The sequence below is a fragment of the Tachypleus tridentatus genome, chromosome 7 (assembly GCF_004210375.1).
Source record: "Tachypleus tridentatus isolate NWPU-2018 chromosome 7, ASM421037v1, whole genome shotgun sequence".
Lineage (NCBI taxonomy): Eukaryota > Metazoa > Arthropoda > Merostomata > Xiphosura > Limulidae > Tachypleus > Tachypleus tridentatus.
The window spans coordinates 173854940-173923117 of NC_134831.1; the positions used below are offsets into that span (position 1 = coordinate 173854940).

General features: G+C 32.4%; 1 protein-coding gene and 1 long non-coding RNA gene across 2 annotated transcripts; one reads left to right on the plus strand and one right to left on the minus strand.

Moving 5' to 3' along the window:
• Positions 1 to 258: 258 nt before the first annotated feature.
• Positions 259 to 17746, plus strand: LOC143257875 (NAD-dependent glycerol dehydrogenase-like). Its single transcript, XM_076516901.1, has 6 exons — positions 259 to 316; positions 1724 to 1863; positions 5113 to 5198; positions 14556 to 14614; positions 15896 to 16035; positions 17657 to 17746. Exons 1-6 carry the CDS (start codon positions 259 to 261, stop codon positions 17744 to 17746), a joined length of 573 nt encoding a protein of 190 aa, XP_076373016.1.
• An 11043-nt stretch (positions 17747 to 28789) lies between these two features.
• On the minus strand, positions 28790 to 36101 carry LOC143257280 (uncharacterized). The gene is made up of 3 exons (XR_013031761.1): positions 35479 to 36101; positions 30712 to 30814; positions 28790 to 29032 (listed from the first exon to the last, which is right to left on the minus strand). It is a non-coding gene; the product is annotated as an uncharacterized LOC143257280 (long non-coding RNA).
• Positions 36102 to 68178: the final 32077 nt, after the last annotated feature.

The following is a 68178-nucleotide window of genomic DNA, read 5'->3' on the forward strand; positions in this document are numbered from 1 at the left end:
AACTTAATATTTCTCATAAAAAATATTCTATTCATGTGAGAATATATAATTTGTTTATTGTGTTTTTCTCTCTTGCTATAGGCTATTGTTTGAAGGTTATTTATACTTAACGCAATATAATTTAAGCTGTGTAGTGTTTTTGTTGTTGTTTTGTTATCTCAAACTAACATTTTTAAAACGGAGCCATACGTTGTTGGGGTTTGAGAATAAAATTGTATGTTCCTGTTTGTTTCTAGATTACTTGTATAAACATATAGAATGACAACCTCTATATCTTCAGATAAGAAACTTGACCAGAAGGTGGCGATAATCACAGGTATATTTAAAATTATATAATAAAAACATGTTGTATGTCCTCTTACCGTTACCATTCTAACTGAAGATCTGATGACTATTTCTGTATCCATTATCAAACAATTAAATCTATTTTACAATAAACGTATTAAATATATTTTTATTTCACCTTGCAATATTTGTGAAATACTGTGAAAAAATGTTTTCCTTTATGTAAAACAAACAGTCTCGTTTGGTTGACAGGAAACAATATCTTAACGTTACACATTTTGTACACAAACATTTGTTACTGAAAATAATACAGTTAAATTGTCGTTATGAGAAAATGGTAACTGGTATAAAATTATGGTTTATGAAAAACGTTACATTTGGACAGTCTTATTTTGAATAACCGAGTTCCTGGTAAACGACCCGGGCACCTCTATACTACAGTGTTTTTACTATATTTAGTGTCTTATAAGTTTATTTTATTAATTTGTATTATATCAGAAACGAATGTTTCACTGCATTTTAGTGATTACAGATTAACTTTTGTTGTAGCTGATTTGATCAATGACTACTTCACAAGGTTTGTGTGCAAATTTTGGACCAGCAGGCGTTAATTACAGGTCCATCAATAATGTTGTTGTTTTTTCATTAAGCACAACGCCACACAATGGGCTATTTGTGCTCTGCCCACCACGGGTATCGAAACCCGGTTTTTAGCGTTGTAAGTCAGCAGACATACCGCTGAGCCACTGGGAGGCCCGTCAATAAAAGGCAGGGTGTGTGTTACGTTCGGACTCGCTTGTCATCTCGAAATACTAGGATTCATAAAATCCAAAAGGTGTCTATTTAGATAGAATAGTTCGATTATTTTCTGCTTTTTATGATTTTAGTGATTTTATACTTTTGTACGCAACGTAGCATAACAGCCATTTTTAGAACATAGTCTCACCAATTTTGATGCAAGTTAAGAAAAAAACTACCTTCACTCTAGATAAATATAAAATAATACCTTTTTATTTAAACAAAAGTTTCGCCTTTAGACAAACTTATTGGCTTTTATATATATTGGAGATTGTTAATCTAAAAGATGTTTACAAATTATTATTCAATGAATACGTCATGAATTTATTTCATGAATAAATTAAATTTTGTTTAACTCACAGATGGTTAAGCTTTATTTCACAAAATGTGTTTATTTCAGTAAGTTATGAAATGTAAGATTAAGGTAAGCTGTGAGGTTGGGGTGGTTTTACCTAACTCGTCGTTTGTGACGGGCTGTACACTTGTAATAAAATAAACGTTTAATACAAAAAATTAAAATAAACAACATTCATATTGATATTGATGAACTAAGTGTTCATTCCTTACATGTTTATTTAAAGTTATAAACTATTTCTTTTTCTGCAAATTAAGATATTTAAGTGTATATCTTAACATTTAGGTGCCAGTTCAGGGATAGGTAGAGCCACTGCCGTGTTGTTCTCACGTCTAGGAGCGAGGCTAGCTTTGACTGGAAGGAACCAAGAAAATTTGACAAAATCTGCTGAAGAGTGTGAAGCAGTTTCACCTTATAATCTAAAGGTTTGACTAAACATGATATAACATAGAAGTGTTCAGTACAAAAACTCAATTTACACTATAACACTATGTAACATAAAAAGTATTGAATACACAAGTATTGTTTAAAGAAAAAAATTAGAAAAAAGTATGTTTTCACTCCAGATACACTGCTGGCCTAAATCTTAAGGCCAATGAACATAAAGAAAAAATATGGATTTTACGTTATTAGATTCAACCTCTTATTTGAGTAGAGCTTCGAAAGATGAAAATAAGGAAAGGGAAAATAAAAATAAAAAACTTTTTAGCATTTAATAGGGAAAATGTGAACACTATGAAATTAGCCTAAATACTAGCTGGTCAAAAGTTCAAGACCATACCAAAAAGAAGTTCTAAACAGGGTAGGAAATGCCCAACAAGAGGTCTCAGTAGTGAGTTGCACGGCCGTCATTGCGAATAACTTCAAACATTCGCTTTGGCATTGTCGGTATAAGGGTTTGCAGAAGGCTGGCTGGAATGTTATTCCAAGTGATGAAGATGGCCTCACGAAGATCATGCACTGTTTGGAATTGACGTCCATTTCTATAGACTTCCCTTTCCATCTACCCCCAAACATTTTCAATGGGTTTTACTTCACGCTGGATGGTCCAAAAGAATCACGGTATTCGCCATGAAAAAGTCCTTTGTCTTGCGTACATTGTAGATTGCATCATTGTCTTGCTGAAAGATCCAGTCATTTCCACACAAGCAAGGGCCTTCAGTCAATAAGAATGCTCTCTTGAACGTGCCGATATAGCCAGCTGCTGTTTGACGCCCCTGTATAACCTGAAGCTCCATTGTTCCATGGAAGGATAAAGCACCTTAGGTCATGATGGAACCTCCTCCACTGTGTCGGGTAGGAAATGTCTTTGGTGGTATATCCTTATCGTGCCAGTAACGTTGGAAACCATCTGGACCATCCAGGTTAATTTTTTTTTCATCAGAGAACAAAACCTTCTTCCACCTTTCTATGTCCCAGGTTAGATGCTTCTCAGCAAAGTTTAACACAGCTGTTTCGTGGTGTAGAAGGAGGCGTGGCCTTTGAAGACATTTACGGTTTATAAAGTCTTTCTTTGGTAGATACCGTCTTATTGTTCTTGAGCTGCATTCTGCGTCTGTAAGGACCTTAATCAGATTCGACGATTGGCTTGTGTCTTGCAGGCAGGCCTGTCGAATCCTACTGCTCAACGCCGGCGAAATTTTCTTGAGTCGACCACTTGAAATTCTCGTTCCGTATCCCTCAGGGTCTTTCAAGACATTTGCAACAGCAGTTTTACTACACCCAATCTCACCAGCAATGGCACGTTGAGAGAGACCTTGCTTTTGCAGCTCGACAATTCTGCCACGTTCAAACTCTGTTAACTTTTTAGCCTTTGCCATGTTTTTACCCAATGTAACGCAGAGATGTCAGTGGGAGATGTTGACAACGCTAATACTTGAACACAAATGACTAAATTTCGTGACGTGTTTACCGATTAACGCTTCGTTTCAGTATGGTCTTAAACTTTTGACCAGCTAGTAATTAGGCTAATTTTATAGTGTTCACATTTTCCCTATTAAGTGCTAACAAAGTCTGTTTTTATTTTCCCTTTACTTATTTTCATCTTTCGAAGCTCTACTCAAATAAGTGGTTGAGCCTAACAACACAAATTCACATTTTTTTCTTTATGTTCATTGGGCTTTAGAGTTTGGCCAGCAGTGTATATATTGATATTCATTTTATCCAACGTTTAATATTTGAACATATTAAACCTGCTGAAGCCACACAGGCGAAACTTTGGTTAATTTATAAAAATCTATAGAGATATTTAGAGTGTAAAGGTAGTTTTTTTCTAAACTTTTTATCAAAACATGTAAATTTCTTCAGTATGCACTTTAAATATGTAAGGTAGGAAATGTTTAAATAACAAATATTGTAAATGTAATTGTTTTATGAAAGACGACATATTAGTTTTTCATCGAACTAAAATATGTTCAAATAAATTGTTTTGGTATTGTTCTGGGTCTGTGAAGAAAATACATTGAAGTATCCTTACATCTCCGTTGTATTATGTATTCTTTGAAAGATACTTTTCTCAACTGATAATAATTAGTAAACAAGTTTCATAGTAAATAAAACTTAATAAATTATAATTAATAAGTGACACATCATAATTAAAATACTCAATTATAAATAGAATGTAAGAGATTGCAATTAAAAGTTGATAAATGATAAGTAATATGTAATAAATTTACTGTGATACACACAACTCAGTATTTTTATTCCTGTTTCCTAACTTGAAATGTTCACTTTATTTTGTATTTCATCCTTTGTGTATAGTCATAAAACCAGATACTAGACGGATTATAAAGTCAACAATTGATACCTACGGAAGACTGGATATTTAAGTGAGTTTAGTTATTACAGAAAATATAGATTAACACATTACGTCTATACCATAATTAATTTTTCTTTCTTTTTTAGTCCATTTGTTAAACATTTGAAGGCTAGTGTTCCGTTATTATTTCTGGTCAAAGTTTAAACCTGGCAGATTTATCGTTTAACAGGAACATAAAAGGCTTAGCACACCTAGTAAAGTAAGTAAACTGGAAAAAAATTTTAACTGAACTATTTTACTCAGCCTATGGTTACATTTTTTATGTGTTATATTTACGTCCGAGTATATTACATATCATTCAAGAATAGCCAGTGTTTTACTACTGTATTCAAACCTTCTTTAGCTTTAACAATACAGTTAAATACTAAAAAAAATAAAAAATCGTTCTGTTAAAAGATGAAACGCTTTTCGCATTTTGATCACCTAGAACACATTCTGTAATGTAGTCTTCCTTAGAATTCATCTGTACTTGTAAGTCAGTGCTCTTTTATAGAAGTGACACGAAACGATCAGAAATTCCAACGTGGATGTGGTCACAGATTACGGAAATTATTAACTAAATCATGATATATAACCACAATCTGTACTTACTAAAAGTAAAAGGTAGAAATAAAAGAGAAATTACATCAAATGAAGAGATCATCACAGCGCGTGTTGTTTGGTAACAAACTCAATCAGTATTAGTAGTTTCAGTCCTAACCCTAACAGATGGCAAAGCACTAGAAATCAAAATGTCTAAAATTCCGTAATACAGTTAACATTTTACACGACTTTTATTCTTGAATCGAAAAGATTCATATTAATAAAACTATAAGAGGAAAGTAGGAACATTAAAAATGTTTTGTTTTTTCTTCAGGTTAACAATGCTGGAATAGCAGCGTTGGACTCAGCTGAAGATGGTTCTTTGGCGATACTAGATTTGATTTGGAAAACCAATGTTCGGTAACGAAGCTAACAACTAGTAGTTATGTAGAGAAGTAATTAAAATATACACACAATACACATATATATAGGTAGACAAACAAGAAGAGGACTGTGTGTATATACAATTTGTAATCAATACTGCACACACAGTAGTATTTGTTTCTAATTTATTACAAAAGGCTATCTGTTTTCTGGCCATCACGGGTATCGAAACCCGGTTTCTAGGGTTGCAAGTCCGTAGAAATACCGCTATGTCACTGGAACGTACACAGTAGTTATATAGGACGAATAAGGAAAATAATTAACACACATAATAGATTTATACAAAAACTGGTTGTGTTACTCAGTGTTGCCGAACTTTTGAAAAAAAAAACAACACTTGTTCTCTGTTTCCCCGTTCCATATTTCGAAAAATATTATGTGAACTAATGAAAACAAAATTTTCGGTTTGATTTTTGAAAGTAAACTACGAACCTGTTTTAAATTAGGACTTTTTTATGAACATTGTTTTTTTTTTACTGGCAAGGATAAATAGGCTCTTGTGGAGAATAGTTAGATTATCTGGTACACGTGTTAGTACCCGTTCTGGTGAACAGGATAAGCCTACTTCTGTTTCTCCCATTCCCCGTCATCCTTCCACAAATATTAAAATTGTAAACGTAAATATGTATTTAATATTATTTTCAGTTTCCTTTAATGTAAATTTAATATGTTTTTATGAATGAGTTACTGTACTCACTTTATGATATTCATGTATGAAACACACAACAAACAAAGTGTAATATTTCACTTTATAATATATCAAAAGAAAAAGTGAACTTCCAGTATCTAACCATGCAGAGGAAAAAGTAAAATAAAATATATTGGTTCACTTGATTTTAATGTCATTTTACATAATGTGTGATAATGTAAATTTTTTATTTTTACATAATGTATTTTATGGTATAGAGCATGATTTTATTTTGCACATTTGGGTTCTTTTTTCTTCACGACATTCTAATTCTGCATATATTTGTTCTCTACATGAGTTAAATGTTTAGATAATCATTTGGAAATAAATAGGTCTGTAATTAAATGTTGAGTAAAACTTAACAACTTTGCATAGAAATTATTCATCCTGTATATATGTTAATGGTAAAGATATTATCTGCACGGGTATAAGACGTGTATATTAACTTAAAATTGTCTTTTTGTGCACATTCGCGTGTGGCATGCGTACAGAACGCAACAGAGAAACAAAAAGCAAGCAACAAACAAACGCAAATTTTTTTAGTTACAAATGTACACAATAAATGAACTTTATACATTAATTAAATATAGATATAAGGAAAATTTTCTAAGACTAGCTTCTGGAAGTTTCAAGCTCTAGTTTATTGTTATTAATTTTGGAATGTTGTTTTCGATATTAAAACAAAGAAATGTTTACGTTACGTTATAATTTGCTATTAAATCTTTTTAATGTAAAATGAAGAATGAGTGGATATGAAATATCGAGCAGTTTTGAAGTACTTCAGAAATAAAACACATTTGAAAATAAAATTAATTTGCATGTATGAAGAGACTATTTTCGTCCATGGGAAGCGCTGTAAAACTTTACAGAGTTCTTGTGAAATAGTTCGGAAATAAATATAAAATATAAATATTTATTCTGTAGAGATATGCAACTGATCGCCGGATAGGTTTTGATAGTCTCGCCATCTATTGCTGTAATCGTTTGTTTAAAAAATTCAAAATATTTTTCTTCTGTGACTTCCAAGTGCTGTGTGCCATTTGACGATGCTAGCTGTTCCTCACCTGATTGAAAGTAAATGTTTAATTGTCAACGTTTCAAGCGTTCTCGGCAAAAGGGGAGTAAGTAGTCTAATATGGAAAAGCTAGTGAAAAATTGTAGAATTTGATTTGATTAAAATTTACAACGAAATGAAAATTTTTATTAATTCTCAATATGTAATTTATCTCGTTTTATTTCTAATATCACGTTAATTTTTATCCTATAATTTACTTATGGTTTTCTATAATAATAGTAATTATTTCGTTCTCTAGATGTAATTCCTAATCAAATTATTTTATCGATATTTTTCTTGCATGTAGGAGCTCTCTCCTATACCATTTCGAAAGGCGCTTTAGATCAGTTTACTAAAAGTGTGGCGCAAGGTACGTTTATTAACAAATACACAAATCTTAAGTAACAAACACAGTTTCATATAAAAACATCTGGGACTGTTTAGTAATTATAAGTTATTTTTTGAAGTGAGGTTTTGTTTATTTGCACATCGTAAACTATAGATTATCTCGTCTGAGTGATTAACTTATGTACAGCCCCCTCTATTTCATCATCAACTGTGACCAGTAGGTTTCCTCCTAGAAATGGTTACTGATACAAGTTTACAGAAATTAAACCCAAAGTGACACTTTTGATTCCTAGATTAATCAAATATAATTACTTAAACGTTCGTCAGACAGAGTTAGCTTCTATACCACTAGCTTCTATACCATAACCTTAAGCCAAAAAATACACGAACTAATTTTATACAATAAGAAACACTTTAGTCTGTATTTCCTTTGGATAATTTTTATTAGCACTTTGTATTCAATTTTATTTCATAATACGTGAATTCTAACTTCAATCTTTAAGATTCTTGTTAGTGTAAGCTTGATAACTGACTGAAACTAATGCTTTCTTTCAGTACTAGTTTAAAGAGTTCGTAAAAAATCTGTTTTACCCATTGAGCGATAGTGACCGTCCACCAAGGTTAATATTACAAGTGTAATATTACTACATCGATTTAAGTGTAACAGATTATTCTAAATGGAATTTACTGGTATATTGTCAATACACTGTATAATCACTGCAAACGTTATCTAGTTTATTTATTATTTAGAAAATAGGAGTGATATTCCTCAAAATAATCTCGATTATTTATTACTTTTTACATAATTTTTGTCTTAATATAATTATACACCGTTATAAAAAGTTTTATGATGATCGTTTCATATAAAAAATTTAAAAAGCTGTCGACAGTGTTTATATTAAAAGCAGTGTAACGTAAACCAGAGAAACAGATATTTATCACCGGTTGGATTATCTTTAAAATTTGCTTATTTTCCCAGACCTTGCTCCCAAACAAATCAGAGTGAACTCAGTAAAGTAAGTGTGTTTTTTTGTGTTCATAACGTATATTCAGTAAAGTGTTTCGGACACATATTAATTTTTAATTTGATTTAATTAAAATTGGGCTCAATTTATCGTTTAAGGTTTTCGCACTTTGAATCTGAGGTATAGGCGGAGGATATTTTCTTTTGGTATGCTGTTCTGTTACATATCGTATACATATTGTGATACATTGTGTCTGTGACGTCACGTTTTGAAATATATATATATATATATATTTATATGTGTGTGTGATTTTATTTACTGCATGTTATTGTTGAGTGGCTCTTAGCAGGACTGAAATACTCAGGAACTACTTTTTGTGGTGAATGGTATAAGTAGCTTAGAGCTTTGGCTGTGAGTGGAACCAAGAATGTAACACAATTAACCTTTCTAAAGTTAATGAAATAATTTAAATTGTTAGACTGACTTAAACTCTTCCTCTTACTGGGGACAGGTTTGGTTTGGTTTGATTTTTGAATTTCACGCAAAGATACAGTAAAGCTATCTGCGTTAATCGTCCCGAATTTAGCAAAGACTAGGGGGAAAGCAGTAAGCCATCACCACACACTGACATCTTTAGGGCTACTCTTTTACCAAGGAATAATATGATCAACTGTCACATTATAAAGTCCTTACACCAGAAAGGGCGAGGAAGTTCGGTGAAACAAATATTCGAACCAGTGACCCTCAGATTACGAGTCAAGTGCCTTAACCACCTAGTTATGCTAGTACCCTTGGGTCGGGTACTTTTTTATGTTGTATAATATTTTTGAGTTGTTAAAAATTATTCTTTACAAAGGACGTTTTATTACGTTATCCACAACATGTGTTAAAGAAGGTGAGGAAGGTGTTCTTTGTGCAGTCAGGGTAAAGATACCTCTCTCTCACCTATTTGTGGAAGCTAAGCCTTCCCAAGTCTCTTATACTTCCCATCACTGACCTTAGGGTCCATGGTTTACAGTCATTAATTATCCTACAATATTTACCAAAGAGTTTGCGGTGGGTGTTATACACTAGTCCTAGTCTATCAGTTCAAAATTAAGTACGGTCACCCAGTTTTTATCCATTTTTTTATTATCTGAAGGCAGTTGATCAGAGAGATTTTTGAATTTGTTTTTTCCAGAGCTGAAAAAAAAACAATTATTTTGAGGATTTCCCTATCTCCTGTTAACTTTTAAAAAGTAAAAATTAACGTATTTTATGGATGCTTCACAAATTCTGGATTACCTTAATCACAACTGAACAAAATTACGATTATCAATGAGGTAGGATATTAGATAATCTGTCTTCTTTGAGTTATTAGTTATTTTGTTTTTTACTGTCGGGAAGATATTAGGTTAGAGACGTAGTGCTGCTCAACACGTTCTGCACTATCAGCCACGGTGACGTGTGCTGATGGTTATGTGACTTTCTATTGCCAGTAGTTCAACACTATTACTGTTATACCTGGCTATTTAGCTTGACCTGTTTCATAAGATACCATTCAGGTTGTGAGTTCCACTTTCTTATAAAAATACACTTTATATTTTTGGAAACGTGAGTATAGGAAGTTCGGAGAATGAAATTTTCAAGCAATAGACAAGTTTTTAAGAATTTCATGTGAAGACAAAAAAAATGTTTTTTGAGCATGACCGTCTCTATATTTGTTGTTACGGACTGGGCTTGAAGGAGGACAGCTAGATAACACGTATTTATATACATGTATTTTTTACTCTATTTATAAATGATAATTTAAGAGGGTATCTATATTTCTACTGAGTTTAATTTCTGTTGAAGTTTGTAAGTACTGTTTTAAATATTTTACATGCTAATGCTCTCTGCTTATTTTTATTTTGCAGTCCTGGAGTTATTGAAACAAATATGTTCCCAACTGTTGGATTAGACACAAATGAAGTATGTGAAAAGTGTATCAGTTTGTTGGTATATAAATATAATACAATTTATTTAAAGTTAAATAAGTCAGTAGATTTATAGAAAATACTGTACATTCTTGTTAATTAAAATCAAAGACATAGTGTTACATCCAATATAAACTATTGTTAGAATATTGGTATTATTCTGTTTACTATTGTTTGTAACCCAAATGTTACTAGGAACTTCCTAACCAACAAAGTGATAGATCCGTCAGATATTCGGTTCATGAGTGTGTTTTCTTACAATTATGTCACATCTGGCTATCTTCAGATTTCATCAAGAGGAATCGAACCGATGGTTCTTGGGTTGCAAATCCGAAAACTTTCCACTGTCACATCGTGGGACTTGTTTGATCCACAAAATGTGTATATGAATGTCCTTCTTAATGTTGATCGTGTCGGTATATGTGGGGTTTTGATTTAGACAGTACATTTGATAAACCTAAATTATTTGGGCATGGTTATGGAAACGTGTTGGAAATGTTGTTTTATTTATTTACAGAAATTTATTGTTCAGTTTCAAGTTTATTTGTTTATTTAACAATCATACTGGTTTATAATTCTTTTAAAATTTTAATATTGAATATAACATGGCAAAAATACATTTGTTTAATTAATAAATTTTAATGAATTCGTGAAACGTACAACAGTCAGTGAAGTTCCGAAAATCAAATCAGAATAAAAACTAACCGGGATATTTATTTTAGACCCTACACCAGGTACACTCTTACCATAATTTTGAACTCTATGCCAGATTATCTGGTGCATTCGGTTTAGTTGATTAAGTTATAAATATATATGTAAGTACAATTTATATATACACTTATCTTTCACTTTCTAACTTTAAAATTTAATGCTAAATGCAACTAAATACCTTTAAATGTATATATTACAGGTTAAAAAAGAAGCAGTCCAGTCATATCCGCTCGGTCGTGGGGACAACCGCAAGAGGTCGCCAATGCAATCGATTTTCTCGCTTGTAATGAAGCTTCGCTTATATCCGGATAAACCCTGGTGATAGATGGCGTTAAAACTGTCTCTTACTAATAAGTTTGCTTTTTGTTTTTCTTCTGCAACAATAAAACCTAGATCCTAGTCTACTGGTTGACTTGAATGTGTTTGAAACACTTATATTATGAACAATTGCCACACTAGTGAACAATCAAACGCTGTCCTTTATTTCTGGAAAACAATCTAGTCTAACAGTGTGATTTGACTATTCATCAAATTTTTCTAGTACGCAACAATCCTTTCTCACACTATGTCAAAAGGTGTTTTAGATCAGTTTACCAGAAGTGTAGCAATAGGTAGTTCATTATATAAAAAACAAGAAACAAACAAAGTGTCATTAGTAATTATTTATTACTGCAATTAATGTCTCTTTATTTGTTCATTTTCGTCGTAAGTCATAGATTCCTTCTTCTAAGTGACTATGTTTTGTACAGCTCCCTGTGTTTCATCATCAACTTTGACCAAATTCTTATTGTTACAAGTTTACTGATATAAAACCCTAAGTGTTACTCCCGAATTTTGTATTAATGAAATATAATTCTTGAAACAGTCGTGAAAAGGAGCGAACAACACAAAACTGGTTTCTAATTTATTTAGTTAAAAACTGTTATCTCGAATTTAGTGAAGAGATGTTATGAAAAAAACAACATGATTACCAAAGCAAGTGCATTCTGTCAAAATAATATTTTCTTACGACTTTCCATTTAATTGTATCACTCAAATTAATAATCATTAATGTCTCTGTTACAGTAATCCTCACCACTGAACGGAATGTTGTATAATATGTATCGAGACTTTCTTAAATGTATTAGTGAACACGGTTTAAAAAACATACAGTTTTTCTGTTGCACCACAGTAACCCTCCACTACAGTAAATATTCTTGCGTAATTTCACCGCATAGTATTATACACGAAACTACAGCTTACTCTATACCTCAACTACAAAAATATTGTTTTATAATTAACAAGGAGTTCCGTCATCTTTACTAAATCATAACAGTAAGTATTCTTTAAAATAATTACGATGTATTTTTTCGTGAACTATTTTTGTCTCGGTGTAACTACGCACGCACACACAATGCTTTTTATTTATTTATTAATAATCCGAGAAAGTAACTTAATGTTGATATAGAGTTTGATATCTATATCAGTTACCTATCTCTTGTTAAACTAACAAAAGGTAAAATTAATCTATATTATGGATACTTCATAAAGTTTGGATTATTTTTATCCTAATTGAACAAAACTATGATTATCAACGAGATAGGATATTGGTTAATTTGTGTTGTTTGAATGAATATGAATACCTAGGCGTGAATGGTTTATTGGTGACCGTGTTACTTACTGTTGGATAGGTCTAACGTTCGAGACAATGTGCTGCTTAACTCTTTCTATACTAACAGCTATGAGCGCGTTATATAGTAGCAGTCAATTCCTGTAACAACTCTTCCACCAGGTTTTGTAAGCAAAATCAGGCCTCCAATAACATATGAAAATTCACAAACACAGATTAGTGACAAAAGCCATCTATATGCATCACGTACACAAATATATAATATCGTGTGTGCTTCCGTTTTGTTGACAAAGTTATAATGTTTGTGCATGAATAAATATACTCACGTAAGGTCCTTGAAAGTGTTCTGCTTCAAGAGTAAATAATAGAGAATAAGAAAAAATTGTATTTATTGCTTTAAACGTTCATATGTGATGCTGTGCTGTAGCCTGCAGAATGCATAATTCTTCTCGCGCTTCATGGCATGTGCGTACATTTTACTGACGTCACGACAATACACGACTGTATAGTAGTATCAGCGGTTAAAACAGGTGACTCCTCCATATCAATAACAGATATGATATAAATATTTATGTAATATTTATATAGAAACCTTATTTTTCACTTTCAAACGAAACACATCAGTAACTGGACTTCTTCAAAAGTATATATTATAGACAATGAAAGATGTAGCTCGTAAGTATCCACTTGGTCGTGGGGGGACAACCAGAAGAGGTCGCCTCTGCCATTGCTTTTCTCGCTGCAAATGAGGCTTCGTTTATCAGCGGAGAAATCCTGGAGATAGATGGCGCTAAACTCATCTCTTGCTAATATTTTTCAGCAGTAATAAACGGTTTTCAGGAAATAAAACCTTACTTAATAATTTATTCTGTTTAATCTGTTGTTATTTGTCGTTTAAAATATTTACATTCAGAATGCTACAAAAAGTTCCTGTCAAAGAGGTTCTTAAAATGGTTCTTCACGTGGTTACTTAAACCTATAGTTCAGCACCAGCAAATTATACTTTCTGTGTTGTTTTAACATGTTTCGTCCTATATATTGTCTGTTATAACAATCGATTTGATAGTAGTTAATGTAGTGTTTTAACTCATCTAAGTCTCCTGGTTGACTGTCGTAATCGTTAAATTACAAAAAAACTTACTGTAGTTTTAATCAACATTTTTAAGCTTAATTGTTGTTAGTTCTACCCATGGAACTGAATAACAATAACACCTTCATTCTACGTAACTGCAATGGTTATAGGTTTACATTGTCTATCGTTTTCTTTTGTTTCAATCAGAACACTTTCCACAACATCACTTATATATGTATTATAAAATATTAATGTATCCATCCGCCAGTTTTTCGTGTCATTTCGATCATCAGATAACCACCTACAGTATCTCATGGTGCCTGGTTAATCTGGTAGAAAAGTTGTCATTGTAACTATTGTACATTTTATATTCCATAATAAAATAGTATAAAGTCATCTTTTATTAGTCACGTTGTTTGTGAATGTTGAAGGAAGAAAAGAAAGTCTCAAAAACAGACTGACATTCTAGGATGAACCTCACCAACCAATCAGTAACTAGAAGCTTTCCTGATTAACGAATCAGCAACCAGCAGTTATCTGACTGTAAAGCGAAGATGATCTACGCAAAGTTGGAAGACAACTTATACCTGGTAAGTCTATTATTCTGCATGAAGTAATGTCATATATAAATGTGTTTCAAAGAAAACTTCGGTGAACTGAACAAAGCTTATATTTCTCATAAAAATATTTTATTTATGTAAGAATATATAATTTGTTTATTGTGTTTTTCTCTCTCGTTATAAGCATTAGACTTGTGTTATTGTTTGAAGGTTATTTATATTTAGCGCAATATAATTAAAGCTGTGTGGTGTTTTTGTGGTTGTTTTATTTTCTCAAACTAAGATTTTTAAATCGGAGCCATACGTTGTTAGGACCTGAGAATAAATTGTATGTTGCTGTTTCTTCCTAGATTACTTGTATAAACATATAGGATGGCAACTTCTATATCTTCAGATAAGAAACTTGACCAGAAGGTGGCGATAATCACAGGTTTGTAAAATTATATAATAAAATCATGTTGTGTGTCCTCTTACCGTTACCATTCTAACTGTACATATGATACCTATTTCTGTATCCGTTATAAATAAATCAATACTATTTTATAATAAACGTATCAAATATATTTTTACTTCGCCATGCTATATTTGTGAAATACTGTGAAAAATATATTCCTTCATGTATAACAAACAGTCTCGTTTGGATGACAGGAAACAATATCTAAATGTCAGATATTTTATACACAAACGTTTATGACTGGAAAATAATAAATTTAAAATGTTGTTATGATAAAATGGTAACTGGTGTATACGTATAGTTTATGAAACACGTTACATTTGGAGAGTTTTATTTCAATAAACGTGTTCCTGGAAAACGACCCGGGCACCTCTATACTACAGTGTTTTTACTATATTTAGTGTCTTATAAGTTTATTTTATTAATTTGTATTATATCAGAAACGAATGTTTCACTACATTTTAATGACTACAGATTAGCTAATGTTGTAGCTGATTTGATCAATGACTACTTCACGACGTTTTTGAGTGAAACGTAGACCAACAGGTAACGCTAGTGGCAGGTTGGGCAATAAAATCAACTTTTATTGTTTGTCATCTAACAAATATAAAAGGCAGGGTGTGTGTAATGTTAGCACTCGCTTGATATCTCGAAATAAAAGCCAAAACGCGTCTATTTAGATGGAATAAGTAAATTATTTTATGATTTTAGTGACGGGGTACAAGATGTCTGTGAGGGGGTAATGATGGCACGAAACCGCGTGACTAAACATTCGTAATAAGAAATCAACAAATATTTTCCAGTTCTCATGTATAAATATATCACATAGACTAGATACAATGTTAGGTTATACTTTTGTTGCTATGCAACATAACATAACAAACATTTTTGGAACATAGTCTTACCAATTCTGATGCAAGTTAAGAAAAGAAAACTACCTTCACCCCAGATAAATATAAAATAATACTTTTTTATTTAAACCAACGTTTCGCCTTATTTCATGATCAAGTTTTATTCAACAAAATGTATTTATTTCAGTAAAGTATAAAATGTGAGATTAGGATAAACTATATGGTTGTAGTACCAACCTCGTCGTTTCTGACGGGCTGTACGTTATTAATAAAATAAATTAAAATAAATAACATTCATATTAATATTGATAAACTGAGTGTTCATTCTTTACATGTTTGTTTAAATACTATACAGTTTTTCTTCTTCTACAAATTAAGATACTTAAGTGGATATCTAAACATTTAGGTGCTAGTTCAGGGATAGGTAGAGCCACTGCTGTGCTGTTTTCACGCCTAGGAGCGAAGTTAGCTTTGACTGGAAGGAACATAGAAAATTTGATAAAATCTACTGTAGAATGTGAAGCAGTTTCACCTTATAATCTAAAGGTTTGACGAAACATGATATAACATAGAAGTTTTCAATACATTAGAAATGTTCTCATAAAAAACCAGAAAAAAACGACAACCATTGTGTAAGTTTATTCTTAGCTTCAAAACAAATCGGATTTATTTGAAATACTTTTATTTCTTGATTCAGTTTTCATAACTTACTACATTTTAATATGACAACACAAGCGGTAAAATTCTATAGCAATTATATAACTGTGTTATATATTATTTAAGTACGAAATAATGTTCTTGTGTTTCCTCAGTCAAACGAATTACATCATACAGTAATTTGTGGCAAAAATTTATTTTAATACACACAGCTCAGTGTTTTTATTAATCAGTTAAAATGTTCACTTTCTTTTGTATTGCAGCCTTTGTGTATCGTCGGTGATTTAACCATAGAATCAGATATTGAACGGATTATCACTTTCACGTGTTAGCCCCCAGATACAGTCTCCTATCATATTTTCGTTATACGTTTCCAGGTCACAAATGTAAAGTTTATAGAAAAAAATTGTTGTTGTTTTTTCCATCTACTTTAAGCATAAATAATAGGGAAATAACACTTTCTGCCCAGAAACAAAAAAACTAAAAATTGTGTGACATGGTGTTACTATTACAAGTCAAAGTTTAAGCCTGGCGAACCCATTATTTAACAAACACTCCAAGTATAGAAAATAAACTAGTACAGTTTTTAGATAAAGCATTTATGCTTAGCCTCTGTTTACCGATTTTTTTATGTGTTATATTTACGTCCGAGCTAATGTCCTACTTTTCTAATTATATATTGTATTATATGTAGAGTTGGTAGTTTTATTTATAAATAATAACCATCACGTGAGTTTTGTTAGAGTTCCTTCACTGAAAATATACATTGTCCAATGTGACGACCTAATTCTATGACCCAATACCAGCTGCCCTTTCTTCACTTTGGTTATGTTTTGTAGAACCTTCAGAACGTGGCTCCTCTTACTTTTCTAAGTCTAAATGTGGATTCCTACTTAACCTACAAAGTACCAAGACGTTCTTGGGTTTCCTCTGTCACACAAAGTGCAAATCGTTCTAGAATAACCAGTGTTTTACTACTGTACTCAAGGCATCTCTTGTTTAACGATACAGTTAAATATTAAAAAAAGTCCGTTCGTTGAAGAGATAAAAATCTTTTCATACTTTAATAAACAGGAATAAGGACACATTGTGTCATGTAATATTCCCTGAAATTCATCTGTACTTTTTTTTAAATCACTTCTTTTTAATTGAAGTGACACAAAAGGATCTGAGATTCCAGCCTGAGTGATTGCAGATCATGGAAATTCTTACTTAGATATAGATATATAATAACGATCTGTACTCACTGAAAGTAAGAGATAGGGAGAAAATAGAAATAACCTCATGCGAAGAGATCATCATAGCGCGTGTTGCCTAATAAGAAACTCAATGAGCATCAGAAGTTTCAGTTATAACCCTAATAGCTAGCAAAGCACTGGAAACAAAAATGTCTAAAGTTGTGTGAAAGAGTTAACATTTTACATGACTTTCATTTTTAATTCGTAAAGGTCAAAATAATGGGAATGTAAGGGGAAATTAGAAACATTAAAAAGTGTTATTTTTGTTTTAGGTTAATAATGCTGTAATAGTAGCACTGGACTCAGCTCAAGATGGTTCTTTAGGGACACTAGATTTGGTGTGGAAAACCAATGTTCGGTAACGAAGCTAACATCTAGTAATATACTGAGAAATAAGGAATATATACACATAACACACACATACATATATATTTCGAGAAACAATGAGAGGACTGTTTGTATTTACTATTTGTATTCAATACTGTATGAACATTGTAGAATTTGTTTGTAGTTAAGCACAAAAATGATATGTCCTCTAATCATTCCAGGTTTCAAACCCCAGTTTCTAGTGTTGTAATTCTGTAGGCATACTCCTATGCCACTAGACGGTATATTGTACTTGTATAAAAAACAATGAAAATAATTTAAGCACATTGTATATTAAATAAAAACTAGCTGTGTTATACCTTACTCTTCATGTTTGGATAGGAAGAAAAATATTTTCAGAATTTATGAAAAAAAAAACTTTTGAATTTTGAAAATAAACTACGAACCTGTTTTAAATCAGGGCTTCTTCACAGACGACGTTTTTCATTTTTCTTCACTAGTAAAGATAAATAGGCCCTTATGGATAATATTTTGATTATCTTGTACACGTATGAGTGTCTGTTCTAGTTAACAGGATAGGCTTAGCTTTATTCCCCCATCCCCCGTCATCCCTCCAGGAATATTAAAATATCAAACGTAAATATATATTTAATATTAAGTTCAATTTGCTTTAATGTTTATTTGATATATTTTTATGAATGCGATACCGTATTCTCATTTTGAAATTAATGAATGAAACATACTATAAACATAATACGATATTTTACTTTATAATGTATCAAAGAAAACATCCGCTTCCAGGTATTGAAGAAAAAAAATGTAGAATAATATATATTAGTTGACTTGATTTTAATCTCATTTTACATAATAATTATTATAATGCAAACCTTCTTATTTTTTGCATAGTCTGTTTTATGGTAGACATCATTCTTATATTTTATAGGTTAGCTTTACTGTTTTTTCCCACACATACAAATTCTGTATATATCTCTTCTGTGTTTGAATTAATTATATGTTGCATTAGTAGCTGTATTTTTAACAGATTTAACTAAATGGACATGTTTATTACTATAGGTATAAAGGTGTTCCTTTGTATTGGTTTATTTTGAGTTGAGTTGTTGTATAAGTGAGGCTTCTTTAATTTTGCGTTTGTTTATGTTTGTTTCTTTACTTAGTATATGGGTGTTTTCTGTGGTTATATTGTGTTTATTTGATTTACAGTGTTCGAAACGTGTAAAAGTGACTTTTTGTGTTCTTTGAATCTGGTTTCCATTTTTCTACTTGTTTCTCCATTATAAAAGTCATGTCAGTTATCACATTGTATTTTATAAATAATGTTGGTGTGATGTTTGTCAGTGTAGTTTTTACACAGTAGAGACCTTAGTTTTGTGCCTGGTTTTTGAATGAATTTGGTATTAACTGGAATGTCATATTTTGTCACTAGTTTTTGCCAAATGTTGGTTATTTATTTCCTGATGTAGGGAATATATGGTATGTAGCAGTATATGGTTTCGTGATTTTTTGATTAGTGAGATATATTTACTTTTGTCACTTGATTTTGTCTAGGTGTGTTTGTATAATGTCTTATACGGTTTATGGAGTAAACTTTTTGATGTTGATGAAGTATTGTTTTATTTTGTCTAATTTGTCGTTAATTTTATCTAGTAAGCACAGTTTTATGGTTGTGTTTATTTGGTTTCTTAGTATGTTAAGTTTTTGTTTTGTTCTATGTGCTGAGTCCCAAGGAATGAATATGGGTGATTTTTCGGTGGATTTCTGTTTTAAATTGTATATCGGTTCTTATAATTTTCGGGTCAAGAAATGATACTTGATTGTTTCCTTCTTGTTCACATGTAAAGTTAATGTTGCTATGTACAGAGTTAATGTGATTGAAAAAATAAAGTGTGTGTTCTGTACATATGAATTCCTCAACATATCTGTACCAGTATAGTGGTGAATGTAATGTTGTGCTACTTTAAGTGATCAAAATATGACGTACGGTACCTAAAGTCATCTTTTTTTTCCATCAATTTATGATTTGATACTAACAACCACACATACTTCACTTTGTTTACAAATCAAATCTGTGATCATAAGATTAATTACAGTGTGCTACGGATGCTGTGCTGTCCTCTACGTTCAGCAATTTCGTTATTCCAAATGTTAAAATATTAAAAGTGAATCTTTTTTATATTTAGAATATAAGAAATTACAATTTTTCTTAATTTCTAACAAATATTCATTTCAATAGTTTTATGACCATGTTAATGAAGGTTCAGCCTGAAGTGTTATAACAGTAAAATTCAGGACTTGATTCGTATGGTAACAAAAATGTAGATAGTCACATCAACAGATTCCCGTTTAAAAATAAACAAGCATTCTGTTGTTGTAGAGCAAGAAAAATGAACCAAACAGAGAATTCTCTTTCTGTTTCTATCTTTTTTTTTTTGTAATATTTTCCCGTTATGTGTTTTTATGGGTTTTTTCGGTAAGCAGTAAATTTATATCTCATTTCGTACTTTGTAAATAAACACCTCTACAAGGAAACTAGATTACAAAATATAAACCAGTGTCTTGAAACGTAAAGCAATTCAGAGCCAAAGAGAGAAAGTTTAACAATATAACATACTTTTCATGGCTTTGTTGAAATATTGTGGGGAGGAGTGTCATGGTGCATTAAGACGATCCCAGAAGGTCAACCAGACATGATGTATGTCTACGAGTAGGTTTTAAGGGTCATTGATCTCGAATATGGTATCTCTTTTAATGTTTCGTGTACCCTTCATGATCCGAGAACGCCATTTCCGTACATCATTTAAACGCCAGAGGTACTAAATTTGGCGCACGTGCTCAAGTATCTCATCAGGTGTCCTAATTGTTTTTCATTATGAAAACAACACCACTTCTTCAGAGGTTATCTATGGGAGTGATTAAAGAATACAAATAATAACGGTGTGTTTTCTTTGAGTCGTATTACGAATTTAAAGACATCCTGTCGTGAAGTTTTCTCTTACCCTTAGTAGCTTAGAAATTTAAACTTTACTTTGTCGGTAAAATGGTCTGGTGAAGCTTTTCAGAAATACTTCAGGTACAAATAAAATTATTTTTAAGGTAAAATTTATTCACTCCTAAAACAAAAATTCTGATACAGTTCAAGGTTTTTTGAGAGTTTCAACACTAATGGTAATAATCGACGGTTTGAAATTGACAGAACCAATAATTACTGACGAGTTAAATTAAATGGTGTGAATTTTTATTATTTAAATTAAGATTATATAAATGGTGCTCCCGATGGCTCACCATTAAATCTGATGGATTATAACTCTAAAACTAGGAATACAATACCCTTGGTGGACAGAGCACAGTTAGCTCATTGTGTAACTTTTTACTTAATAACAAACAATGTCTGTGATTGTTTACATCATATTCAATTTTATTAATGATTTCTGAAGATTTATCGTGCAATAAGTTTCTACATCAGCGTAGCAACCAGGTATGAAAAGCTGGAGGGAACATTTAAAACTTGTTTTTGGAAATTTCGCCCTCCCGTGCTTCCATCGGCCACCATTTTGCCATGTTCAATTTCTTTGCGAGCTTCCACGTTGCCTTCCACTACCACCTAAGATTACATCTACGTAATCTCATCGCTTGACCTAAACTAAAAGACACAGATGAAAACTGCATTTATTAAATACTGTCCAAATTTCATCAATTGTCTACGGACATTGTTAAAAAAAAAAGCTATATTGTTATTTATATTAGTATTATTAAACAGCTATTTATTAGCATGGTTATATATTTGGCTTTTCCGCCCTCAAAACAATTTTCTAGAATAAGCAAAAATTTAACATTTACAACTATCCCTACTTTTATTTAACTATAACAATAAAAATAAATACACGACTCTAGGTGGAAAAAAATTCAACACTGACACAGTTACTGTTTGTTAGGCCCGGCATGGCCAGGTGGATTAAGGTGCTCGAATCCTAATGGCGGGTTCCAATCCCAAACTAACCGATAATGCTCGCCCTTTCAGACGTGGGGGTGTTATAATGTGTGGTCATTCCCACTATTCGTCAGTAAAAGAATATTCCAAAAGTTGGAGGTGGGTGGTGATGAGAAGTTGTCTTCCCTCTAGTCTTACACTGCTACATTAGGAACGGTTAGTGCATGTAGCCCTCGTGTATCTTTGCGCGAATTTGAAAGAAACAAATTGTTTGTTAAGAAAATTATTTTGTATCATTTGTTTGTTTTAAAAAATTCAGGTAAAAACATCATACAGAAAAGTAGTGTATTGTTATATCGTCAATTTATTTTTGTTTTTCTACTTCCGAAAAAAATACATTTCTTTTTCTATGTTTTATACTTATAAATAAATAAATGGCTAATAAAATATTATTCATGCACTATTAAAATATAATTTTAGCTTTTGCTTCAAATAGAAAAATGATAATATATATATTTTATCATTTTTAAAGTTATACAAGTTCAAAACCATGAAAGTAAACAAAGAAATGTTTTGATTCACCCAGCTTGTACTGAAAACACATAATAACGCTGTAATATATTTTTAAAAAATCATTATGTACGTTTCATCGATTATCTATAAAGAAAATTTATATAACCCTACTTTAAAATAAAATATTACTTTAAATGCTTGTTATTAATTATAAAAAATGAGCATTTATATAACCCCGAATTAATAAGACGAAATTACGTTAGATACTCGTTTTTAATTATCAAAATGAACATTAGTACACTCTTTTTTAGAAGTATTAAAATACATTCGATGTTCATTGATAATTATGAAAGTTCAACGTTTAGATAACTCTATTTAAAAATACAAATTAAGTTATATACCGGTTAATAACTATTATTAATCAATGTTTATTGACTTATTCAACATGTGTTTATAATACTCATCTTAATTTTGGGTTAGTGCAAAGTGTTGTAACGTGTCAGTGTCGTGTTATTTACCTGTTAAATACCCTAAATTACGTAACCCTAAAGTCAGTAGACTAAGTTCAGATTTCCCATCGTGTAGTTTTACACTAAAAAAATAACAAGAAACTAAAGTCGAAATTGAAGCTTTAATTGTTTGGTAAGTGACATTAAGATGCCATCCATTTGGAGGTTCGCTAATAATATAATTATTTCTAAACTAGTGACTTTATTTTAAAATGGCGGTAAATTACTAAGTTGTGGTACAGTTCAGTTTCCTATATCCTGCTTCAGGCTTTATTTACATACTTATGCAGCCATCTTTATTTTAATATCTTATTGTTGTTCCTAACTCTGTGTGTTAAACAACTGCGTTATTTGCTTTATTATATCACTATTTCTGATTTCTATTATCACACAAATCTATAGTTACTTTAATGAACAATATTATTATTAGGCTTAGTCTTAAAACATTTGATGTATAGGCGTGCTAAAATATCTACAACAGGCAGTTTCCGTCTATTCAGTTAAATACTCTGCCTAAAAAATCTATCAGATAACTAACAAACTTATTTATAGCCTCATATATCTTATGATAATGAAGAAATGTCTTGTAAGTTCTTATAAATTTACTTTAAGTAAATAATTAAGATACTATTGTGAACGTTTGCATAATTTTTAAATAAAGGTTAAAAAGTGGAATATATTTCCATGACGTCGCTTGGTATGGAATAACATAAGTTACAGAATTAGTACAAAAACTGTCTGAGTTAGGAGAAATAAACAGAATAACTTGTAGCGAATACCAAAAGAAAGAATGTGTCAGATATGATATTCTATTTCATGTAGGTGGACTGGGTGACAGCCAGTAAAGGTACTCTAATGGTGTCGAGTATTTAAATAGCCATACGTTATTTTAGTGTTCCTGATAAGTATACTATATTTCTCTGACGCTCTGAGAGCTTCTTCTCAGAAGTTTGGTGCAATGGGGTTGTTTTGTGGTGATCTAATTGCGTAAAGCTGTTCTGAACACAATACTTGAAGTTCTGAGGACCCAGGAACCGAAGATATAAGGCGCAAAGTTAGAAAGTGTATTAACTTAATCATACCTGGATTATGGAAAAGACCCCGACCCCTTATGTTTTGTACCAGCTGTATTTCTTGAACACTTTCAAAATGCAGGGTCAATATCACCCGTCTCTACTGAGAGCCTTGAGACATAGTTATTACTGTTCTCTGTGGTCTGTACTAAGAAACAGTTAAATTACTCCCTGACGTTTTTCACTAGTTACCAACAGTGAGTATTAACTAAGTATCTTATCTCATAATTCTATTCTACTCATTTATTACCTTCAGTTCTACTGTATCGAAAACAACAATCGTTTAAAGTTTGTATATACAACATAAAGAACACTTTATTGCTTTACGTTTTATTTTATAATTGTTAAGAACATTTTAATTATTTCTAATTTCTTTATTGTTTTCTTACTTGTATTATAATATCTCACGACCAGACGTGGACAATTAATTAAATACATATCAAGAGTGAAATGCTGCCAATTGTTAAAGGATCGGATGAAAACACAGTCTCTTAATTCATGTTCAAAAAATATTTCAGTTCATCACGTGAAAAGGTTCCCACTTCTCGAGAGCAGTTTTAAACCTATTTTTTGGGTAGGTTGTGGGGAGTACGAGCTCTCACTTTATTAATGTAATTTAATTGATATATCATTTAATTTTCACTATGCAACTATTGAAGCACTTGATACCAAACAAATTATGTGAAATTGTCTTTTAAGCTGTATTAATTTTAAATACATTATTTTGTTAACCTGGATTCGAACCCGGCACTTCTCTACAGCTGAGCGTTGTGTATCACTTTCAAACAGCAATGTCAAACCTTTAATGAAATTAAAAGAGTGATTAGATAAGACACGTATAAAACCAACCTTATCTTTCTCTTACTATAGACAATGTGTTTTATTGTTACTTCTCTAAAGTTTCAGTACTTAACAGAAATGGTGAACGGGTGGACGTGATGGACTTTCGCGCATAGTTACACGACAGATATTTGCGTTAGCCATCCTCAAAGTAGCAGTTTAAGGCTAGAGGGAAGGCAACTTTTGGGTTACTATTTTTCCCAACAAATAGTTGTATTGACTGGCATATGATAACGCTCCTACGGCTACAAGGGCGAACAGACTCGGTGAGCCGCTGGGATTCGAACGAACCCGCGACACTCCGATTGTGAGTCGAGTACATTAACCACCTGGCCATGTCGGGCCTTCAAAACTGGAGAGTTAGCAGAGAGTATGCTGATTAATTAGTTGCGCTCAGTTTACAGTTAGTTAAGACCTACCAGTAAGGTACTTTGTGATAACCCAAAGTACCATATAATTCCTCTTCTTAGACACGAGGCCGACCCTAATGCGTGATCGTAGAGCTGAGAATCAATACCAGTTTGACTTCAGTTTCTCTTTTGGTAATTTTAATTTTTTTATTATTATTTCTTCGGCTCGGATTCGCTATCGTTAGGCGAGTGGTCCACTATCTCAGATACAGGGTTGACCTATTAGCACTGTTCAAGATTTTGTTTTACACAACAAGGTTGAAACTGTTTAGTTTTATCGTTTTCTGTCAAACCCACAAAGGGAGGCAGTGTTTTTGAGAGCGTTTGTAAATAAGTCATAAATATGAGTCATTACAACCACGGTATAACACGAGAAAAACAAGGGGAAGCAGAACACAATAATGAAGAATCAGCATTGTTTTCTTTGGTGTATTTATTCACCGTGAAAATAGAAGAGAAAATGATAATAACTGTTTTTCAAATACAACACACCAGTTGCAGGAAAAGGTTATTACGACAGGTCACATAATAACTTAAGTCACAATAGTTTGATACAATCCTGTTCAACTTGTATTTCTTGTCACACACGATAAAACAACAAGATGGTTTAAGGTTAGGAAACTTACACAGTTGTTTCGGACGATACACTTTTCAGTTCGTCAGTTACGGATAATATGCGAACGTTTCATTGTGCATTAAAACACAAACTGACCGATAGAATGGCCCATCAAAAATATATTCTTCTTTAAAAAACTGATTAGTTAAAGTATTTTTATAGTATTTATATTTATTTGTATTATCACAGGTAAAAAAAAAAAGTGTTTGAATAGAATAATAGTTTTTCTTGAGCAATACTTTGATTCATTAAAATTAAATACTTAGAGTCTGTATAGGCTAACCGTAGTTCTTAGAGTTAAAAAGTTGACTTCTGTGGGTTTTTAAAAATATGATTTTTGATAAATATGATTTTGCGCATTCTTTCTATGAAACGGGAAATTAAAAGTTTATCACTAGTTGCTGATGTGTCGTTCACGATGTGAAACATTAACATATGAGCTTTTTCACATTGGTAGGCTGTTAGCTCATGAATAACACGATAACATACAGATATATCCTTATTAAATAGCAATCACTGAAGCCGAATATTAAACATTTTTATTTTCTACGACAAGAAAAGTTAATTACAATTACGCTGGCTGGTATGTCTATTAAAACTTACTAATAAAGCTGAGACCAACGTTTCGACCTTCTTAGGTCATCTTGTGTGTTGTTAGACATGCCAGCAGCCCTAAGACACTGGATAAAACACATAATTACATTTTTCTGGTGTTGGATGAATATTTACAATTTTATAAGTTATTAAGTGAAACCATAATTTCACAGTTGTACACATTCAAGTAATTTCGCTGATACCTAGAAAATAATATTTGTTTGTTTTTAATTATTAATTTAAAGTATAACGTACTAAAAGTGTGACGGTTACAGTTACATAATTTAATTGTTTTGATGTTTTATTAGATGACAAGTTTAGACGTTGATTTTTAGGTTGAGCCAGTGTCTTATGTAGTTTGTTTAATAGGTGGAACCAGTTCTGGTGTGTTTTATATAAGAATTTGAACCAATATCCGACATAGCTTATATAAAGATTTGAATCAATTTGTAGTATAGTTTATATACCAAGTTCAACCAATGCACGGTGTAGTTTATTTAGCAAGTTAAATCAATGTAGTTTGTATAAGTTGAACCAACGTTTGATGTAGTTTATATAATAAGCTGAACCAATATATGATGTGGTTCATATAATAATTTGAACCATTGTCTGACGAGGTTTATATAATAATTTGAACCAATGCCTGGCGTAGATTATATAACATGTTGAACCAAGGCCTGATGTTTTTTACATTACAAGTTGAACCAACTCGTGACGTACTTTGTGTAATAAGTTGAACTAATATCTTGTGTAGTTTGTATAATAAGTTGAACAAACGCCTGATGTGGTTTATACAATGGGAACCAACGCTTGACGTGAGTTATATAAAAAGTGGAACATACACCTGACCTTGTTTGTTTAAGAAATTGAAGAAACGCGTTTACGTGGTTTATGTAAGAAGTTTAACCAACGCCTGACGTGGTTTATGTAACAAGGTTAACAAAAGCCTGCCGTTATTTATATAACAAGTTGAACCGATATCCGATTGGGCATATATAACAAGTTCAACAAATGCCTGGAACAATGATTGGAAATCAGTCACTATTTATACATAAATATTGATAATTTTGTTGGTTTTAGCTTTATGAAGACAAACCTATCCTGAATTTCAAGCGTCATTCTCCTTTAAAAGTTTTTTTCATTTGTGATTGTATAACTTTGAACACTCACACTTTGTTACTGTCCGAATTTTTTCTTTCCATTTGGAAAGTCTTTATATTAATTAAACAATATTGTATCACTATGTTTTGTATCAGACACAAAATAGATATTTCTTTTAGTATTTCATCTTTATACATTTGAAGATAGGCTTGTCGCTTTCTGCTTTTACAAATTCTTATTTATTTACCCTTAATGTCACTAGTTATCCATACATTCTATACCCTGTTCACTTATGGTTGGGTAATCTTTATTTATTTTACTTTCTAGGTCTTACAAGATTAATCTGTTTAACTGATCATAATGATAAACTCTGTCTAATGTATTTAGTAATTCAACTGCTTTATGTTTTTCTTGGAGAGAGGGTCTAAAATCAAGTGGTTCCTGTTTATCACTGGCTCTTGGTGTTTATCACTACCAATTAGTATCTCCTCCTTGGTGTTACATTGATTGATTGTCATGCAGACAACAGTCCTTCATACATTTTTGGAGAAGTATTTCAACAGATTAAAAGTAGTTATGTATCATCTTTGTGTATGAATTCGTACAGTAGAGTTCATACTGATATTATGTTTGTTTGAGAAATCTAGTTCAAGATGCGTACCGTTGGTGTATGTTACAATATGTGTTTTCGACAATTTTCTGTGTCTTAAAGTAATTAGCCCTGACACTATAACATATATATATGTATGAAATATTTATAGTGTACTATTCTTGTTGTTTTAAATATCCTAGTTCACATGTAATGATGTATAATACTACTGTTATAATAAACTGTTTAGATAAGTTGTTAATTATTACATCGTGTTATTGTTTTCTTTAGGTATACAATAGGTATATAAAGTTAGGAAACGTATACATTTAAATTTTTATCTTTACGAAACACAATAAAAGAATGAGTAGATATTGTATATGTGTTTCACCAAATGAATGTATTATTGTGTGTATTATTATCACGGATCTTATCATGATATACAAAAAGGACCGTCACGGGCTGGTGGTTGGGGCGCTCGACTCGTAGTCTCAGATTCGCTGGTTAGAATTTCAGTCACGTCTTCCAGCCGTGGAGGGGTGTTATTATGTGACAATCAAAACCATTATTCGTTGGTAAAAGAGTATCCCAAGAGTTGACGGAGGGTGGATATGAATAGCTGCCTCCCTCTATTCTTACACGTTTAAATTGAACCAAAATAAGTTTTCAGTTTATTTGCATCAGTGAACGTCTCATGTCACTAAATGTTTTTCCAAACGTAATTTAATAATTAAAAGATAAAACATTAACAAATTGTGATACAGCTTATACATCTTTTTGTTTCAGTGTGGATAACGTTTTGTGTTTGTGTGTGTGACCGTCACGTTCTTTAAAACTATTTGTGTGTGTGTGTGTTTTCTTATACCAAAGCAACATCGGCCTTGCTGCTAATTCCAACGATGGCTATCGAATCCATTATTTTATCGCTATACCAGCAAGGGACGAACATTTATGTACATATATTTAAATTTTACAAACCTAAAAATGGGACAACATTATGTTACATGATTTAAAATAATTTAGGAAATGAATATTTTGTATAAATAATATAACATGTTTACACTTGACATTGCAATCATGGAAATAGTGCAGTAGCCCTCTCGAATCACATCCGGCCAGCAAAGGTCACACTGTGAAATGCAAAGTAATTTTAGTGTTTCAAAAATATGCACGCAGATTCCTTTACAATATTGTACAAAAGTGTTAGGACAAAGTCAATAATTAGATTTCAGTCTTCTTTGAAAGAACAATGGAAGAACCTTCACATTAGCTTATAGGTTATTTTCTTTGTATGTGACATTAAATCACATAATTCTTTCAGTAAAAAAGTGAAGTGTATCAATAGTGCACTTAAAATATAATAAACTTTACACAACTACTTGAAATGAATATTAAATTTAAGCACTTTATAATGCACATGACTGTATTTTGCACTGATATATAGAAGTATATTTTAAATGATCAACTGAAGGACATGAGTCTTTATCACAGATGTAACATCAAAAGTTTTATTTATCTTTATAATTAGTGCAACAGAAACTTAATGGAAGTGTGTGAGTTGAGCAAACAGTTAATACTTTATGTGGCCTACTTTTGTTTAAATTACTGCAAACAGTCTTTCAGGCATTGTTGCAACATATTTAATCAAAGTGTTCTTTGGGATTTTACATGAAGTGTCTCTAATGGATTACTATAAAGTGTCTTTTGAAGTAACGTTTGATTTCTTTAGTTTTTTATCAACCAAATCCCAGACTTTTTCAGTTTCGTTGTGATCCGGACTCTGTGAGGACCATTGCATCATTTTAAAGACTACGGCATCTTCTTTCTTAGCCAAATAATTTCTGCATAGGTTGGATGCGCATTTTGGATCATTATCTTCTTGTTATTATAATCCATTACAAATAATATCAAACTATGATGGATTAGTGTCTGATTGTACTTGGTATTGTAATCCATTATACATAAATATTCAAACCATGATGGATCAGTGTCTGATTGTACTTTGTATTATAATCCATTACAAATAATATTCAAACCATGATGGATCAGTGTCTGGTTGTACTTGGTATTATAATCCATTACAAAAAATATCAAACCATGATTGATCATTGTCTGATTGTACTTGGTATTATAATCCATTACAAATAATATTCAAACCATGATAGATCATTGTCTGATTGTACTTGGTATTATAATCCATTAAAAATAACATTCAAGCAATGATGGATCGGTACCTGATTGTACTTGTGCTGGTTCATTATTCTATACATCTTCGTGAAAATAAGGTATCTTGATATATAATTTAAACCCTTGAGATACAGTGTGTGACAAATAGACATATATTCTGGTATTATACACATGCAGAAGATAACGGTAGTTTTTCGTGCAGTTTTCTATCTTGTTTTTAAGTCAATGTATCAATAAAATTCCCAGTAATCTAAAATATATCAGCAAATCTTGAATGTCGGTGTTGAAAATTTTCAACAATAAATATTGATTTTGTTGTATCTTATATGTGTCATATAACACACCTGTTTATATTGTACTAAATTTAGAAAAAAAAAAAAGACACATTAAATATAGCTTCTTGATGTAGATAATTTCATCAATGGCTACTTCACGACATTAAGAGAAAAAACTGGACCAGATGGTGGTGTTAATCACAGGTCGGTGAATTAGTTTTGATTATTTGTTTTAACATTATAAACCTCTGATATGATAAATTTAAAATAAAATAATCAACATCTTATTTATATTTTTCCATTTATTATAACTGTGAAATAATTTCTTCTTTTATAAATTTACATACATTAATGGATATCTAATCATTTAGGTTCACGTTTAGGGATAGAAAGAGCCACTGCCGTGGTGTTCTCACTCCCGGGATCGAGGCTTGCTTTGACTAGAAAAAACTAGAAAAATTTGAAAAAATGTGGTTCAGAATGTAAAGCACTTTGACCTTATATTCTAAAGGTTTGGCCAAACATTATATAACACAGAAGTATTTAATGCATTATCTGAAGGTTTGACCAAACATTATATAATATAGAAGCATTTAATAAATTATCTGAAGGTTTGACCAAAAATTATATATCATAGAAATATCTAACACATAACAAATGTTTAAATAATTGTTGCTGATAATGTACTAATTTATAAATTATGCCATATTGGTTTTTAACTGCAGGAAAATATGTTCATACAAATTGGAACTGTTGTAACCAGGATGGAGATATTATTGAAAAGGGCACTTGTGGGTGTGTCCTAGTTTGACTTTTAATCGATATTATGGGAGTGAATAAATAAGCAGATACTTAGTTCTATTTCCAAAATTTGTCTATTTTTTGATATATACGTAACTGGTTTCAACTTGAAAAATATGTTTAATAAACAAAACGAATATACAAAGAAATAAAAAAGAGAAACAAGTGTTACTAAGAGTTTCAAAGTTTTGTTCGACAACCTGAAAATTGAGTGGACACATGGCTAACATTCAAATATTTTTATATTCTTAACTAATACATTTATTTTATTTCATGCAAATGTTTATTTATTTCTTTGATACTTAATAAAAACACAAATATTTTTAGATAATCTCTATATTTGTAAATTTACATCATATAACATAAAATCATTAATCTCTTCTTATAAAAATATTATACTTACCATGCCTCTTTCTATATAGATAGATTTTTATAAAAATATTATAGAATGATTTCGAATTGTTTTAATGAATTTTAAGTTTAAAATTTTGTATTCGTATTTAAATATAAACATTTTTGTTTTAGATTATACGTATTTAAAAAAGAAATAGACTTATTTCAAAAAATAAACCACAACTTTAATTTCTGAAACAGGAATGTCACTACAGCCATGTTATGATATCAAAACCATGTGTTTGTGTTTGGAGTATAAAACTAATCTTTTAGTGACAAAATAAAACAATATTTCTTATATATTTGAATACATTTTTAAACTCAAAATATATTAATTAAAAACTTATATAAATATAAACATAATTATTTTTACATATTATTCTTGTGTCTTTGATCTTTTATCGTTTTACATCCCAGGAAGATGAGGATGGAAAATATCAACAACAGACATTTTACCTCATGTAATGGTAAATACTTCTGATGTTGAACAGATTATTCTTTATGTTTAGGTAAAATAATCCAAAGTATAGTCTAGATGGAGATTTTAGCATAACGTCGTGATAACATGTGACGCATAGTGAAACGAATATTGTTTAAAAAGTGAGAGAGAGTTAGTTAGTTAATGAGTAATTGAATGTATTAGTGAACACAGTTTCAAAACATAGAATTTTTTCGATGCACTGCAGTAACCCTCCACTACAGTAAATATTCTTGCGTAATTTCACCACATAGTATTTATACCTCTATACCTCCACTCCAAAAATATAGTTTTATTGTTAACACGGTACTCTGTCATCTTTACTAAATCACTACAGTGAGCATTCTTTAAAATAACTACGATAGATTTCTTCGTTTACTGTTTTTGTCTTGGTGTAACTACGCACACACTCAAAATGCTTTTTATTTATTAATAATCCGAGAAAGTAATTTAATGTTGATATAGGGTTTAATGTAAACATTAAATATCATGTTTTATTTATAACACATAAATATGTTATATTTAACATTAATCTGTTAACTTATGTATAAAGCACAAACCAATAGGTTATCCAAATTTACTTTCACTTTAATCTGAAGTATCAGTTGCAATTTTTATTTACTGTGGTAATAATTGTTTTTAATGTGAAGTGTCGTTTGAAATCTGTGTGAATTTGAATAGAACGGAATACTTTGATTGACGTCATCTTCTCACCAGGGACGTGTCTGCAGACTCACATCGCTAAAATACGGGTTTCGATGCCCATGGTGGATAGAGCACAGATAGCTCATTAATTCCAAACAAACAGCCATCCAAACTGATGTCACCAACAGTTACGTTTAGTAAATACTAGTTTTGATATAAGTTTACTTTATTACAAATTACAGCTATTACACTTGTGTATACTCGCACCTGTTCTAAAAACATTCTTACGTACCATAAAAGATGTAACTTGTGATAAAATATTATTCGTAAATAATACTTTAAATATTTTACCTGTAAATATGTATTTTTATTTTCAACTGATTTTTATTTTACAGTCCTGCAACTATAGAAACCAACATCTATTCAACTGTTGGATTAGACACGAAGGAAGTACGTGAAAAGTGCATCAGTTTGTTGGTATATTACTATAATACGATTTAATTAGTTAAAACTAGAAAAAGTCAGTGTATTCATGTACAATACTAGTTATTGTTGTTAATTAAAATCAAAGATATTGTTTGTTTCTGATGGCTGTTTATATGATATAGACTTATAATTTAACTTTTTATTTACTAACTTGTGTTTATACTGTTTATTACAACCTTAATTCATTTACGTAGTAATGTTACAACATGAAGAGTTAATAACTAAACGTAAAATGGATGAATCACTTATTTCATATGCAAAATAACTATTGAAACCCAACATAAATTAGTGACATTCGTTACAATATAGTTTTATTTCAGTTTTCTTTTATTTGTGAGTCAAATGTTACCAGAGACCTTCTCTCCAACAAAGTAATGGATCCATTAGTGAGCAATTTATACATAAAAAATGGTTTTAAAGTAATGTTGACCGTGTAGATTTATGTATCGCTATGATAAACACGCTGCACAGAATATCTTAGTAGTCTTCTGGTGGTACAATGGTAGTTTATGAACTTATAACTCCAAAATGCGGCGTTCGATTCCGCACATAACAAAACTAATCAATTAAGTCATTCTCGTCATGTGACACGCTGTCTTGTGTTCATACTTGTAAATACGCTTATGAAGCCTTGTTGTAATATTCCTCTTAAGATAACTAGGTATATTTTTTAAAATTCAAATGATTCTAATAATAATGAAATTCATACGAAAGGTTACATTTAATAACACATTTTAACGAATTCTTAAACTTATAAAATCTTTTTAATATTTTCATATTATAAAACCATTAGAAAAATAATTTAAAGATAATTATTTCTAAAATTTACACCAAGTTAGTGTGTTTGTTTGTTTGTTTTTTTGAATTTCGCACAAAGCTACTCGAGTGCTATCTGTGCTAGTCGTCCCTAATTTTGCAGGGTAAGATTAGAGGCAAGGCAGCTAGTCATCACCACCACCCAAGGCCAACCTTGGGATACTCTTTTACCAACGAGTAGTGGGATTGGCCGCCACTTTATAAGTACTTAATGTAATAGACTTACGTTAAAAAGCAAAAGAATGTAAATCAACTTCGGACACCAGGACCATGTAGAAACAGATCTGTAACAGCTCTTGTATTAAAGGTAGTAAATAAAACGCGTCCTTCAGTAACATGTGAAAATTCTCAAACACAGGTTAGTGACAAAAGCCAGACCTTTCTCTCCTTCCATTTTATTAACAAGGTTATAAATGTTTGTGTATGAAATAAATATACTCACGTTAGGTCTCTAAAAGGGTTTTGTTTCAAGAGTAAATCACACACAACTTAAGAGTAACAATTATTTGTATTTGTTGCTTTAAACGTTCATATGTGATGCTGTGCTGTAGCCTACAGAATGCATCATTCTTCTCGCGATTCTTGGCATATGCACATTTTACTGACGTCACGACAATACACTACTGTACAGTAGTGTCAGTGGTTAAAACAGGTGACCACTCCATATCAATAATTGATATGATATAAATATTTATGTAATATTTAAATACAAACCTTATTTTTAACTTTCAAACATAACACATCAGTTACTGGACTTCTTCAAATCTATATATTATAGATAATGAAAGACGTAGCTCGTAAGAATCCACTTCGTCGTGGGTAACAACCAGAAGAGGTCGCCACTCCATCGCTTTTCTTGCTTCTGATGAGGCTTTGTTTATCATTGGAAAAACTCTGTTGACAGATGACGCTAGACTCATCTCTTGCTTATTTTTCAGCCGTAATAAACGTATTCCAGGAAATAAAGTCTTACTTCATAATTTATTCTGTTTAATCTGTTGTTATTTGTCGTTTAAAATATTTACATTCAGATCGCTCCAAATAGTAACTGTCAAAGAAGATCTTAAAATGATTCATCACGTGGTTACTTAAACCTATAGTTCAGTACTAGCAAATTATACTTCCTGTGTTGTTTTAACATGTTTCGTCCTACATATTGTCTGTTATAATAATCGATTTGCTGGTAGTTAATGTAGTGTTTTATCTCATCTAAGTCTCCTGGTTGACTGTCGTAATCGTTAAGTTACAATAAAACTTACTCCAGTTATAATCAACTTATCTTAGCTTAATTGTTGTCAGTTCTACCCATGGAACTGAATAACAATAACACTTTCACATACTTAACTGTAACGATTATAGGTTTACATTGTCTATTGTTTTCTTTTGTTTCATTAAGAAAACATTCCATAACATCACTTTGTCATTATACTGTATAACCCAACTATATTTCAACTATGTTATCCGATATTAGAAATAATAGCAATAAGTTACTTACAAAAAGATTAGGCGAGACACGTTTGGCAGACTCATCACCTGGGTGGTCATTGCTGTTCTTCAAAAATTCATCTGGTGATGGTTGTGACTCATTTCAGCTCAGGGAGAACTATCTTCGAGCCCACAAAGAACGAACTTTGAGGTCGTGACAACTGACTTTCGATCTTCAAACAAGACTTTTTATACAAACACTTTCTGGTATTATTACGATGTTCCAGATAGTAAACACATTTACCTGCAAGTAGTTCTGACACTCAATTGGTCATTTTTTCTTGAATGTTTTGAAACACTAAAATACAAAACCGCTGGTTCATTGGTTGCAGATAAAGTGGGCAAATTGGCAGTCTTCTCACTTGTATCCATACTCACACTTTTGAAATAGATACTACATCAAAGTCCCGACTTTTTTATCTTGGCAGTTTTGTACACGATAATGTAAACATTCGCCGAAGCTTCTCCATGCTGTGACGTGGCCAGTCTGTCGTAAACAATCTCAGTTCGGTCTCTCTAAAATGCTTTAGTAACTCTTATTATGACCTTGAGAGCGTTACTTGTTGTTAGTATAAACAGGAACGTTTCGTGACATGTCTCTCTTCTTAGGAAATCTCAGTTATATAATAATTTTGTCTATGTTTTGTGAATATAAATCACACTCTTCCTTAATACTAATAATTGTTCAAAACTTGAAACATTTGAAAAGCCGCAAAATACTTCAATAAACATTATATAGATTCTTCAATAAATCAGGAATATTATACAGTTATATTGAATATACACAAGACATAACTGACACTTCCAATTAATATTTAAAGTCTAAATAAAGATTTAAATTATTAATTAACCATACGACCTACCACTATTGGTTTATTCGGTCATAATTATATTTATAATATCTATGAAGTCAAAGTAGTATTTCCACTTTAAAAAGAAATCTTATCTAACACCAACAGTCTAGACACTAAGTAAATGTATAAATCAGTATATGTATGTATATATTGTTAAGGTACGTTCATACGAAGCTGAAAGTGACGACTGTATTTAAAGTTCTGGGAACTAAAGTACATCCGATAGACAATAGTATTATTTGTTTTTGTAGGTGTATTAATATATATATGCAATATTTGACTAGCAAGTTTTTCTACAAACATAATGCATGTATATTATGATTCTAAATGATCTAGTTATTAGAACGATTTTATTTAGTCTTAGTAAGTTAAATTCTAATTCCTCATTTACTGTGAACTTCTGATAATTTTGTTTAATATATGTTACGTAACCCTAATCGTGACCCTCTATATTACAGGTTTAGATACCCTCCCAGCCCAACGATTTTTAATGACCATTGATACTTTTAAGAATAACGGAAAACTAACTCTAAATTAAGAGAATAAAGATTAGAAATAATTTTGAGCACACGGACCAATAAATATCGATTAATATTAATTATTAATAAGCATCTATTGTGAAATTTTACGAAGTATACAAATCGACCTTTCCTCTGACAGACAACAATTGTTGCCATATGACTTATCTGCTTATAAAAGTCACATAACTTAATCTAAAACATTTAGATACACAACGATCACGTGATCACGTTACAAAATCATACTTACTGTTATTCACTAACACACCGTTATTATCGTAGCAGATTACCCCATCCTGACTATCGTATCTTGTTAGATCTTCAGTATCTATATACAAATTTTAACACGTGGATCGCTTGTTCATTCGTCTGTTTTTTTTTAATTCCGCGCAATGCAATACGAGGGCCATCTGCGCCATCTGTCCCTAATTTACAGTGCAAAATTAGAGGGGAAGCAGCTAGTGATCACCAGCAACAGCCCCTCCTGGTCTACTCTTTACAAGAACGAATAGTGTTACTAACCATCATATCATAAAGTCTACACGACGATCATGTTTAGTATGAAGGGGACTCAAACGCGTGATCCTCCTCTTACGACTCGAATTCCCTAATCACCTGACCATACCGGATCCGTTGGTTCTTTCACAAGATCTATTACTGATGCATTGTTATTAAAGAATATATTATTTCATTTTTTTTAAATAGTTAAATGAACTTTACTTATCTTTACATAATAACGTGTATTTTTAAATACAATTATATAAAGTTTCGTTAATAATAATTTTTGAAAAATATTAAAGTAATTCTATATTTTTAATTAATTTATATTATATATCGTAATAATACTCAGTTTTTATCTGAATTAAAAATACGCATGCGCGTACACAATAGGTAGAAGTAAATATTCTTGTGATACACATTTTGCAGAACAACATGTTAAAAGATTATCAAAGTTTTTTAAAAGTTTATCTTTCGGTTTTAAAATGACATTAGAAATTTATTTATTGGTATCATTACGTACGATTAGGTTTAGCCCTAATTAAACAAACTGAACAAACGTACACAAATTGTTAGGCTTAAAAAATTGACTTTTAAATTTAGGTGTTTGCGATTAGAATTATTTTGTATTGTTCTAGAAATCTCGTATTTAAAGAAGTACTATTGCAATAAATATATTAATTTGTGAACATAATTTGATATTTTTAAGTAATAATATGTAAAGACTGATTATGAAAATTAATGTGTGTTTTCTTATATGAAAGCCACATCACAACTCTTCGACTACTCTTTAACCAACGAATAGTGGGATTGACAATCACATTATAACACCCTCACAGCTAAAAGGGCGAGCATGTTTGGCGCGACAGGAATGCGAACCCGCAACCCTCAGATTACGAGTCGCACGCCTCAACACGCTTTTTCACCAAGTACTTAATGCAATAAACGTACGTTAGAAACCAAAAGAATGTGGATCAACTTCGGACACCAGGACCATGTAGAAACAGATCTGTAACAGCTCTCGTATTAGATGTTGTGAGTAAAACTAGTTCTCCAGTAACATGTGAAAATTCTCAAACACAGATTAGTGACAAAAGCCAGACCTTTCTCTGCTTCCATTTTATTAACAAGGTTATAAATGTTTGTGCATGAATTAAAGATACTCACGTTAGGTTTCTAAAAGGGTTCTGTAGACATGCCGCTGTACTAGCGGAGTGGCATAAAAATTAATAACAAATATCTGATCCTATAAAAATACACCATCTTTCCGGTCACATATATCTACCATATATGACAACCACTGACTTTGTAGAAGTGTTTGAAATCTTTTTGGATAATTTTTACATGTTCATCTATCTAATGTACTGTTATTATACATCTGGGAACAAATCACGTGATTGGCTAAAGCTAACGTTACTGGTAGATCAGAAAACTGTCATATGTAACCACAGACTATGTAAAAGTATTGAACTTTCTTCAGTTAATACTTGCGTGTCTATCTCTCAGATCAGAATCATGCCCGAGTTCACTTTAGATGAAGCTACGAGAGCTGTTAAAAAATACGCGGACTGACGTCATAAAACAAAATGTACTCTATTTAGAAGTTACAGGTCTGGGACCCCTTCAAAGTACTCTCCTCCCCAACGCACACACTTATCCCAACGGTGTTTCCACTTGTTGAAACAGTCCTGGTACGCTTCTTTTGTAATGTCCTCCAGCTCCTTCGTCGCATTTGCCTTAATCTCTGGAATCGTCTCAAACCTTGTTCCTTTCAAGTGTCTTTTGAGTTTGGGGAACAAGAAAAAATCGCAAGCAGCAAGGTCAGGTGAGTAGGGGGTGGGGAAGAACAGTGATCGAGTGTTTGGCCAAAAACTCACGAGTTCTGAGGCAAATTTCGCAGCAACGAGGTGCATCTTCAATTTTTCGGTCAAAATATCGTAACAAGATCCAACTGATATCCCACACTCTTCAGTAAGCTCCCTGACAGTCAGACGTCGATTTGCTTGCGCCAGGGTGTTGATTTTGTCGACGTGTGGGTCGTCAGTTGACGTGGAAGGACGTCCAGGATGCTCATCATCTCAAATGGACTGTCGACCATCCTTAAAAGTTCATGCCACTTAAAACATGCCGTACGCTTCATAACAACATCACCGTAAGCCATGTTAAGCATAGCAAAAGTTTCAGTCGCAGATTTTCCAAGTTTAACAAAAAATTTCACAGGAAGTCGTTGCTCCTTCAGGTCATTCATTCTGAAATCCGCCAAACGAAAAAATCGCACTTCACTTAAAACCGTGTAGCTAATACACAAATAAAGATATCTGCAATCGGGAAATGGCGACGTAATTAGCTGATCTGTGCAAACCTAGCAACACCAAGCGGATTCCCCTGGAACAAACTGGAGCCGCGCAATTCAAACAGTCCGCGTATTTTTTTAACAGACCTCGTACATAATATCCTGGTGATGTAACTTACAAACTATCGAAACTTGATTAGTTTATACTGGTGAAAAGAAATATTAATTTACAGAGTTAGGTGAAATAACACTATTGAACCCTCAATAATTAATATCAAAACAGTTAAATAATTAAAGGAAGTTCCCTGTTACGTAAAACGTAAAACTTATTTATTATAAAATACTAATGATTCCTTCGCCAGTTTTTCGTGTTATCTCGATCACCAGCTAAATACATATAGTTGTTATATCTTAAGGTGCCAGTTTAACTTGATTAAAACACTGCAATTATAACTATTGTACACTTTATATTCCATAATAAAAAAGTTTAAAATCACCTTTTATCAGTCACGTAGTTTGTGAATGCTGTAGATAGAACAAAAAGTTACAAGAAAAGACTAACATTTTAGGATGAACCTAACCAACCAATCAGTAACAAGAAGCTTGCCTGATTAACGAATCAGCAACCAGCTGTTTGTCTGACAGTAAAGCAAAGGTGATCTACGAACATTTAAAAGTCTACTAATTCTTGGTAAGTCTGTTATTGTGCATGAAGTAATATGATGTATAAATGTGTTTCAAAGTATGAGAGTTATTTCAGTTCCATGAGATCCACGTTATGAATTATTATTGTGGTTAATAATGATATGATGTTATCAATCCTTTCTAAAGTTTGTAAAAGACATAAATAAAACTGATAAAAATACACTTCACTAATTTAACACCATAACAGTTGTTATAAATAGAAAAATTCAGTGAACTGAACAAAGTTTATATTTCTCGTAAAAATATTATATTTATGTGAGAAGAAATAATTTATTTATTGTGTTTTTGTCTCTCGCTATAGGCATTAGACTTGTGTTATTGGTTGAAGGTTACTTACATTTAACGCAATATAATTAAAGCTGTGTGGTGTTTTTGTTTTTGTTTTCTCAAACTAACATTTTAAAAACGGAGCCATACATTGTTGGAGTTTGAGAATAAAACTGCATGTAGCTGTTTGTTTCCAGATTACTTGTATAAACATATAGGATGGCAACCTCTACATCTACAGATAAGAAATTTGACCAGAAGGTGGCGATAATCACAGGTATTCTATAATAAAAACATGTTGTATGTCCTCTTACCGTTACCATTGTAACTGTACATCTGATACCTATTTCTGTATCCATTATCAAACAATTAAAACTATTTTATAATAAATGTATTAAATATGTTTTTATTTCACATTCTTGTATTTCTGAAATACTGTGAAAAAATATTTCCCTTCATGTATAACAAACATTAAACGTTACTCATTTTGTACACAAACGTTTGTAACTGGAAAATAATAAACTGAAATTGTCGTTATGATAAAATGGTAACTGGTATATACTTAGGGTTTATGAAAAAACGTAACATTTGGACAGTTTTAGTTTTAATAAACGTGTTCCTGGTAAACGACCCGAGCATCTCTATACTGATGTGTTTTTACTATATTTAGTGTCTCATCAGTTTATTTTATAAATTTGTATTGTATAAGAAACGAATGTTTCACTACGTTTGAATGACTAGAGATTAGCTTATGTTGAACCTGATTTTATCACTGGCTACTTTCCGATGTTTATGAGTGAAACCTCGACCAACAGGTTCAGCAGTAAAATCAACTTTTATATGCAAAAACGGCTCGTTTGGGCTGAGAAAACACTTTACATAGAAGAGCGAACAATGTTTCGACTTTCTTCGGTCATCGTCAGGTTCACAAAGAAAGAGGTAACTGACCGGAAGCTGACCACATGTTTGAAAGGGGTTGTGTAACTGTGTGTCGAAATGTAGAGGGCGGTATTAGATGTTTGAATATATAATTTATTATATTAATATAGGTATAAAGGCGTTCCTTTATATTGGTTTATTTTGGGTTTAAGTTGTTGTATAAGTAAGGCTTCTTTAATTTTACGTTTGTTTATGTTTGTTTCTTTATTTAATATTTGAGTGTTTTCTATGGTTATGTTGTGTTTATTTGACTTGCAGTGTTCGAAAACGTGTGAAGGTGACTTTTTATGTTCTTTGAATCTGGTTTCCATTTTTTCTACTTGTTTCTCCAATATAGAAGTCGTGGCAGTTATCACATTGTATTTTATAAATAATGTTGGTGTGGTGTTTGTCAGTGTAGTTTTACATAGTATAGACCTCAGTTTTGTGCCGGGTTTTGAATAAATTTGGTATTAATTGGAATGTCATATTTTGTTACTAATTTTTGCCAAATGTTGGTTATTTGTTTGCTGATGTCGGGAATATATGGTATACAGCAGTATATGGTTTCGTGGTTTTTTGATTCGTGAGCTGTATTTACTTTAGTTGGTTGATTTTGCTTTCTGTCTAGGTGTGTGCGTATAATGTTTTCTACGGTTTGTGGAGGAAACTTATTGATGTTGGTGAAGTATTGTTTTATTTTGTCTAATTCATCGTTAATTTTATCTGGTGAGCATAGTTTTATGGCTGTGTTTATTCGGTTTCTTAGTATGTTGAGTTTTTGTGTTGTTTCATGTGCTGAGTCCCAACGAATGTATAGTCCAGTATGGGTGATTTTTCGGTGGATTTCTGTCTGAAATTGTGTATCAGTTCTTGTAATTTTGAGGTTAAGAAATGATATTTGATTGTTTTCTTCCTGTTCACATGTGAAGTTGATGTTGGGATGTATAGACTAGGTAATTCCCTCACGACATTTTAATTCTGCATACATTTCTTCTGTATGTGAATTAATTATATGATGCATTAGTAGGCGTATAGTTAATAATTTGTAACTAAATAGGCCCGTAATTAAATATTAGATCAAACTTTCCAAAAAAATGCCAAATCTGCAAAGAAATTATCCGTGTTGTGTATATGTTAACGATAAATTACCGCTTCGGGTAGCAGACGATACACGCGTATATCAACTTAAAATTGTCGTTTGCGCATCTTAAAATGTGAGAAATGTGACACGGGCAGAAAAAACATAAAATCAATCAATCAAGCAAACAAACACAGAGACTTTGAGTATTATATGCACATAATAAAAGAACTTTATACATATATTATGTGTAAAGATAAGGAAAATATTGTAAGGCTAACTTTTAAAAGTTACAACCTCTAGTTTATTATGAACAAATTTCGTTACTTTTCATGTATTTGAATATTGTGTTTTCTATTAAAATAAAGCAATATGTACCTTACATTATATTTCGCAATTAAATCTTCCTAAAATAAACTGTAGAATTAATGGATATGGTTGGAACTAGGAATTTATATACAATTTTTGTTTAGGAGAAATGCTTCGAAACTTTCAAGAATCATTGTAAAATAGTTTAGTAATAAAAAATATTCTGTAGAGATGTGCGACAGAACGCCATATTGGTTTTGATAGTGACGTCATCTGTTGCTTTAATGGTTAGTTTGAAAAACATTCTAAGTATGTTTCTTCTATGAATTCCAAGTGTTATATACCTTTTGACAATGCTAGCTGTTCCTCATCTGATTGAAAGAAAAGATTCAATTGTGAACGTTTCAAGCGTTCTCAGCAAAATGGGAGTAAGTAGTCAAATATAGAAGAGCCAGTGAAAAATTACAGATTGTGGTTTTATTGAAACGTGGTATGGAGTGATATACTTTTTCATTACTTTTCAGCGTGTAATTTATCTTGTTTCACTTCTTAATGTCATTTAATTTATCCCATGATTTGTCACAGTCCTATTTGTTGCGAGTTTTTAATCATAAAATATTTTGGAACTTTCACTGTTAACGACAAGTTTGGTCACAATCCTAAATAAACATGAAAATAGTTAAACTAACTTGAAAGCTCTTGTCAGATTTAGTTAACTCTGTTGAAGTTTCTAAAAGTTAAACATGGCAGATTGTTACTTTTCATATTATAACAGTAGTTACTTTTTTTTGTAAATCTAATTTCTAATCAAACAATTTTATACATTTTTCTAGTGTGCAAGAACCCTTTCCAATTTCATGTCAAAAGGCGCTTTAGATCAGTTTACCAGAAGTGTGGCATTAGGCGAGTTCATTAACAAGTACACAAATATTGAGAAAGAAACATAGGTTTGTATACAAACATCTTGGATTGTTCATAAATTTTAAGTTATTTTTTAAAGTAAGGTTTTATTTATTTGTTCATTTTCATCGAAAGCTATAGATTTCTTCGTCTGAGTGATTAACTTATGTTTCATCGTGAATTTTAACTACAATATTTGACCTGCAAATTATTATTGACACAAACATTACCAAAATTAAGCCCAAAGTAACAGTTTTTTGAATTCTGGATTAATGAAATATAATTATTAAAATGTTCGTCAGAAGGAGTTAACAACACGACTAGTTTCTATAGCATAACTTTAAGCTTAAAAATAAAATAAGTAATTTGATAGAATAACACACAATTCAATATGCATTTTCTTATGATTTTTATATTCAATTTTATTACAGAATACGTGTATTCTAATTTAAATCTTTAAGGTTTTTGTTAATGTAAGTTTGATAACTGACTGAGAAATGTCAAACTTAACTAATGATTTCTTTCAATATTCGTTGAAAAAGTTCATAAAAATTTCTATTTTGCCCACTGAGTGATAGTAACCGTCCTCCAACGTTAATATACGAGTGCCATATTACTTCATCGATTTCAAAGTGTAACAGATTATTCTAAATAGAATTTACTGGTGTATTGTCAATACACTGTGTAATCTCTATAAACGTTATCTATGTTATTTGTTATTTACTAAAATAAGAGTGAATATTCCTTAAAATAATCTCGATTGTTTATTACTTTTTGAACTATTTTTTGTCTTAATATAATTTTACACCCTTACACAACTTCTTCTTGATGATAGTTTCAAATAAAAAAAAATTAAAAAGCTGGTAGCAGTGTCTATATTAAAAGCAGTGTAACGTATACCAGAGAATATTTATCTGGTTATTTATCACCGATTGGATTGTCTTTAAAATTTTCTTATTTTTCCAGATCTTGCTCTCAAACAAATCAGAGTGAACTCAGTAAAGTAAGTGTGTTTTTATATGTTTATAATTTATATTCAGAAAAGTGTTCGAATATATATCAATTTTTAGTTTGATTTATTTAAAACTGGGCACAGTTTATTGTTTGTCCTATTCGCACTGTGAATCTGCGGTATAGGCGGTGAGTATTTTGTTTTGATATCCTATTGTGTCAGATATCATATACATGTTGCGAACGATGGTATTTATCACAGCGATCTTCTGTGTTCTATTTGAATAGCTGTGCACGTAGGGAAACCTTAACATTCACTTTTATAATAACTGGAGAACAGGAACTTATCACACTGTAATTTACATTTCAAAACTTGACGTTACTTAAATAATATAAATGTAGATTTACTGTATGTTATTGTTGAGTGGCTCTTGACATGAATGAAATACTCAGGAATTACTTTTTGTGGTGGATGGTACACGTAGCTTAGAGCTTTGACTCTGAGTGGAACCAAGAATGTAACACAATTAACCTTTCCAAAATTCTTGAAATAATCTAAATTGTTAGACTAAATAAAACTATTCCCATCACTGGGGAAGGATACTTTTGTTTTTACTGTTCTAAATTTTTGATTGTTGAAAATTGTGCTCCATAAAGAATGTTTGAGTTTTAAGAGCTCTTTGTTTATACACAATAGGAAGGGGAAGTGCTCTTTGGGAATTCAGGGAAGAGATATCTTTCTTCACCTCTTTGGGGAATCTATGACTTCTCAAGTCTCTTACACTTGCCATCTCTGACCTCAGGGTTTATGATTGGCAGACATAGATGATCCTACTATAGTTACCCAAGTGTTGGCGGTGGGTGTTGTTGATTAGTCTACGAGTTCAAAATTATGTACAGATTATGAAGTTTTGTAAAGCTGTTAGTTTAGTTTGATGCTAAATTTGTAAAAAAATAGTCATCCTCTTTTTATCTGTGTTTTTATTATCTGAAAGTAGTTGATCAGTGAGAAATTTTAGCTGTTTCCAGGTCCGAAAACAATACAATTATTTTGAGGAGTTACCCATGTCCTCATAAATTAACAAAAGATGAAATTAACGTATTTTATGAATGGTTCACAAATTATGTTGTACTGTAATTCCAACTAAACAAAAGTACGATTAATTATAAACAAGATAAGATATTAGTTAACCTGTATTGTTTGAATTATTAGTTACCCTGTTAATAACTGTCGGGAAGATCTAACGTTCGATATGTGATGCTGCTTAACACGTTCTGCACTATCAGCTATGGATTCGTGACGATGTATCACTCAATCCCGTTTTAGAAATCAAATATTAAACTGAGCCTTTGTGTTTATGTGTGCTGCTTGCATTTAGGCTGATCTGATGCACAAGATACCATTCACGTTGTGAGTTTTACCTTTATAAAAAATACACTTTATATTTTTGGAAACGGTCTTCAAATTAGAGAAATATAGGAAGTCTGGAGAATGAAAATTTCAAGCAATAGAGAAGTTTCTCACGAATTTAACGTAAGGACACAAAATAGGTTTTCTGAGCATAACCGTCTCGATATTTCTTGTTACAGACTGTAGTTGCAGGAGGACAGCTAGATAACACGTTAACAGCGCCCTCTGTCAATCCTACGGTAATTCTTGTTTGACACAGGCTATTCCCGGTGTCACACTTAAGACTATACATGTATTTCTTACTCTGTTTATAAATGATAATTTAATAGAATATCTAAATTTATATTTAGTTTGATTTTTGTTATTAATTTTAATTTATTTTCTTCGTATTTCTAACACGTTGAACGTATGATGTTTGAAATCTGTGAGAATTTATAAAGAATAGAATACTTTGGTAGGGGTTACTCAGCTGTTAAAGTTTGTAAGTAATGTTTTAAATATTTTACATGCTAATACTCTCTGCTTATTTTTGTTTTGCAGTTCTGGATTTACTGAAACAAATATATTGTCAACTATTAGTTTTGACGCAAAGGAAGTACGTGAAAAGTGTATCAGTTTGTTGGTATACAACTGTAATACGATTTATTTAAAGTTAGAAAAAGTCAGTAGATTCATAGAAAATATTGGTCACTCTTGTTAGTTAAAATCAAAAATATAGTGTGATATCCAACATAAACAATTGGCATTTGTTAGAACATTGGTATTATTTCTGTTTACTGTTGTTTGTAGCCCCAATGTTACAAGGAACCTCCTAACCAACAATGTGATGGATCCGTAAGCTATTCGGTTCATTAGTGTGTTTTTTTTTTACACGTATGTCACATCTGGCTATATTCAGTCTTCATCAAGATGAATCGAACCGATTGGTTTTGGGTTGTTAATCCGAAGACATACCACTGTCCTACAGTGGGATTGTTTGATTTATAAATAGTATGTAATAAAATCTATTTTAATGTTGATCGTGTCGGTATATGCGGAGTTATGATAAATATAACATATGATTGGTCGCATAGGACAACCGCAAGAGGTCGCCAATGCAATCGTTTTTCTCGCTTCTAACGAAGCTTCGTATACAACCGGAGAAACCCTGGTGATAGATGGCGCTAAAACTGTCATTTACCCATAAGTTTGCTTTTTGTTTATCTTCTACAACAGTAAAACCTAAGTTACTAATTTATTCCGTATGTTCTTTATTTGCGTGATGGTAGTTAAGGTGGTGATTTAACTGATCCAAGTCCATTGGTTGACTGTTCTGATCTTTCTTTTTGGTGTAATACATTTTTTTGCTTTAAATAAAACATTACTATTTCATTCCGTTGAGCCTCTAGTTATTAATTTTGAATAAAATGGTCATTGAGAACAAAATAAACCAAATGTAATATTGTTTATAGAAAGTTTTTATATTAAATGGTACATCAGTTGGTGGCATCAACCTACGTATTCTATTCTAGATCAATTTCAGTCACAAATTCTCGCTTACTAAAACAGTTTTTCTGACATAGAAATACTACATTCATTGCAGCGTGTCTAATGGGGAGTCAATAGTTTTATAGGTCATTTGAAAAAACTTGAACGTGTTTGATACAGTTATATTCTGAACAATTTCAACGCGAGTGAACAATCAAATGCTGGCCTGCATCCCTGGATAACAATCTTGTCCAACAGTGTGATTTGACTGCTTCCGGAATATACAGAACGTAACATTTCTATACAACTGTAGTGTATTTATAGTTCTGCAGAAAGACAATAAAGGTGTACATTCAGCTCTGTGTTACAGACACTTAAATCGCATTTATACTTCTATACAATAAACACCACAATTGTATTTACAAACACTATTTCACCATAGTTTGTATTTACTTGGATCTAGGGTGAGATACTATTCTTCGCCTGGGAACAAACCATGTGTTGAATGATAGCTAATTTTGCTGGTAGATCAACATAACCACAAAGTTGTCATATGCATTTTTTACACACAAAATAATAATCTTACAAGAAATAATCGAACTTTGGACTATTTATACGTAACCTCATCGTTACAATTGTGCAAGTGGTTGATTGCTGATTCGTTAAATAGAACAAGCTGCTGGTTGCAGATTTGTCAATCAGGTAGGTAAGTTTACCCTAGAATGTTAACCTTTTTTAATAGAAACGCGATAACTCGGCAAGGCCAAGTGGTCAGGGCGCTCGACTCACAATATGATGATCGTTGGTTCGAAAACCCGTCATCCCATACATGCTGGCCTATTCAGTGGAGCGGGCGTTATTATGTGCGGTCAATCCCAGTATTCTTTACTGAATGAGTAGCCCAAGACCTGGGGTGGATAGTGATGACTACCTGCCTTTCTATTTTCTTACATTGTTAAATTAGGAATGGCTAGAGAAGATAGCCCTCGTGTAGCTCTGCCCTAAATTCAAAAACAAACAAACAAACAAAACACTGGGAGGTGAAGAAATGTACTGAACATAAAGGCAGTTACTGTTTGTCAGCTTTACAGGACGTTCTATTCTACCTGTAACCTTTACCTTTGACCTGGTGTGAACTATTATTCTACGACTGAGAACAAATCACGGAGTAATGAAAGCTAATTTCGCTAGTAGATCTTCATAACAAGAAATTTGCTATATGTGTTAACTGCATAGAGGGATCGAAATTCAATCATCTTAATCTTTTTTTCAGTTAATTCTTGGATGTCGATCTGCCAGAGTAGAATCAAGACGATGTTCACTTTAGGTGAAGATACATAATATCCTGGTGGTGTAACTTACAAACTATCAACATTCTGTTAGTTTACATTGAAGAAAAAAATTACAGAGATGGCTGAAATCACAATATTGAACCTTTAATATTCAATCGTTAATATTCAAACTTTAGTATTAATCTGTCACCCACCACCTGCAATTCAATCAATCTGGTACTTCGATCGTATTTATAGATCTATAGTACAAACACTACAACTGTATTTACAGCTCAGTATTTCAGACATTTCAATCGTGTTCATAATTCTATAGAACAGACACTACAATTGTATTTACACATTTGTATACTTTCGTATAGGCTCGTTGACGTCTGCTTATAAAGTTTAACATTCATGAGTCTGAACAAATAGACGCTCTCGGAGTTATAGGAGGTTACCGAAGTTACAAACTAAAATGGAGAAAAAGTCTCAGTTATGTTTCTCTGAAGTAATGTCCTAAGTGATGCTACTGTATTTATTTGATCTTTGATTATGTAAGTTTGCTTAAGATATCGTTGTTCTTTCAATAAACATTGTTGCTTAAAAAAAGAAATGTTCGCTTATTCTGCACTTTCAAATTACTCGCCGGACAACACGTTTCTCAACCTCTTTTCTTTCAAATGTTGTTATTTTCTGAGCATCATTATTTTGAAAAACATATTTACTTGTACAGCATCTTTCTCTATTTATTGCTACAATTAATAACGTGGGGCATCCATATACTTTGCGATGCCTCTCAATGATATAGTACAGAAACTACAATTGTATTTAAACACCATAACACAGAAACTACAATTGTTTTTACAACACTGTAATATCGATCATAAAATCGTATTTACGATTATATAATACAAACACAACAATTCAATTTATAATTATATAATACCCCAACTACATTTGTATTCACAACACTATACTTCAGACACTACAATAGTATTTACAATTCCATTCTAATGGAGTATACGATAAAATACATCATTTGTTCGTAAATGTGCTTTATAAACTAGTGACCAGTTGAGTTCACGGCTCATGCGATGTGACTAACTTATTGGCCAGTAGTATCCGTGATATATATGATCTGACTAACCGATTTACCAGTAATGTCCACGGTACATCTAATATGATTAATATATTTACCAGTAGTATCCACAGTACATACGATCTGACTAATCTATTGACCAGTAGTATCCATGGTACATCTGATCTAGCCAGTTTTTATACAAAACACCAGCTATAATGACTTTTCTGGACCACATGTTGATGTGGCGTTTGACCTATCTTAATATTTGACCATTTACTAAAGTATGTTGTACCCTGATGACTCAGAAGTAAACCTGTAGTCTTATAACACTAAAATTCAGGGCTCGATTCTCGCTATGGGCCGAAAGCAGATAACCCATTGTGTAACTGTATAACTTAACGTTCAACGACAAACACGCCAAGCTAAATTTAAGTGATCACAGACTCTTTTCGTTGTACAAATCAAATCTGTAATTATTACTCTAATTACAGTGTGCTACTGTTGCTGTGCTGCCTTCTACATTCAATAATTTCGTTATGTGTTTTTATGTTTTTTTTCGGTTAGCAGATAAATTATTTCTCTATTCATACTTTCTAAATCAACACCTCTGCAACCAAACTAGTTCACAAAATATAAACCATTGTCTTGAAACGTAAAGCAATTCAGAACCAAAATAAGAATGTAGCAATGTAACATATTTTTTGTATCTTTGTATCTTTATTTCGCTGTCACCAGATGTCAGGGTTTTACATCTAACTTCCCCCAAAGTTCCATAGTTTGTTAGGTTTTTGTTCTTGTTATTTTGTTGTTGTTGGTTTTTTTTTTTTGCTAATCTTTTAACAGCAAAACTACACAATTATCTATTTGTCTTCTGGCTGCAGATGGAACTAAACCCCTAATTTTAACACTGTGAGTCTAGAAGCTTATTATATATATGTAAAAACGGTGGTTTGGGTTGAGAAAAATTTTATGTAGAGGAGTGAACAAAGTTGTTTGTTAGGGGTCTCATTAGGAACACCTTGTCTGTTCTATGTGATGAATTTTCTATTATATATTTATTTTAATATCAAAGTGTGTTTCGTTAAGTATATATACTACATGGCCAAAAGTATGTAGACATCCGACCATCACACCCACATGTGCTTGTTGAACATCTCATTCGAAACAATGGATATTAATATAGATTTGGTCTCCCCTTTGATGCTATATCAACCTCTACTCTTCTGAAAAAGCTCTTCCTTATATTTTGGAACAAGGCCGCGTGGATTCGCTTCCATTCAACCACAAGAGCATTAATGAGGTCGAGCTCTAATATCTTGGCTTGGCTCGCAGTCGACGTTTCAATTCACCCCAAAGGTATTCTATGGGATTTAGGTGAGGGCTCTGTGCAGGCCAGTAAAGTTCTTTCACACCAGCTTCGGCAAACCATGTATTTATAGACCTCGCTTTTAGCACGGGGCCATACTCAAACAAAATAAGGCTTTTCCAAACAGTTGCCACAAAGTTGGAAGCACACAATTCTATAGAGTGTGACTGTATATTGTAGCATTAAGTTTTCCCTTTATTGGAACTAAAGTACCTAGCCCAAACTATGATAAACAGTCCCAGACCATTATTCCTCCTTCACAAAAGTTGATAGTTGGCACTATGCATTCAAGAGCGTAGCGTTCTCTTGGCATCTGCCAAACTAAGATTCGTCCGTGAGACTGAAAGATAGTGAAACCTGATTAATCACTCTAGAGAACGCGTTTCCACTGCTCCAGAGTTCAATGACGGTGTGATTTACATCATTACAGTTGACGCTTGGCATGAAGCTTCCGACGAACAGTACTCGCGCTGACGTTGCTTCAAGAGGCAGTTTGGAACTCATTACTGAGTGTTGCAACAATGGACAGACGATTTTTACGCGTTTAAGTAATCGGCGGTCCCGTTCTGTGAGCTTGTGTGGCCTACCGCTTCGTAGCTGAACTGTTGGTGCTCCTACACGTTTCCTCTTCACAATAACAGCACTTACAGATACCGGGGCAGCTCTACCAAGGCAGAAATTTGACGAACTGACTTGTTAGAAAGGTGGCATCCTATGTCAGTGTCACGTTGAAAGTCACTGAGCTCTTTGGTAAAACCCATTCTACTGTCACTCTATTTTTATGGAGATTGCATAGTTGTATGCTTGATTTTATTCATTTGTTAGCAATGGATGTGTCTGAAATAGCAGAAAAGTAATTAGAAGGACTGTTCCCATACCTTTGGCCATGAAATGCATTTAGAATTACATGTAATTTATACTGTTAAAGTCGTATTGCACAAGTCCCACTTATTCATTAAAGATGTAGAAGATTCTCGAATGTAAAAATCGACAATGTACAATGTGTATGCAAATGCCAGTATTGTTGTTTCAGTTGAAATTTCCAGAATCTTGTCTGACAATTATAAAAAGCAGACATACAGCTGTGCCACAGGGGTGCAAGACAAACCATGTGCTCCCAAAATAATTTGGAAATAAATTTTTCTTTGTATTGGTTTTCAAGTAAAGGAGATAAATATATTATCATATTGACACATAAAAATAACTAATTTAAAATTTTACATTACAATATCAAAACTAACCTCCGCGTGTTTTGATAATCGACGTCACGATAACAATATCGAACAAAGAAATTTATACTTGATCGTTAAATAACGTCACTTTAAACGTCATATTGTTCTTTCAGGTATGACCACTTTACGTCGCTTAAGTTGAAAGATTTCGTGTTCCAAGAAACAAATTTATTGACACCTTTTTGAAAATACAGCCATAATAACATTTCATCCAAATAAGTTTAGATAACCCTAACATTTTAACAACGTAAGAAGGAGTGAACATACATGAAATAAAACAAAAATTACTTTATAAAGTACAAAAATATTGAGGTGTTACAGCGGTAGTTGGAAATCTTGTAGTCTCTTGGCTCCACTGACGTTCTAATAATATACACGTTTCGTATCATGTCCATTTTGTATCATGTTCATGTTCGCTTTGATAAGTATGTTTAAAAAGATGGGCTGTTTGATGTCCTGGAGGAGCTGGAATGACTCAATGGTCTTGTTGGATTGGATAGCTCGAGTGTTTTGGCAGGGTTGGGATAGCCAGAACGTTTCCGCGAAGTTGGATACCTTAGGTGTTCTGGCAGTAATGGTTAGTCAGGATGTTTCGGCGGTACTGGATAGTTAGGTTGTTTTGGCGGTATTGGATAACTAGATTCTTTTGGTTAAGATGAATAAATTATTTGATTATTTGTATAAGGATTTTCAAAATGTACTTTCCCAAGTTTTTTTGTTCTTGTGGAAGAATAAAGGAGAAGACTTACAGTCAACAGAATTTTCATAATCACGCATAAAGATCTGCTGGTTGGACAGTACACACTTTACATACGGCCATTTTGACAAACATAAAAAACGTGAAGTGGGAAGGAAGAGAAAATAACATCAGTAATATGTCAGTTAATATAATGATATCTTCAGATAGCTCGACTTTGTCGACAAATTAGAAAGTGAAATTCAAAGACCTTCCAATTGAATCAAAATTACTTTAATTTTAACTCTTTGTTGGAAGAATAGCTTAACATTTAAAGTACAAATAATATAATTGTAAAATAAGAAATAAATTAATATAGAAATTCGGTATATATTTTGAGAAAATTGTGTTTAATTTGTTTACTTGTTGTTAAGACTAAAAGGTACACAATGAACTGTTTGTATTCTGCCCGCTGTGTTACGAGACCTCACACTTATCGCTGAACCATGAGTGCCCATCAATGTTTAATATACTTATTCCCTCTTTAAGAATAGTTATCAAGTAAGTTCGATAAATGAACGAAATATCTTGGAAAGTTTAAACGTTACTTTGTCTACCAAAATGTTCTTGTGAAGTTTCTCAGAAATACTTTGAGTACAAATCGAATGCTTTTCAACATAAAATTTTAAGAACTGATTAGATTATTCTCAATTATATTAATCAACAAAATGTGCTGCTTTGGTTTCTCTTTATGTATTACAAGAGTAAAAAAGTGGTTGTGTTCGAATAATATTCCTGTAACCTTCAGTTTTTCATTATCTCTTCATACGGGCACACTTTCACAGAATTTTGTTTTATTTATTGCAACATTTATTCATTGGAAAAACACTGATAATTTTGATACAATTCAATGTTTTTCAGAGTTTCAACATTATCCGTAATAATCGACGGTTTGAACTGAATAGGGTGAATTGTTATTGTTGAAATTAAGCTTATATAAATGATGCTTCCGATGGCTCAGCTTTAAATGTGATAGATTACAACACCAAAACTCGGATTTTGATGCCCTCGGTGGACTGAGCACAGTTAGTTTATTGTGTAACCTTTTACTTTATTACAAACAAAACTTGTTATAGTTTACATCATATTCAATTTATTAATAATTTCTGTAGATTAACATTGCAATGAGTTTCTACATCAGTAAAGCAACCAGGCATGTAAAGCTGGTGGAAGCACTTGAAGCTTGTTTTTAGAAATTTTGCCCTCCCGTGCTTCCATCCACCACCGCCCGCATCGCGCCATACATGTGCGCCCTCCCAGCCGTGGGGGCGTTATAATGTGACGGTCAATCCCACTATTCGTTGGTAAAAGAGTAGCCCAAGAGTTGGCGGTGGGTGGTGATGACTAGCTGCCTTCCCTCTAGTCTTACACTGCAAAATTAGGGACGGCTAGCACAGATAGCCCTCGAGTAGCTTTGTGCGAAATTCCAAAAGACCAAACCAAACCATCCACCACCATTTTACCATGCCCAATCATTTTCTCAATTACCACTTTGCCCACCACTACCTTCTGAGATTACATCTACGTAATCCCTTCGCTTGAGCTAAAATAAAACACACAGAAGAGAACTGCATTTATTAAATACTGTCCGAATTTCATGAAGTGTCTAAGGATCTTGTTTAAGAAAAAGAAAAATGCTATGTTATTATTTCAATTAGTATTATTAAATAGCTAATTTTTAGCATGGCTATGTATTTCGCTTTTCCGCCCAGAAGATAATTTTGTAGAATAAGCAAATATTTAGCATTTACTACTATCCGGACTTTTATTCAAGTATAACATTAAAAATAAATATACGACTCAAGATCGAAAAATTCATCAGTGACATAGTTTCTGTCTGTTAATAAGTTCAAAGCCATGATAATAAATAAGTAAATGTTTTGACTCACCCGGTTCACACTGAAAACAGATGATAACCCGATAACATATTTTAAAAAGTCATAAGATACGTTTAATCAATTATCAATAATGAAAAATTATATAACCCAACTTAAATATAAAATATTACTTCAGATGCTTGTTATTAATTAGAAATAATGAGCATTTATATAACCCCAAATAAAAAAGACGAAATTACGTAAGATTCTGGTTGTTAATTATCAAAATAAACATTAATATATTTCTTTTTAGAAGTATTAAATTACATTCGATGTCCATTGACAATTATGAATGTTTAACATTTACATAATTCTATATAAGAATACAAATTACGTTACATACGGGTTAATAACTATTATTAATCGTTTATTCCTTTACTCAATATGTGTTTATAATTTTTATCTTAATTTAGAGTTAGTACGAAGTGTCGTAACGTATCGGTGTCGTCTGTTTCACTTGCGAAATACGCTAGATTACGTAATCTTGAAATCAGAAGACGATGCTCAGATAGCCTATTGTGTAGTTTTACACTGAAAAGAAAAGCAAGAAGCTAAAGTCGAAATTTTAGCTTTAATTGTCTGGTAAGTGACACTAAAATGCCATCGATTTGGTGGTTTGCTAAGAATATAATTATTTCTAAACTAGTGACTTAGTTTTAAAATGGTAAATTAACAAAGTTGTGGTACAGTTCAACCTCCTATATCCTGCTTTAGGCCTTATTTACATACTTGTGCAGTCAGCTTTATTTTAATATTTTATTGTTGTTTTTAACTTTACTTGTTAAACATCCAGGTTGATTACATGTTTGCTTCACTACATTACGTGTCTTATTTTCTATTATCATACAAATCTATGGTTACTTTAATGAACAATAGTATTATTAGGCTTAGCCTTACAATATTTCATGTATAGGCTTATTAAAATTTCTCCAACAAGCAGTTGCCGTCGATTCAATGAAATACTCTCCCTTAAAATCTATCAAATAATTAACAAACTTATTTTTAGCCTCATATGTCGTATAATCATAAAGAAATCTCGTTTAAGTTGTTATAACATAACATGAAGTAAATAATTCAGAAACTATTGTGAAAGTTTGTATAAATTTTTAAACAAAGGTAGTTAAAACGTGAGATATGTTTCCATGGCGTATGAAATAACATAAGTTACACAATTAGTGCAAAAACGGTCTGGGTTAGAAGAAACAAACAGAACAACTTGTAGTGAATATTAAAAGAAGGAATTTCACTGATATGATATTCTATTTCATGTAGGTGGACTGGGTGACAGCCAGTAAACGTACTCTAATGGTGTCGAGGATTTGAATAGCCATACGTTATTTTTCAGTTCCTTATATGTATAATATATTTCTCTAACGCTCTGAGAGCTTGTCCTTACAAGTTTGGTGCAATGAGTTTTTTTTGTGGTGATCTAATTGCGTAATGCTTTTCTGAACAAGATACTTGCCGTTTTGAGGACCCAGGAACCGAAGATATTAGGCGCTAAGTTATAAAGTGTATTAATTTAATCACAACTGGATTATGGGAAAGACCCCGTCTTCTTTTGTTTTGTACTTGAACACTTGCAAAAAGCAGGGTCACTATTCCCCGTCTCTACTGAGAGCCTTGAGACATAGTTATTACTGTTCTCTGTGGTCTGTACTAAGAAACAGTTAAATTACTCCCTGACGTTTTTCACTGGTTACCAACAGTAAGTATTAACTAAGTATCCTTATCTTATAATTCTATTCCACTAATTTATTACCTTGAGTTCCACTGCATATAAAACAATAATCGTTTAAAATTTGTATATACAATATAAACAACACTTTATTGCTTTACATTTTATTTTATAGTTTTTAAGAACATTTTAAGTATTTCTAATTTCCTTATTGTTTTCGTACATGTACTGTCATATCTCCCTACCAGACGTGAACAATTCGTCACCTGAATAGGGTCCCAATTCTCGAGAGCAGTGTTAAGCCTAGTTTTGGGGGAAAGGAGGGAGTACGGCTTACCACTTTATTAATGTAATTCAATTAATAAATTATTTAATTTTCACGTTACAACTATTGAAGCATTTTGATAACAGAAATATTCTGATATTGTTTTCTTTTAAGCTGTATTAATTTTAAATTCTTTATCTCCTTGACTCGGATTCCAACGCGGGACTTCTCCACAACTCATCGTATGCTATAAAATCACTTTGCAACAACTATACCAGTCTTTCAATGATATTAAAAGAGTGATGTATCAAACACGTATAAAACCAACCTTATCTCTTTCTTGCAAAAGACAATGTGATTTTGTTGTTATTTGTCTAAAGTTTGAGTACTTAACAGAAATGGTGAACGGGTGGGCGTGATGGAAATTCGCGCAAAGCTACACCAGGGATATTTGCACTAGCTATCCTTAATTTCGCAGTCTAAGACGAGAGGGAAGACATATTTATTCATGACAACCCTTCGCCAACTCTTGGGTTACTCGTTTTCCCAATAAATAGTAATATTGACCGGCATATAATGACGCTCTCACGGCTGCAAGGGCGAACAGATTTCGTGACGCGGGGATTCGAACCCACGGCCCTCAGATTGCGAGTCGAGCACATCACACCATCTTGCCATGTCTTCAAAACTGGATAGTTAAGAGTATGTGTGTCATGAACTGCCAGTAAGGTACTTTGTAACAGATCAAAGTAGCATATTTTTCCTCCTCTCAGAGACGGCTCTCATGCATCATCATAAAGTTGAAAATGAATACTAGTTTGACTCCAGTTTTTCTTTTGCTAATTTCAATTTTTTTATTATTATTTCATCTGCTTGGATTCGCTATCGAGATATCTCGCATGTAAGGCGAATAGTCCACCATCTGAGATACAGGGTTGATACATTAGCAATGCCTCGTATAGTACACTTCAAACTAAAAACAGCATTTCTTTAAGTACCCTTTACGAATTTACAAGAAACAATTTTTAATGTTTTACAGATTTTGTTAATAGTCATTACTGAAACATCACATTAATTAAACATCATTTATCATAATTTAAAATGACCTCACGTCTTGGAACACGTGGTATAATTCTGTTCTTAGGTCTCGAAAATGTTGAGGTGCCATTTTGAGAAGATATTTTAAATAGAATACCTAACACAAAGGGAAGATATAAGAAGCAAGGGCAGACTCCGTGGTTTCTGGGGAAAACACTTTTAATATCACAAAAACCCCAACTTTACACAAGACGGTGGTTAAAAGTGTAGTAACCTGTTTCACTCTCCCTGTTGTTGTAATCGGCCAGGGTCAAGGTTTCGTTTTACACAACAAGGTTGAAACTGTAGTTTTATCATTTCCTGTTAAGCCCACAAAGGGAGGCGATGTTTTTGAAAGAGTTGGTAAATAAGTTATAAATATGTGTCATAACAACCACACTATAACACGAGAGAAACGAGGGAAGGCAAACCACAAGAATGATGAATCAGCATTGTTTTCTTTGGTGTATTTATTCACCGTGAAAATAGAAGAGAAAATAATAACTATTTTAAATTACAACGCAACAGTTGCAGCAAAAGGTTATGACGACAGGTCACATAATAACTTAAGTCACAATAGTTTGATACAATCTAGTTCACCTTGTATTTCTTGTCACACGCGATAAAACAATCAGATGGTTTAAAGTTAGTTAATATGCACACTTGTTTCGGACGATACACTTTTCAAATCGTCACTTACAGATAATATGAAAACGCATCGTTGTGCATTAAAACACAAACTGACTAACATGATGACCCAGGAAAGATTTAATTTTCTTTAAAAAACCTGATTAGTTAAAGCATTTTAAAGTATTTATATTTATTTGTATTATTATATGTAAAAGAAATGTTTAAATAGAATAATAGCTTTTCTTAAGCAATACTTTGATTCATTAAAATTAAATACTTAGTCTATATTACCTAACCATAGTTCTTGGAGTTAAAAAGTTGACTTATTTGGATTTTTGAAAATATGATTTGGCGCATTTTTTGTATAAAACAAAAAATTGAAAATTTATCATGAGTTGCTGATGTGTCGTTCTAGATGAGAGACGACAACATCTCAGCTTTTTCACATTGGTAGGCTTTTATGTCATTTATAACACGATAACATAGAGATATATCCTAATTAAATGGTTATAACTGAAGCTGAATATTAAACATTTTTATTTCCTACGACAAAGAAAATTAATTAATTAAATGTGCACAAAAAACACAAGGGGTTTATTAGGCTTAGGACTTAAAATGAGTTTTCTTTAAACGGTGGTTACAACTCGTAATGACGAGAAATCCACTTGAAGTAAAAAATTATCTTAGGACGGCTGGTATATCTATAAAACTTACTTATAAAGCATCTTCCTAGGCCATCTTCAGTGGTATTACTCATACCAGTCGTCCTAAGATATTAGATATAACTCACGTCCAAGTAATTTCGGTGATACATAGAAAATATTTGTTTGGTTTCAATTATTAATTTAAAGTATAACGTACTAAAAGTGTGACGGCTACAGTTAAGTAATTTAATTTGTTTGATTTTTGTACTAGATGACAAGCTTAGACATTGATTTTTAGGTTGAGCCAGTGTCTTAAGTCGTTTGTATAACAGGTTGAACCAATGCCTTATGTGTTTTATATAACAATTTGAACCAGTGTCTGATGTGGTTTATGCAACAAATTGAACACATATCCGATGTGGTTTATATAACAAATAAAACCAATGTCTGTAATGGCTTACAGGTTTAACCAGGGCATGGTGTGAGTTATATAATAAGGTGAACCAACAACAGGTGTGGGTTATATACCAAGTTAAACCAATGACTGGTGTGGTTTATATATCAAGTTGAACCAATAACTGGTGTGGTTTATATACCAAGTTGAACCAATAACTGGTGTGGTTTACATACCAAGTCAAACCAATGTTTTATATAGTTTATATAATAGGTTGAAACAATGCTTAATGTAGTTCGTATAACTTGAACCGATGTTTGATATGGTTTATATAGTAATTTGAACCATTGTCTGATGAGGTTTATGTAACAAGTTCAACCAATGGCTGGGGTGGTTTTTTGACAGGTTGAGCCAAAGTCTAATGTAATTTGTATGATATGTTGAACCAATGTTTGATGTGCTTTGTATAATATGTTGAACCAATGCATGGTGTGGTTTATACACCAAGTTGATCCAATGCCTGGTGTGGTTTATATACCAAGTTGAACTAATATCTCATATGGTTTATCTAAGAACTTGAACCAATGTATTTGTAGTTTGTATAAGTTGAATTAACGCCTCTATTCTAGGTTTGAAAGAATTTTTGGGTCACAGCTGTTCGAGTGTAACCGACTACACTAACTTAAATAACTTGGCAGATAATTTGGTTTTCAAATCTAAAGGGTCTTTCGGGTATTGAGGCATAACACACACACACAATTCTGTTGGTCCCACTTGTCAAATTCGGGTTTAACATGTTAGTGTATAAGGTGGGTTTTTAAGTTCAATATTTTAATGTGCAAAAAGTTTTTTAATTAGGAATTGATTATAAAGAATCTGAAGTAACGCAATGTTTTGTCAATTAGGGTGTATGTGTTTTCTTTATAGCAAAGCCACAGCGTTGTAAACTCGTAGACTTATCACTGTACTAGCGGTGGACGTTTTTAACAAGGATTTGATTATAAATAATCTGGATTAGCAGAGAGTTTTTAATTATAAATTATGGTTCAAATGTTGAAATTCCTTCTGATATTCGGACATTTTGTCGTTGTGGAAATACGGAAACAGGATGAAAGACGGGGAGCCTGTCTTTGAATTATAATCTCTTCATCTTTTACATTTGCAGGAATTTCAATTTAAAATTATTCAAATTTACTTAAACTGAAGAAGGTGTAGCATGGCTTGGTCTTTAAAACACTCGATTCGTAACCAGAGGGTCGCTGGTGAGAATTCCAGTTACGCCAACATGCTCATCCTTTCAGCCATGGGAACGTTATTATGTGACGGTCAAAACCACTCTCTGTTGGTAAAAAAGTAGCTTAATAGTTGACGGTGGATGGTGATGAATAGCTGCCTTTCCTCTATTCTTACACTTCCAAATTCAACCAAAATAAATTTTCAGTTTAATAATGTCAGAGATCGTCTGATGTCACTAAATGTTTATCAAACCAAACTTTTACATAATTTAATAATTAAAAGATGGAACATTAGCAAATTGTGATCCAGCTTATACATCTTTTTGTTTGAGTGTGTAACACGTTTTGTGTTTGTGTGTGTGACCGTCACGTTCTTTTAAACTATTTGTGTGTGTGTGATTTTACTTATACCAAAGCCACTTCGGGCAATTGCTAATTCCAACTAGAGCAATCGAATCCATTATTTTATCGCTGTACCAGCACGGGGCAACCATTTACGTACAGAGGTTTACATTTTACAAACCTAAAAATGGGACAACATTATGTTACATCGTGATATGTTTTAAAATAATTTAATAATTGAATATTTGTTTTAAATAATACAACAAATGTGTTGAAACTTCATATTATAATCTTTGAATTAGGGCAGTAGCCTTCTCGCATCACATCCTGGGAACAAAGGTCAAAGGTCTCAGTGTGAAGTACGAAGTAATTTTAGTGTTTCAAAAAATATGCTCGCAATTTCCTTTCATAAAAAATGTTCCTTTACAATATTGTGCAAAAGTGTCAGGACAAAGTCAATAATTCGATTTCAGTCTTCTTTCAAAGAACAATGGAAGAACCTTCTCATAAGCTTATAGGTTATTTTCTCTGTATGTGACACTAAATCACATAATTCTTTCAGTAAAAAAGTGAAGTGTATCAATAGTGCACTAAAAAGAAAATAAACTTCACACAACTACTTGAAATAAATATTAACTTTAAGCACAATTATAATGTTCCTGACTGTATTTTGCACTGATAGGGTTAGAAGTATATGTTAAATGATCAACTGAAGGACATGAGTCTTTATCACAGATACATCAACACAGATACAGAAATATCAACAGTTTTATTAATCTTTATAATTAGTACAAAAGAAACTTAATGGAGATGTTTGAGTTGAGCGAACAGTTAATATTTGTGAGGCCTACTTTTGCTTTAATTACTGCAAACAGTATTTCAGGCATGGTTGCAACATATTTAATCAAAGTGTTTTTTTGAGAATTTACTTTAAGTGTCTCTAATGTGTCACTATAAAGTTTCTTTAGAAGTAACGTTTGATTTCTCTAGTTTTTTTATCAACCAAGTCCCAGACATACTTAGTTTAGTTGTGATCCGGGCTTTGTGAGGACCATTACATCGTTTTACTGACTCCAGCATCTCTTTCTTAGCTAAATAATTTCTGAATAAGTTGGATGCGCATTTTAGGTCATTATCTTCTTGTTATTATAATTCATGACGAATAATATTGAAACCATGATGGATCCGCATCTGATTGTATTTGGTATTATAATCCATTGCAAATAATATTCAAACCATTATGGATCAGTGTCTGATTGAATTTGGTATTATAATCCATTACAAATAACATTCAAACCATGATGGATCAGTGTGTGATTGTACTTGTGTTGCACTATTTATTTTGTCATCTTAGCAGGAAAACACCTTCAAACCACTACACTGCGCCACCATGCTTCATGGTAGGTGTTGTGTATTGATAAGTTTATTTCATCTTTCTTCCGTTGAACTTACAACCAACACTTTAAATTAAATATTTCTAACTTGGACTCACTTTTCCCGTCCATAACACCGTTTTCAAAACATCACAAGTCCCGGTTTTGCACCTTTTAGCAAATTTCAGTTAATATTAGGAGATCGAAGTGAAGGTTTTTAATTGCTACACAACCAAATATTTCATTCTTATAGTCTTCTTGATACTGGGGATATGAACACTTTTCTGACTTTTGGTACATGGTTGTTTATCCCATGCTTGAGATCAGTGACAGTCTCCGTTCTGACCAGAAAGCTCAATGATCGAATGTATTTAATATCAGTATCATTGAGTTTAGGTGTTCTGTTTCTTCCTTTTCTATTTTCAAATTTACCTGTCTTGGTCTCACGATCTAGGGGTGTATTTTACAGCGTTTTGAGAATATTTCAGGTCTGCAGGAATTTCTATAAATGTACATAAATTATTTAATATCATTAGGTGCTTCTTCAGGGATAGGTAGAGCTACTGTTGTGTTGTTCTCATACCTGGGATCGAGGCTAGCTTAGACACGAAAGAACTAGATATAATTGATAAAATCTGTTTTAGAATGTTAAGCAGTTTCACCTTGTAATCTAAATGTTTGATCAAACATTATAGAACATAAAGTATGTAACACTCTCTGAAAGTTTAACCAAACATTATGTAACATAAATATATGTGATACATAAGAAATGTTAATTGAAAACGTACTAATTTATAAATGATGCCATATTGTTCTTATCACGCTCGTGAGTCTGTTCTAGTTTGTCTTTTAACTGACCGTGTGAGGGTGGATAAATAGGCAGATGCCTAGTTCTGTTTCCAAGGTATGTCCATTCTTTGATGTATACGTAACTGGGTTCAACCCGAGAAAAATGTTTAATAAACAAAAAGCAAATTGGTGCACACAGAGAAATAAAACAACAACAACAAGCGTTACTGAGAGTTTCAAAGTTTTGTTCGACAACATTAATATTGAGTAGACACATGGTTAACGATCAAATAATGTTATAGTCTTAACTAGTACACCTATTTTATATCATGAAAACCCATCGGTGTGGATTTCTGTAGGTCGTGGGGGGATCTTCCAGGATAGGTTCTGTTCTTTCAGTTTACCTCCTCTGGTTTCCAAACATCCATCCACATGCTTGCCGTGCGTGGCGACCCGTGAAGTGGAGGAGAGGAATTTGGTGGTTGAGGGGTCTAACCCTAACATATCATTTTTGCTTTGAATTCCTCTAGACGGGCGACCTTGGGGTTTCCCCTTTTGTCAATCGGCCTGTCCACTTGGGCTAGGTTGAACCAAGTACCAGTGTTGGAAGTTCTCAACAGGTGTTGTGGACATTGTATCTGATGCTTGTGTTTGGGTATAGTGCTCACGAAACCCTGGTGTTTCTGTAATGACCTTGTTTGACATTGTAGTACGTCCCCTGGTAGGGCTCCATGGTGGGTGGGGTCAGTGGGCACTGAAATTTCCTTTTTTCTTATGAATCCTCCAAATGAAAATTTAAATACAATAGTAAAGAAACAATCCGTAGGTAAACGACTACGTCTTGAAGTTTCTGAGCAGCAATCTTCAACATCTGTACCACCTGTTGTACATCATTTTCTTATCCTACATTCTTTTTCAGAGAAAGCTTCAGGGCAAATGATCCTCTTTTTATTCAAAAGGGACTAGAGGATCTTGCTGGCTCTTCAAAGTCAGTGAAGAAGCTTCGATCTGCAGACATATTGGTGGAAACATCTACATCTCAACACAGAGAGCTTCTCTTGAATTCAAAGGCAATTGGGAAGACACCTATTGAGGTTACACCTCATGCAACTTTGAATTCATCACGAGGAGTTATTGTTGAGAGGAATTTGAAGAACATCCCCTTGTCAGAGATTCTCGCTGGTTTCTCCACTCAAGGAGTTTCTGCAGTGAGGCATATCTCCACTCGCAAAGATGTAGTTATGATGCCGACCAATGTTCTCATTCTCACTTTTACGTCACCACGTCCGCCTGCCACCACCAAGGCAGGTTGTCTTAATTCCATAGGACGGCTATACATATTCCAAACCCTCTCTGATGTTTCCAGTGTCAGAGGTTCAGTCACTCAAAGACGTCATGTCGTGGTTCCCTGACATGTGCTCGTTGTGGTAGCAAGGACCATGATGCCTATGAGTATGAAACGGACCCTCATTGTGTAAGTTGCAATAATTCTCACCCGTTCTACTCTTGTTCTTGCTCTAACTAGTTGGAAGAAAGAGGTTCCGTGTTTGAACACGATTCATAACATTACTTATCCTGAGGTTCGATAATTGCTGTCCACCGCTTCATCTCGGACGTATGCTGCTGCACTTCCTTCCACAACTACAGTGGAAGTACAGACCGATCTGTGCCTCCAAAAGAATCGTTCTCAAAACAAATGAAAAGTCTTTTGACCTCCATGGTTTAAAAAGTTTGAATCAACTTCAACCCCCATCTTTGACCCTTACATACTTTCCACCAAACCCCAAGATCCACATCCTTTGGTTCCGGGTACAGCCATTTCTTTGGATACATCCTCATCTCCCACCCCAAAATGCAAGACAATCATTCGTTCGTGTCCTCAGACACTGGAATCCTCTTCCAACAACAAAGGCCTGCCCAGGGTAGAACAGATAGCAAGTAAGCTTAGATAAGTTGAATAAAACTGCAGTAAGTGTAATTGTAACTGAAGGATTATGACAGTCAACCAGGAGACTGAGATGAGTTAAAACACTACATTAACTACCATCAAATTGATTATTAGAACAGACAATATGTAGGAATAAACAGGTTAAAATAACACAGGAAGTATAATTTGCTAGTACTAAACTATAAGGTTAAGTAACCACGTAAAGAATCATTTTATGAACCTCTTTGACAAGATCTTTTTATAGCGATTTGAATGTAAATATTATAAACGACAAATAAAAGATTAGAAGAAATAAATTATCAAGTAAGGCTTTATTTCCTGGAAAACGTTTATTACTGCAGAAAAATTTTAGCAAGAGGCGAGTCTATCGCCATCTATCACCAGGGTTTTTCCACTGATAAACAAAGCCTCATCAGAAGCAAGAGAAGCGATGGAGTGGCAACCTCTTCTGGTTGTTCCCCACGACGAAGTGGATACTCACGAAATACGTCTTTCATTGTTTATAATGTATAGTTTAGAAGAAGTCTAGTAACTGATGCGTTACGTTTGAAAGTTAAAAATAAGGTTTGTATATATAAATATAACATAATTATTTGTATATAAATAATACATATAAATATAAATATAACATAATTATTTCTATATAAATAATACATATAAATATAACATAATTATTTGTATATAAATAATACATATAAATATAACATAATTATTTGTATATAAATAATACATATAAATATAACATAATTATTTGTATATAAATAATATATATAAATATAAATATGATATAAATATGATATAAATATAATATAATGATATAAATATAATATAATGATATAAATATAATATAATGATATAAATATATATAATCATATAAATTATTGATATGGATGGTCACGTTTTAACCATTGACACTACTGTACAGTAGTGTATTGTTGTGATGTCAGCAAAATGTGCACATGCAATGAATCGCGAGAAGAATTGTGCATTCTGTCGGATGTAGAACAGCATTACATATGAAATGAACGTTTAAGTTGTGTCTGATTTACTCTTGAAATAGAACCTTTTCAGGGACCTTACGCGAATATCTTTAATTCATACACAAACATTTATAACCTTGTTCATAAAATGCAAACAGAGAAAGGTCTCACACGATAATATATATTAGTGTACTTGGTGGATATAGATAGATTTTGTCACTAATCTGTGTTTGTGAATTTTCCTATGTTATTGGAGGCCTCGTTTTCCTTACTGCACCTGATACAAGAGTTGTTACAAATCTCTTTCTGCATGGTCCTGGTGCCCGAAGTTTATCCATATTTCTTTGTTTTCTAACGTTCGTCTACTACATTAAGTACTTGGTGTAAATTTTATAAACAATTATCTACATTATTTTTCCAATGGTTTTATCATATAAAATATCAAAAATATTTTTATATTTTTGACCTAGTTTTATTTTTAATAAAATATTAAAAATATTTTATAAGTTTTAAAAATTCGTTAAAACGTGTTATTAAATGTAAACTTTCTTATGAATTTCATTGATATTAGTATCACTTGAATTTTAAAACGACATCTATTCGTCGTTAGAAAAATATCACAACAATGATTCATAAGCTCATTTAAAAGTATGAACACAAAACACCATGTCACATGACCGGAATGACTTAATTGATCAGTACTGTTATTTCGGGAATCGAACGTCTGATTTTTGAGTTGCAAGTCCATAAACTACCACTGTACCACGAGAGGACTACCAGGTATTCTGTGCAGCGTGTTTATCATAAACTTAGACACGGTCAACATTACTTTCAAACCATTTTTCATAGATAAATTGTCTGCGACGGCGACAACCTTAACCGCAGACTCTACCTCAGCTTGCAGCAGCTTTGCAGGCTGAGTGGACAGCCATTCCACAGGATGTGATTCGTCATCCTATTGCTTTCATGGGCAGAAGATGCCCAGCAGTTATTGATGCTCACGGGGGGCATACTCGTTATTGACGTTGAGTGACGTTAAACTTCACCTAGTGAGTGTGGATTTCGCCTTTGCAGACTTTGGATGTTCAGCAGTGAATGTGCAAAGTTTCACACATGTCATACAGAACTACCCGGAATAAAGTTGTTAACAATGTGTCTCATATTTTGCCTTTTGCGTTTCTTTTTTTGAAGAGTATAGTTCATTGTGTAGCTTTGCCGTTAAAATGTTGTTATTGTTGTTTTGAGTTAAGCACAAAGCTACACAATGTGCTATCTGTACTATGCCCACTATGGGTATTAAAATCAGGTTTCAGCGTTTTAAGTCCGCACACATACTGCTGAACCACTGGGGGGTGCGGTGAAAAATTTTCAAAAAGAAACAACAACAAGAAAAACCTAACAATCAAGTCTGGAACTATGAGGAAAATGTTAGATCTAATGACTAGCCATCTAGTGACAGCTAAATGAAACACTTTGGGAAATATTTTAACAAAGACTTTCTAACTTTGGTTCTGAATTGTTTCACGTTTCGAGACACTGGTTTACATTTTTTGATCTAGTTTCCTTGTTGATTTACAAAGTATGAAAGGAGAAATAAATTAACTGCTTACAGAAAAACCG

Bases quoted from the DNA above. Each gene is read 5' to 3' on its own strand.
- LOC143257875 (XM_076516901.1), top strand. From the start codon at position 259: ATGACAACCTCTATATCTTCAGATAAGAAACTTGACCAGAAGGTGGCG. The intron at 1,864-5,112 runs GTTTGACTAAAC...TTTTTTCTTCAG, and splicing joins TTTCACCTTATAATCTAAAG to GTTAACAATGCTGGAATAGC. The intron at 16,036-17,656 runs GTTTGACGAAAC...TTTTTGTTTTAG, and splicing joins TTTCACCTTATAATCTAAAG to GTTAATAATGCTGTAATAGT.